At 43.6% G+C, this 72089-nt stretch overlaps 1 protein-coding gene and 1 pseudogene across 2 annotated transcripts; both read right to left on the bottom strand.

Annotated features, from left to right (window-relative positions):
- Nucleotides 1-20824: 20824 nt before the first annotated feature.
- On the bottom strand, nucleotides 20825-24511 carry LOC144602953 (uncharacterized). The gene is made up of 3 exons (XM_078416076.1): nucleotides 24492-24511; nucleotides 22301-22404; nucleotides 20825-21744 (listed from the first exon to the last, which is right to left on the bottom strand). The coding sequence occupies exons 1-3, from the start codon at nucleotides 24509-24511 to the stop codon at nucleotides 20825-20827; spliced, it is 1044 nt and encodes a 347-aa protein (XP_078272202.1).
- Nucleotides 24512-43518: 19007 nt separating this feature from the next.
- Nucleotides 43519-67370, bottom strand: LOC144602952 (class I histocompatibility antigen, F10 alpha chain-like; annotated as a pseudogene). The gene is made up of 6 exons (XR_013548517.1): nucleotides 67283-67370; nucleotides 62787-63047; nucleotides 58232-58507; nucleotides 55148-55414; nucleotides 51550-51657; nucleotides 43519-45522 (listed from the first exon to the last, which is right to left on the bottom strand). The product of XR_013548517.1 is annotated as a class I histocompatibility antigen, F10 alpha chain-like (transcript).
- Between the last annotated feature and the right edge of the window lie 4719 nt (nucleotides 67371-72089).

Here is a 72089-nt window from a genome sequence, read left to right as displayed (position 1 = left end):
ATCATTTTTGAATGTTCTATAGATTCAGGATCAGTTCCTGTGGATTGGAGGGTAGCTAATGTTGTCCCACGTTTTAAGAAAGGAGGGAGAGAGAAAGGGGGAAATTATAGACCAGTTAGTCTTACATCAGTGGTGGGGAAGGTGTTGTAGTCAATTATCAAAGACGAAATTGCGGAGCATTTGGATAGTAGTAACAGGATCGTTCCGAGTGAGCATGGATTTACGAAGGGGGAAATCATGCTTGTATAATCTTCTGGAATTCTTTGAGGATGTAACTAGGAAAATTGACAGGGGAGAGCCGGTGGATGTGGTGTACCTTGACTTTCAGAAAGCCTTGGACAAGGTCCCACATTAGAGATTAGTGGGCAAAATTAGAGCACATGGTATTGGGGGTAGGGTACTGACATGGATAGAAAATTGGTTGACAGACAGAAAGCAAAGATGGGGATAAATGGGTCCCTTGCAGAATGGCAGGCAGTGACTAGTGGGGTACCGCAAGGCTTGGTGCTGGGACCGCAGCTATTTACAATATACATTAATGACTTGGATGAAGGGATTAAAAGTACCATTAGCAAATTTGCAGATAATACAAAGCTGGGTGGTAGTGTGAACTGTGAGGAAGATGCTATGAGGTTGCAGGGTGACTTGGACAGGTTGTGTGAGTGGACGGATGCATGGCAGATGCAGTTTAATGTGGATAAGTGTGAGGTTATCCACTTTGGTTGTAAGAATATGAAGGCAGATTATTATCTGAATGGTGTCAAGTTAGGAAAAGGGGACGTACAACGAGATCTGGGTGTCCTAGTGCATCAGTCACTGAAAGGAAGCATGCAGGTACAGCAGGCAGTGAAGAAATCCAATGGAATGTTGGCCTTCATAACAAGAGGAGTTGAGTATAGGAGCAAAGAGGTCCTTCTGCAGCTGTACAGGTCCCTAGTGAGACCGCACCTGGAGTACTGTGTGCAGTTTTGTACTCAAAATTGGAGGAAGGATAATCTTGCTATTGAGGACGTGCAGCTTTGGTTTACTAGGTTAATTCCCGGAATGGCGGGACTGTCATATGTTGAAAGACTGCAGCCACTAGGCTTGTATACACTGGAATTTAGAAGGATGAGAGGGTATCTTATCGAAGCGTATAAGAATATTAAGGGGTTGGACACGTTAGAGTCAGGAAACATGTTCCCAATGTTGGGTGAGTCCAGAACAATGGGCCACAGTTTAATAATAAGGGGTAGGCTATTTAGAAATAAGATGAGGAAAAACATTTTCAGTCAGAGAGTTGTGACTGTGGAATTCTCTGCCTCGGAAGGCAGTGAAGGCCAATTCTCTGAATGCATTTAAGAGAGAGCTAGATAGAGCTCTTAAGGATAGCGTAGTCAGGGGGTATGGGGAGAAGGCAGGAACGGGGTACTGATTGAGAATGATCAGCCATGATCACATTGAATGGCGGTGCTCGAAGGGCCGAATGGCCTCCTCCTGCACCTATTGGGTATTGTCTATTGCCACCGCGGAATATTCCCTAGGGGGCTGCAGTTCCCTTCCCCGTCCCAAAGACGCAAGTCGTTGACAGGCTATATGCCTTCTATAATACTGCCCTGATTCATCTGGGCTGCTGGTTCATTAGTGGGCATTTGAGTGGATAGTTAAGGAATAAATTGAATGGGAATGCAGTGGGGAAAGGGACAGCAGGTATTACCCTGAGAGTCGATATTGTCCCGATGGTGCGAATGGGATCTCGAAAAGTCAGATGCAATGATATAACATATAATACAATGTAATTATGAAACAGATTTTCAATTTGAACACTTATTTCACTTCAAACACTTTATTGAATTGGAAATAGAAACAAATGGGCTCTTAATCACCTTTATAAATTCCTCCCTGAATTTCTTCTGGGACACCCCATAAATAAACGTGTTGGTGCAGGCACTCAGAGCCTTCAGCATGTATCCGGACTGTTCCGCAATGGTAAATGGGTCGTTGTTATCTGTTGCTAACAACTCCACGTCGAGGAAGTATACACTCACGAAGCACACGAAGTTTACCATCCACAGTAGGACGAAGCTACCGGATATGGCCAGCAATAGAATGATGGACTTCCTTCTGCTCTCCACCTCTTGATCCGTGCCGCCCTCGTCCTTCGTGTTCCCTCGGAGACGGCTCCTCACTCTGTTGGCGTGTATGATGTGCCTCATTGTCAGGGCATTCAGGAGCATGATCAGTAAGATTGGTACAAATGGGGTTAAAATTGTTTCGATGGACAAAAGTGCTGCCCATAACCGTGAGGTGTAGAAGTCAGGGGTTATGCCACAGGACCAGCCCACCTTGTCAATTATTTCCCGAGGTACGCAGGCAAAATAAACAGGTATATTTTGAATAATACTTAAGATACATGTCAGTGATATTACCAAATCCGCAGTTCTCTCGGTGCAATATTTTGTTCGTAACTTCTGAGTACATATAGTGACAAATCGATCGAAGGTGAAGGTCACCGTTAGCCAGACAGAGCAATCGATGCAAATAAAATTAAAGAAAATATTCAGTTTACAAACTTGAGTTATTTTGAGGAATGAATAAGGAAAATAGCCATCTGAAATCTCGGAGAGAATTACCTCGAAGATCAGAACCATTAAATCAGCTACGGCCATGGATACCAGATAGCGGGAGATACATTTGGAGAGTCCACACTTTCCCCGAGACAGAATTATGATTGCCATCAGGTTAGCTGTAGGGAAGATGAAATAAAAATTACCAACATTCAATGTTCCAGATGAACATCAATCCGACAGTTCTTCATATAATTGTGAATGGATTATTTGATTCTGTAACCTGCTCTTTTTACTCGGGTCGCCCACACATATCTGATGCGGAAAAACATATCTGAAAGATGCAATCCGCAAACTAATAATGAACAAAATGCTGCCGCTAATTACATAACTTGCTTTACAGACTTACGCCGTATCGCAGAACGATTAAAAGGACGGGTATAGTAGATGCAAATCAATTGTGACTTCCATTCGCCTGACCACAGAGGGATGTGGAGAGTGAAGGATATCGGCCGGTTTCTTCATCACAGTTCAGCACCATACATTACGTTAACACCTTCCACATGCATGCTGAATCAACTTTAAAGCAAGAAGCATTTGGTGGTCAATCAGGTGAAATGTATTGGAAAAAGAAGTATGTAGCAACGAGATATGTTACGCAGAAGTCTACGGTAAGTGGCGTTGGCAGACTTACCTTCCTCACTACCTGTTGCAAATTGATTTCGCGATGCACATTTGGATGCAAATACTGCATCCAATTCACGCCTCTGGTAAGCTATATTTCCTACCGCACTTGCTTTTTAAGGCGTTCGAATTTTACGCCCCTTTCCCTCAAGGCAAATGGACAGCAGGCGCACTGTCCCATGACAGCTCCAGCGACCTGGGATCGATATTGGTCACTGGTGATGTTTGTACCTTCTCCCTGTGCAGGCGCAGGTTCTCTCTGGGTCGTTGCTTGATGAATTGATTGACACAGCATGGGAACAGGTCCCCGGCACAGCGAGTCGTGCCGATCATCTATTAACCGTTCACACTGGCTCTATGTTATGCAACATTCTCATCCACTCCCTGCGCACTAGAAGCAAACTACAGAATGCAGTTCACGTACAAACCAGTGCGGTTTGTGAGAGGAATCGACAGCACCCGTACGTTAGGGATGTGGAAGGAGCTGGAGCTGACTTTTAAATTAACGCAATTAGCAGAGATCACGTGCAAATTCCACAAATGATCCCAGGTCAGGGTCAAACCGGGTCTCTGGCGCTGTCAGGCAGCAACTTTCCGAGCTCCGCTTCTATGCGATGTGCTCCGTTGTCCTACTTGCGATACACTGCTGGCTGTTAGATTACCTGTCCAAATAAGTTGTCGCTGGTGCATTGGCTCAGGATAGAACTTTTGGTAAATTGAGAAGAGCATGACAAAGTAAAATCAGCCGGTGTATCCGATTGCAGTTGGTCGCGACACAAACCAGATTGACCCAACTTGCCGCCCTTCCTATCACAGTTGGCAGCATTCACTGCATTCGCTCTCAGTCCACTTCGATTTGGCGATGACGACTAATTACAGTCATGTTTATTTTCCCAGCGCTAATGGAGTCAGAAGTATCTGCACCGGCTACAGATTCGTATCGTACATGTGTGGGAACCTGTTAATTCAGTGTGTGACGCTCGGAACCGGCGAATATGAGACGCACAAGCAGGTGTGCCGTTGCAGGAGCTCGTCTGATTTTCCATTGGAGGCAAAGTTATAACAACATTATGACTTTTTAAAAATTATTGGGTGGCTTCCGCAACATTCAATGTGCCTAACTTAATCAATCCAATCGCACTAACGCACGAAGATATACCAGTTTTTCCAACCTAGGGCTCGCGCCCAATATTATTGACAATTGACAGATTAATTGCCCTCCCTATCGATAATATGAAAGCTTTTTCCGATCACAGAGCAAGGTGCGCCGTAAGGACAGACACAATCGAACATAGAACACCAGCACAACCCAATCCTGTATGGGTGAACCTTGAACGCTCTGCCTTTGCCACGTTGGTTTCCTGCGGGTGCTCCGGATTACTCCCACATCCGAAAGACGTGCGAGTTTGTAGGTTCATTGGCCTCAGTAAAATTGCCCGTATTGTGCAGGGATTGAATGAGAAAGTGGGATAACACAGACTTGTTTTCAATGGGTGATCGATGCTCGGTGTGGACTCGGTGGCCAACGAGTCTTGTTACCAAGGGTATCATTAAAGTATATTGGGTATAGAACGGGAGCAGGTCCTTCAGTCTATAATGTCTATACCAAACATAACGCCAATTTAAAGAAAGCTCACGTTTACATTTGGTCTACATCATCCGATCCCTGCCTGTCCATCTGCCTGTCTAAACAATACTGACTCTATTGGCAATACATTAGATAGCGTAGTTTGAATTTTCTGTGGTTATAACTGGATCAGTAATTCAAGCAATAATTAAGAACACATACTTTTTTGACAGTAAAGGCTCGACAGAGAAACTTGGGTACAGATCAACAAAGAGCTTACCAGGAACACCAATGATGACAAGGATAGGGTAGAAAATGTTCTCGACCTGGATGAGTACCGGCAGTTCCATGCCCAGAGACAATCGACGCTTACTGCCAGTGGTCTGACAGGTCGCTGCTTTTAAAGTTAGCAGCATATTCTCCAGAGAAAACATTATCAAGGCAAATTAATTGGGATTAGTGTCAGTCAGTTAGCCTGCTCACGTTAGCTACTGCTAAGTATGTTATTGCGTAATAACTGCCAGCAATGTTGGTTGTCCTATAAAATAGATATTATGTTATTATATTACCGATAATAGGGAGAATATTTAGTACGAGCATATATTAATTAGTCTTTTCGCATTCTATGCTTCCTACAGCAGTGTATTGTTGAATTTTCCACGCATATCCATGTGCCTACCTAAAAGCCTCTTGCACCACACTCTCACTTTTGCTTCCACCACCATCCCTGGCAGCCCGTTCCAGGCACTCGCCATTACCTGCTTGAAACCTTGACATTCTCACCTTAAATATGTGTTCTCTAGTTCATCCCAGCATAGACAATTTTCTGACAGTCTACCTCATCTATGCCTCTCATAATTCTATAAATTAATATCACATCTCTCTTCGTCCTTCGTCATTGAGAGAAAGCGTTCCAAGTTTGCCCATGCTCTTCTTTAACTAATACAGTCCAATCCAGGCAGCATTCCAGTAAAACACATCTGCATCCACTCCAAAGATGCCACATCACTGCAGCAAGACAGGCACACAACACTCCAAGTGAGCCTTAACCGGAGTGTGAGAGAATTGCATCATGACTTCGTGACCTTTGTAATCAAAGCCCGCCAAATGAAGGCAAGCATTCCATACACCCCCTTTACCAATCTTTCTGCGTGTGTTGCCACTTTCAGGGAGCTATGTGTCTGGACCCTCACAGCGTTCTGCACATTAGTGTTGTTAGGTCCTGGTGTAAATCTTATAGCTTCGCCTCACATTGATCTCCCAAAAGAAAACATTTCACAGTTACTGGGATTTAAACCCATCTGAGATCGGACTGATAAACTATTGTACACAAGGGTCTGCAGGTATCGGTTTACAAAAAAAAATGCAACAGGTCGGAGTAACGCAGCGGTCAGACCGGCAGCTCCGATGAAAATGGATTGGTGGCATGGCGGGACAGGACACTTCTTCGGACAGCGGGACGTTATGTACCCAGTACTTTTCACCATATAATGGGAATTATTTGTTCTCAGCAGAGATAGTTTACAACAACGTTGCTTGGCGGCTGGAGGATAATATATTTGAGGAAGCATTAACTATATAGGTGCTTCTCACTTTTCGTTTCGAGGGGGAAACCTGAGCAATCTATCTAATTAATCGAAGTCTGAATCGCGTGTAATGTACAAGGGAAATTGGGCGGCCCATTGATGCAGCTGGTAAAGCCGCTGCCTCATAGCGACCAGACTTTGATTCCATCTTATAGTGTTGCCTATGTGGAGTATTCGTGCTCTCCATGTGACCGCATCGGGTTCCTCGGGTTTCCTGCCACATCCCAGCGACGTGTGGGTTTGCTGGATAATTGTCCTCTATAATTTTTCCTCAATGCACAGGGAGTGACGAGAAAGTGGAATGAAATAGAACTAGTGTGAACGGATGATCGATGCTCGGCATGGACTGGGTGGGCCGGAATGACGGTGTCCAAGCTGTATCTTTCAAACAATAACAATGGGCAATAGGGTTAATGCAAATAAATTTGTAATAAATGCATAGGCAGTAGACGATAAAGGCCAATAAAACAAACGTGTGGCTCTGAAGGAGAACCTAACAAAGGGTCTGTTACCGCGCATATCTAATTGCTCTGTTGATTGTGCCTGACATGTAATTACTCAGGCACTTTCTCCTGTGTGTAGATATAATCAAATTTATTGAAACATTAAAATAGCATCCTAAATTCAGCAACAGTTTACACAAGAGCAGAGGTAGAAACCAATGCTTGAAATATATTTGTCTGAAAGATTATCAAGAGGACTTCAAGATTGTCGGCACAACGAATAATAGGAGATGACATTGGAGCGTATTGGCCTTTTTTCACTGCCGTGAAAGGATGGGTTAAACTGTCTCCAGCGTTCCAATTTCGCACAATCCTACACAATAACATAAACGATGAGAAATATCCGGCGGGCGACACTGCACCTTGTTAAGGAAATGCTTTAAAAAAACAAAACATCTCGTTTGTTTATTAAATGGCGTCAGCGAAATTGCACTTAAACTTCAGTTCGTGCCGTTGCCTGTTTGTACCAGGAACTCTGGATACTGCTCCTCTTTCTTTGTACCTCAGAATGCTACGCACAGTGCAGACATTGCCGTCTCTTAAAGTGAGTGATTACAAAGTATTGCCGTTATATCGTGGATAGAGTGGTTATGAATGAATGAATTAATAAATAAATGAATGAATGAATAAGTTTATTGGCCAAGTATGCATATGCAAGGAATGTGCTTTGGTGCTCCGCTCACAAATGACAACACAAACATACAGTTATCAATTAAGAATAAAGCATAAACACATCAAAACAATAAGGATGTACCATTACGGTCTAACACACGTGGGTGAAAATAAACCAGAGGAAAAAAGAGACTACAGACTTTGGTTATTGAATAGAATAATCACTCGTGGGAAAAAGCTGTTTTTATGTCTGGCTGTAGCTGCTTTGACAGTCTGGCGTCGCCTTCCAGACGGAAGCGATTCAAAGAGTTTGTGGCCAGGATGAAAGAGGTCAGCGATGATCTTGCCCACTCGCTTCGTGGCCCTTGCAGTGTACAGTTCGTCAATGTGCGGAAGGTTGCAACTAACAACCTTCTCAGTTGTGCGAACGATCCATTGCAGCCTCCGGATGTCGTGCTTGGTGGCTGAGCCAAACCAGACCATGGTGGGGAAGGTAAGAACGGACTCAAAGATAGCAGTATAGAATTGGACCATCACATCATTGCCTGTGGAAGATTGTGTTTCCTCTGTTGCTGCAGGAAGTACATCCTCTGTTGGGCCTTTTTGACTGTGGAGTCGATGGTGCCCCCCCCCCCATTTAAAGTCCCTGGAGATGATGGTTCCAAGGAACCTAAATAACTCCACAGAAGTGACTATGGTATTGTTGATGGTGAGTGGGGGGGAGGGGAAGGGGAACTCTTCGAAAGTCTACAATTAGTTCCACTGTCTTGAGAACATTGAGCTCCAGGTTGTTGCGATGGCACAAAGGCGCCAGCTGCGTCACTTCGTCTCTGTAGGCAGATTCCTCCCCATCCTGGATCAGTCCAATCCGGGCAGTATCATCCGCAAACTTGAGGAGCTTGACAGAGGAGAATAGAAGTGCAGTCGTTGGTGTAGAGAGTAAAGGAGAGGGGAGAGTACGCAGCCTTGCGGTGCTCCTATGCAGAGGGTCTGCGGGTCCAAGATGTGTTTTCCCAGCCTCATATGCTGCTTCCTGTCCATCAGGAAGTTGATGATCCACTGACAGAGGGGTTCACAGTCAGATGGGAGAGTTTGTAGTGTAGTAGCTCTGGCACAATGGTGTTAAAACCAGAGCTAAAGTCCACAAACATTATCCTGGCATCGGTCTCCTTGCGGTCTAGGTGCTGGAGGATGAAGTGCAGGCCTAGGTTTACTGCGTCATCCACCGATCTATTAGCCCTGTATGTAAACTGCAGGGGGTCCAGCAGGGGGTTTGTGATGTTTTTCAGCTGGGCCAGCACAAGTGTTTCAAATGGCTTCATGTGTGACAGGTCTGTAGTCATTAAGACCAGTGATCCTTGTCTTTTTGGGTACAGGGACAATATTGGAGTCCTTGAAGCAGGCAGGGACAGTGCAGGCTTGCAGGGAATGGTTGAAAATGTCTGTGTAGATCGGTGCCAGTTGATTGGCACAGAGCCTCAGGGTAGAGAGGGAAACATTGTCCGGTCCTGGAGATTACCGGCTTTTCTTTTTTCTGAATAGCCTCTCCACCACCGCAATTTCTATTGTTAAACTGCAGTCATTCTGTGAGGATGTGCAAATTGGTGATTGCAGAGGGGTGGGGGTGGGGGCCAGTCTTTGCAAACTCCAGCCAGTCTCTGAGTATGTGTGAATTGATGCTAGGGGAAGAGTGGGTGGGGACGGATCCAGTCTTTGCAAACTGGAGTCAGTCTTTGAGTACGTGTGTGGAGGATGTGTCCACCAGCGGGACAGGTGTGGAACTCAGAATGAAAGGGCGTTCCTTTCGGAAGGAGATGAGGAGGAATTTCTTTCGTCAGAGGGAGGTGAATCTGTGGAATTCATTGCCATGGAACGCTGTGGAAGCCAAAGCAATGGATATTTTTAAGGCAGGGATAGTTCAATTCTTGATTAGTACGGGATTCAGGGGTTATGGGGATAAGAGATTCAAGATTCAAGATAGCTTTATTTGTCATCCAATATTGGACGAAATTCAGTCGCCCACATTCCAACAATAAAAGCATTAAATGGGCATTAAAATTACACAACCCCAAAAACACACAAAAAAAGAAACATCCATCAAAGAAACATCCATCACAGTGAGTCTCCTCCAGTCCTCTCCTCACTGTGATGGAAGGCCACAATGTCTTTCCCTTCGCCTGCCGTCTTCTCCCACAGTCAGGCTGTTGTGGTTGCAGGCCGCGCCGGACGGTCCGCAGCGGGCCGAGCCTAAGGCGAGTCGCAGCCGCTCCCGCAGCCTCCGAAGAGGGCCGGCTCCGCCGATGATAAGTCCGATCCGGGGCGGGCGAACACGCTGCCGCTGTTGCTGCACGTCGGGGCGGTCGTGGCTCCCGACATTGAAGCCCCCGCCCAGCAGAGAAAAATCCCGCGGCATATTTTAGGCCGCGCCGTAAGGTGACATGTCCGCGGCCCAAGCCCCGCGATCCGGGGCGGGCGAACACGCTGCCGCTGCCGGAGCTCCCGATATCGGCATCCACGCAGCCCGAGCCTAAGGCGAGTCGCAGCCGCTCCCGCAGCCTCCGAGGACGGCCGGCTCCGCTGATGGTAAGTCCGGTCCGCGGGCTCAGCGAACCAGAGCCCTGGAGGCCGCCAGCTCCAGGAATTGGGCCGATGGTAGGCCGCAGCAGGAACGGAGACACGGCCCAGAAAACAAAGGTCGGGTCTCCGTTCGGAAGGGACACATATTTACAATTTTACAGTTCCCCCCTTCCCCCCCACATACACACACAGTACACAAACACAAAAACACGACATCACAACTACAATTAAGACAAAAAAACAACAAAAACACAATGACAAATGGACTGCAGGTAAGCCGCAGCTGCTATGGCAGCGCCGCCATTTTGGCAGGTAAATGGGGTTTGGAGTGAGAGATAGATCAGCCACGATGGGATAGCGGCGTAGACCTGATGGGAGCGGATGGCCTAATTATGCCCCTATTATTTATGAACATAATGCACGGGTATATTCCACTGTCAATGTCCTGTATTGCATGGGTAATGATATCCCATCATCCCAACAATCTCAGCTAAATGTCTAAATTCGTGGCTTGCATTTTAGTAACTGCTTAATGTCTGTTTTTTTCAGATGGTTCATTTCCATCATGTTGTTGCTAGTTTTAGGAGTTGGAAATAGTTGCTGTCAATTAATCCCAAGATCGCTCCCTACCGACAGAATGTTTGAGCGCACCTCGACGATTAACACGTGTATACTCGTGGAATTCTAACCTCAACCATTTACTTTGAAGAGAGACTATATCCAGATTGCAAAGCACAATAGTGCCCTCTGCATTGCACGGTTACATACAGTTACATACATGTTCCCAACATCGCTATGTCTGTCTATCGGCTTTGGTAAGTTGGGCACAGGCACAACAACTGGAGACTTGGCCTAATATTATCAGACAACCAGGTCCAATTCTGACCTCGAATGTTACCTAGGTGGAATTTGTAACTTCTCGCTGTGGCCGCGTGGAACGCCCTACCAGGGATGGAAATAGAAGGACATAGGAGAGTCTCGTTAATAGGCTTTTAGATAAGCACACATGTATGCATGGGTATTTGAAAATTACTTGCTGCAGGAAGCGGAATATACTAATCGATAATGAAATGTGTGTTCTTAGAATTCTTCTTATTTGATAGACAATAACAATATAATATCCATATAGTAATCGACTTCTCTGGTAGTTATTATGCAGTAGGCGTCGATAGCAGCAGCAGAGGTAATCTGGCTAAATCTGATTATTTAAACGACTGATACTAATTTAAAACATTTTGTTGTTTATCAAGTTTGCACGGGTAGGCTGGTTTAATGCATTCCACAACCAGTCACTCAAAGCACTTAATGATGGTGGATGTCAAGACCACCGGACGGTAGTAGTTGAAGCATGAGATCTTGCTTTTCTTCTTTTTCTTCCTCTTCTTTTTTTTTAAAAGCATATGTACAGATGGTAATAAAGGACAAATTTGTTACAAAGTTCTTACATAGCTTCAATTTTTCAATTTTTAAAGAGAGAAAATAAAAATAAAGAATAAAATTTAAAAAAAGAGTTATAGCTATAAAAATTAAAGGGGGTAGATCCGGGAGACAATAACCACAGTTGTACATCCAACCCTAAACTCAAGTTTCAACTTTTAATTTTAATTTTTTATTTTAGTCCTGTGTCAAACCCATTTACTTTTCTAAAAATTCAATAAATGGAGACCATATTTTTTTTTTTTAAATCAGGTTTGTCAATTAAGGCAAATCTTATTTTTTCCAAATGCAAGGTCTCTGTCATTTCCGTAATCCACATTTTAGTTGTGGGGGTTATTGGTTTTTTCCAAAATGTAAGTATTAATTTTTTCGCAGTTATTAAACTGTAATCAAGAAAATGTACCTGACTTGTTGTAAAGTTTGTAATATGTTCTGATAATCCTAATATTATTAATTTCGGATCCACATCCAATTGCTTGTCAATAAATTTAGAAACTATTTAAAAAATATCCAACCAGATATTTTGCATTTTTATGCAAGTTACGAAAGTATGAGTTAAATTAGCTTCTTGAAATTGACATTTATCACAAATAGGAGAGATACTAGGAAAAATCCTATTTAATTTCGTCTTCGAATAATGTAGTCTATGTATTATTTTAAATTGTATTAAGGAATGTCTAGTATTTAATGAACATTGGTGTATATGTTGTAAACTTTCATCCCATATATCTTGCATTATGAGTTGGTTCAATTCGTCCTCCCATGCTCGTCTATATGATTCTGATGACGGAATGTCAGTATCTAGGAGAGTATTATAAATAAAGGATATTAACTTATTTGAATTATAATGTCGATTCAGGCATACATCAAGAGTTTCTGGACCTCTAAATTTATATTCTTGCATGTGTAATTTTACATAATCTCTAAGTTGTAAATATCTAAAATAATTATTAACATGTAATCCGTACTTCTGCTGTAAATCCTGAAAAGAAAGAAAAGTTCCCTTATGATAAAGATCTCCCACCCTTTTAATTCCATAACTTTTCCATTGAGCAAATCCTCTATCTAAGAGAGACGGTTTAAAAGAAGGGTTATTCGCAATAGGGAGGAAAGGGGATAATTTACTCCGTTTTAAAGTAAGTTTTAATTGTTTCCAGGTACGGATAACACTATGTATAATCGGATTACCTCCATATGTTTTTTTATTTAAATTTATTGGAGCTAAGAGGATCGCACCAATATCAAATGGTAAACAATCCTCTTTCTCCATCTTTAACCAATCCGGTTGTTCATCAGTGTCATCCAACCAGCAGGTTATATTTTTAATATTAACCGCCCAATAATAAAATAAGAAGTTAGGTAAGGCAATTCCTCCATTAGTTTTAGACTTACATAGATGTCTTTAATTTATTCTATGAGTCTTGTAGTCCCAAATAAAATTAGTAATAATTGAATCGATTTAAAAAAAAAACTTTTTTGGAAGATAGATCGGAATTGCTTGAAATAAGTATAGTAGTTGTGGAAGAAAGATCATCTTTATAGCATTACTACGAACAACTAATGATATAGGGAGTATTTTCCAAAATTGGATATTTCTGTGTAATTTAGTAAGTCAAGGAGGAAAATTTAATTTAAATAAAGAAGTATATTTCCTAGTCACGTAAATTCCAAGATATTTAAACTTTTCATAGGCAATTTTAAAAGGAAATTGTTGAAGTATGGCCAGATTTTGCTCCATTATTGGCATAATTTCACTTTTGTACCAGTTAATTCTATAACCTGAAAATGAACCAAATTGAGTTATGAGATTTAATAAATTCGGAATGCTAATTTCAGGATTTGTAATGCATATTAATACATCATCCGCATATAAAGAAATTTTATTGGTTGTATGTTTAGTGTTATAACCGTGAATGTCTGGATTTGATCTAATACTCTCAGCAAGTGGTTCTATAACGAGGGCAAATAGAAGCGGAGATAGTGGGCATCCTTGTCTACAACCTCTAAATAAATGAAATTTGGATGACAGCATTTGATTAGTTAATATTCTAGCTGTTGGGGATGTATATAAAAGTTTCACCCATGAACAAAAATTTTCACCTAATTGAAATTTTTCCATCACTGAGAAAAGATAGGGCCATTCTACTTGATCAAATGCTTTTTCAGCATCTAGCGAAATGATTGCTAAATCTTCGTTTAATATTCTATTTGAATATATTATATTGAACAAGCGTCTCAAATTGAAAAATGAATATCGTTTAGCTATAAAGCCTGATTGGTCGGGGTGTATCAATTTATCTATAACTAGACTTAATCTATGAGCTAAGATTTTCGCTAATATCTTCTGATCAGTATTTAAAAGAGCTATCGCTCTGTATGAGCCAGGGTCTTCAGAATCCTTATCTTTTTTAAGAATAAGTATTATTGTTGATTCAGTCAGAGTTTGTGGTAATCTCTGTTGTTTAAAGGCGTAACTATATACAGTTTGCAAACGTGAAGAGATCAAATCACTATTTTAAAAATAAAATTCATTATTTAAGCCATCAGGACCAAGAGTCTTCCCATTTTTCAAAGACTTAATGACCTCTTCAATGTCATTCGTAGTTATTTCTGCGCCCAGTAAATTTCTCTCATCGTCATTTAAACCAGACAGGTTACATTTCAGCAGAAAGTTTTGCATATTCGCAGGGCTGTCTATTATGTTTGATGAGTATAATGTCTGATAAAATTGCAAAAATCTCTCGTTAATTTCCTTGGGTAATTTAAGCAAGTCTCCGTTGTCTGATCTGATTTTATGAATTGTGGATTCGTCTTCTAATTTACGGAGTTTTTATTTATTTTTAAAGATTTTAGAGATACAGCGCGGAAACAGGCCCATTTGGCCCACCGAGTCTGCGCCGCCCAGCGATCCCCGCACACTAACACCATCCTACACACACTAGGGACAATTTTTACATTTACCCAGTCAATCAACCTACATACCTGTACGTCTTTGGAGTGTGGGAGGAAACCGAAGATCTCGGAGAAACCCCACGCAGGTCACGGGGAGAAGCTTGAATGGTATACCCTTACGGATTAAAATGGCTACCCCTCTTGATTTAAAGGAGAATGATGAATGAAATAATTTGTCAATCTATTTGCCTTTCATCTATTATGTGCTACGTTTTTGAGATGGGTTTCCTGAAGAAACATTATATCAGCATTAATTGATTTTAGATGTGAAAGTACTTTACCTCTTTTGATTGGTTCATTAATGCCCTTGACATTCCAGCTACAAAATGTAATACCTTTATCCCCAGATTTCGTAGTAGTATCTTGCATCTTAAAGATTAAATGGTCTATGATAAAGTAAATGGTTTGTCACACGAACCATCGCATTCTTCTTGAGTGCAGGTTGGGTGGTCTTTTGTGCTATTCGGAGTATCACCCGAAAGTATCTCCCAAAATGATATAAATACTTAATAATAATATAGTGAAAAAAATTAGAAGTAAGATAAGAACGTAGAGAGTTAAAAGAGTGCAGGAAAAGAAAAGAAACATCTAAAACTATAACTACAATTAGTGCAGTTAGTGAAAGCCACCCTATGGTGGCAAAAAAATTAAGGACTTCCGTAGCTTGTGACAAAATTAATACTAGCTCCGGTTTAAAAAAATATATAGTTTTAGAAGCAAGGGGAAATAAACAGGACAGGCCCAAAGGAATTTAATCCAAAATAGGCCAGTTTTCCCCCTAGGGTGTATTAGTTAAATGTTAACAGTAAAATTTACATTAGTCAAGTGTTATTGAACTTCTTATTGGTAGTGATTAATAATATTTTTTATTAATAGTAGTTAGTAAAGATTAATAGTCATATAGCTTATTCACTGGTCTTGGAACTTTAAATTATAACGCCTTATAGCCCAATCAGTTCTCTGCCAGTGATTACAGCCGTGGAGTGGTATTCATCCCTTCAGCGAGTTTTCAATCTCTCGGGCGAATTCGAATGCTTTATTGTGATCAGTGTAAAAGGTTTCTGCCTGCTTGTAGGTGACTCGCAGTTTGGCCGGGTACAACATTCCGAATCTGAGCGATGGGATCTTCCTCAGAATTGATATTGTCTCGTTAAAAAGTGCTCTTTTCTTAACCACCTCAGCAGGATAATCTCTAAAAATACGGATATTGTCACCTTGGAATGATAAGTTTCTGTTGATAGCGATTCTCGACAAAATATCTTCTAAGACGTGAGAGTAGTGTACCTTTAATATCAGATGCCTTGGGGGAGCGTCAGCAGCTGGCCGAGCTCTCGGTGCTCTGTGGGCTCGATCCAGCAAAGGTTTTGTATCCAGTTTCAAAACATCCCGTAGAAGTTCAGCAGGGAAATCACAAAGGGTTTTATCTTTCTCTTGGCCTTCTTTAACTCCAACAACCCTTAGGTTCTGACGTTTAGAGCGACCCTCTAAGTCAATGCATTTCTCGGTTACTTTCGCTAGTAGATCAGATAGGAGTTGAGTCTCCGTTAATACCCTTTTTGTTGTTTCAGCGCTTGTCTCAGCTAGAACTTCCAACTCGCGTATAGCCTCGTCATGTTGATGTACCGTAGTAGTAATATGCTCCAACTTACTGGTAAAGTCGGAATCCAGCTTTTGTAGTTTAGAGTTTACTTCCACCATATGTTCGTTCATACTCTCACATATTTCTTTCTTTACTGATGATAACTTCTCACTGATGATAGTTGATATTTCTCCATTCAATCCTTTCAATTATATTAATTCATCTTTCATTTCCTGAAAATCATCCTTCATACTTGAAAGCTCCTCACCAACTATGGTTCGAAATTCCTCCAATCCAATTTTTTTAGGCTGTGGCTTTCGGGACTGTTTGGGAATTTCTTCTTGGGTCGGCACTGGAATTGAGGCTGAGGCTGATGCTTCCATCTGACGTGATTCCTCTTCCAGCAGCCTGGCCTTGCCAGCTCGTTTTGCAGCAGTTTTTAACGGGGGAGTGCGACTTATCGACATATAAACGGTAGGAGACACGTTCTGATTACTTCACTCACACTTCGTTGAAAGTTATCGGCAAATTTCAGTGGACCCGTCCCGTTCTTTCCCCTTTAAGATCGGATTGTCTTCGGAGCTAGTTGACGCGTGGCTTTATCAGAGCATAGCGCCACCGGAAGCCCATAAAAAACGAATTTGCGGAGCATTTGGATAGTAGTAACAGGATCGTTCCGAGTCAGCATGGATTTACGAAGGGGAAATCATGCTTGACTAATCTTCGGGAATTTTTTGAGGATGTAACTAGGAAAATTGACAGGGGAGAGCAGGTGGATGTGGTGTACCTTGACTTTCAGAAAGCCTTTGACAAGGTACCACATAGGAGATTAGTGGGCAAAATTAGAGCACATGGTATTGGAGGTAGGGTACTGACATGAATAGAAAATTGGTTGACAGACAGAAAGCAAAGAGTGGGGATAAATGGGTCCCTTTCAGAATGGCAGGCAGTAACTAGTGGGGTACCGCAAGGCTCGGTGCTGGGACCGCAGCTATTTATAATATACATTAATGAATTGGATGAAGGGATTAAAAGTACCATTAGCAAATTTGCAGATGATACAAAGCTGGGTGGTAGTGTGAACTGTGAGGAATAGGGTGAGATGCTATGAGGTTGCAGGGTGACTTGGACAGGTTGTGTGAGTGGGCGGATGCATGGCAGATGCAGTTTAATGTGGATAAGTGTGAGATTAGGAAGGCAGAGTATTATCTGAATGGTGTCAAGTTAGGAAAAGGGGACGTACAACGAGATCTGGGTTTCCTAATGCATCAGTCACTGAAAGGAAGCATGCAGGTACAGCAGGCAGTGAAGAAAGCCAATGGAATGTTGGCCTACATAACGAGAGGAGTTGAGTATAGGAGCAAAGAGGTCCTTCTGCAGTTGTACAGGGCCCTAGTGAGGCCGCACCTGGAGTATTGTGCGCAGTTTTGGTCTCCAAATTTGAGGAAGGATATTCTTGCGCCTTTACCACCTTAGACAACTGAGGAAATTCAGTGTCTCGGAGGATCCTTCGTTGCTTCTACTCTGGGGCTGTAGAGAGCATCCTGTCCGGCAACATTACAGTCTGGTTTGGGAACAGCTCCGCCAAGGACAGGATGGCCCTGCAGAGAGTAGTGCGTTCGGCAGAACGCACCATGGGAACTACACTCGTCCCCCTGCAGGACCTATACATCAGGAGGAGCAGATCCAGAGCAAGCAAGATCATGAGGGACCCCTGCCACCCCAGTAACGGACTGTTCCAGATGCTACGATCAGGTAAACGCCTCCGCTGTCACGCTGTGAAAACGGAGAGGATGAGACGGAGTTTCTTCCCACAGGCCATCAGGACTGTCAACTTTTATAACCCCAGAGACTAAATTTTTGTCTACACTATAGTAACTTATTAACTTTATTTATATGCTGTAACTGTAATTCTTTTTTGTGCACAATCCGCAGGCATTGCCACTTTCATTTCACTGCACATCGTGTATGTGTATGTGACAAATAAATTTGACTTTGACTTTGACTTTGAGGGCATGCAGCGTAGGTTTACTAGGTTAATTCCCGGAATGGCGGGACTGTCATATGTTGAAAGACTGGAGCGACTAAGCTTGTATACATTGGAATTTAGACGGAAGAGAGGGGACCTTACCGAAACGTATAAGATTATTAAGGCGTTGGACACGTTAGAGGCAGGAAACAATGTTGGGGAGTCCAGAACCAGGGGCCACAGTTTAAGAATAAGGGGTAGGCCATTTAGAACGGAGATGGGGAAAAACTTTTTCAGTGAGAGAGTTGTGAATCTGTGGAATTCTCTGCCTCAGAAGGCAGTAGAGGCCAATTCTCTGCATGCATTCAAGAGAGAGCTAGATAAAGCTCTTAAGGATAGAGGAGTCAGGGGGTATGGGGATAAGACAGGAACGGGATACTGTCCTGATTGAGAATGATCAGCCATGATCACATTGAATGGCGGTGCTGGCTCGAAGGGCCGAATGGCCTACCTGCACCTATTGTCTATTGTCTACTTTGGGTCCTCGTAGAGTGTTTTCTGGTATTTTCAGGCTTTCAATAAAGAAAGTGTTTGAGAAACACACCTCTGATCTATGACATTTTGTTCCATGTGCTCTCCTGATCTGAGCAGTAATTAACAGCGAGACTGGACCCCACGTGAAAGACAGATTCGGGATAACGGTCCAACATACAATTCCCTCGCACACTATCCTCTCTCGCCACTGTTTCATTCATTCCTCCAACATGAATGGGCCTTCGTGCCAAGGTGCCATGAATAATTCGTTCATCCTGTGTGCGGTAATCGGTATCTGCAAACTACGATACGATATGAGACGATATCATAGGAATTTATTTATCGCAGGAGGGAAATTGAGGGAGATTGGTCTGCCAAAAATCATAAAACATTAAATTACGTGAAACATTAAATTAAAGTAACGAGTGGAAAAAATTGGGGATGTGCAAAGATTGGAGAAGGATGGGAGAGGGGTGGTTGGAGTCAGTCTACCTCACGGCCTGAGGGGGAGGTGTTTTCCAGTTTGATAGCCACAGGGAATAAGGATCTCCTGTGGCGTCTGTACTACATCTTGGTGGAAACAGATCCCTGAGCTTCCTCTGCCCACTGATATTAGCAACAACACTCTATGAACTAATGCAGAATCACCCACACAGCAACAAGACACACAACTACATAAAATTTAACATAACATTAACATAAACATAAACATCCACCAGAGCGGATTCCACATTCCTCGCTGCGATGGAAGGCAATAAAGTCCAATCAGCTTCCTCTTTTATTCTTCCGCGGTCGGGGCAGTCGAAACATCCGCAGTCGGGGCGATCGAAGCCCCCACAGCCGGCGGTCGAAGATCCCGCGCTGGGGCGATCGAAGCTCCCGCGTCGGGGCGATTAAGGCTCCCACGTCAGAGCGGTCGAAGCTCCTGCGGCTTGGAGCTCTCGAAAGTCGGTCTCGAAGTCCGCGATGTTAAAGTCCACAGGCACCCACGGTTGGAGCCCCAAGGTCGACCCCGACAGGGATCGTGAGCCCCGTGATGGGAAGTCCGCAGGCTGGCTGCCCGAAGTCGGTCTCCAGCAACACCGCCCACTCCTCGATGTTAGGCGGCAGTGCGGAAGGAGATACGATACGGAATAAATCGCATCTCCGTCGAGGTAAGAGATTAGAAAAAGTTTCCCCCAACTCCACACCCCCCCCCCCCCCCACCCCACATGAAACAAGCTAAAGTACACTAAAGACATACATTTGACACATACAAACAGACAATAATAAAGGAAAGGTCGGACAGGCTGTTGGCGAGGCGTCCGTTGCTGGCGCCACCCAGTGTTTCCATGCATATCTCACTCGTAATCACTTATAGATAAAGTAAAGGCTCATTGGAACCTTACACTTATATATGTTTCGGGGACATGTTATACTATGTACATCCCATACAGCAAATGAGAAACATATCCCACAGTCCTCACATTCATTGATTTTAATATCTCACAACACCAGTTGAAGAAGGGTCTCGATCTGAATCGTCACCTATCCATGTTCCCCAGAAATGCTGTCGGACCCGTTGAGTGACTCCAGCAATTTTTTTCATTTTGTGTAAACCAGCATTTGCAGTTCCTTCTTTGGACATCCCACAACACCCGATGGAATCAAATGGGATTTGTGAGTCACGGTTCAATTCCAATGCCCAGTCTGTCAATTAAGTTTTGATTCTCCAGCCAAGAAAACACTTTAAATCATATATGATTTCAGCTTTGGAAGTATCAAACCCATTCTATCAAATGGTCCATTGATATTTTTTCTATCAAGTTTCAAAGTACGTTACTTACAGAAATTGAATTTTACGGGATTTCTCCTTAAATACAATTTAAGGACAGGTAGTGCGATTAAATCAATACAAAACTACAATTAATCTTGTCGTGTAAGAAAATAACTGCAGATGCTGGTACAAATCGAAGTTATTTATTCACAAAATGCTGGAATAACTCAGCAAGTCAGGCAGCATCTCAGGGGAGAAGGAATGGGCGACGATTCGGGTCGAGACCCTTCTTCAGACTGTCTTGTCGAATTTATTTCATTTCAGACCAGAAAATTGGTAATGATTTCACATAATTTGACTTAAAGTGTCGGTAGGACGGAATAACACGTGTATTCTCATTCCACGTGAAATGGTCTGGTGTTGGAAGAGTGCCGAATGAAATGTGAGAAAAATGTTGACTGTCCGACTTTCCTCTGGGGGGGGGGGGGGGGCTCATGCCGATGCGCCGCGTGAACAACAAATTCACTTCGGGTGATTAAAATAAATTATGTATTTTAAACTAGTGAATATACTTAGTGGACGCCTAACTATATTCTTCAATTCCTCTCTGAATTTACCCTGAGACACTGCGTAAATAAAAGTATTTGTGCAAGCACTTAAGCACCTCAGCATATATCCGGATTGTTCCGCAATAGTGAAAGGGTCATTGTAATTTGCTTCTAAAAACTGAGTGTCGGTAAAGTACACAAACAGGTGACAAATAAAAAGCACCATCCATAGGAATATAAAATTGCCTGAGATTGCCAGCAATAATATGATTGACTTCCTACGGTTATCAATTTCTGGATCGGTGTGACTGATGGCTCCTCGGAGAGCGCTCCTCACTCTATTAGCCCGTACGATGTGCCTGATGGTCAGAGAATTAAGGAGCATGATCAAAATGAAAGGTGCAAATGGGCATAAAATAGTTTCCAGCCATAAAAATGCGATCCACATTGGGTCGGTGTAGAAGCTTGATTTTACATAACATGACCATGGCAGACCATCAAGTATTTCCCGAGGTTCATAAACAAAGAAGATCGGGATGTTTTCCACAGCGCTCACTAAACACACAATTGCAATGGCTATTGCCGCGATCTTTTCGGTGCAGTATTTTGTTCGCAGGGACTGGCAACTGATAGCTATATGTCGGTCAAAGGTGAAAGCCACAGTTAACCAGACCGAACAATCAATAGAAAAGAACAACAGCGCGAGATTAACGCTGCAAACAGGGGTATAATTGAGCAATGAATATGGCCAATAGGCATCTTTTATCTCATACAAAATTACTTCAAATATCAGAACCATTAGATCGGCAGCTGCCATGTACACCAAATAACGCGTGATGCATTTCGATAGACCGCATTTTCCGCGGCAGAGAATCACGATCGCCATCAGATTAGCTGCGAAAAGACAACAAGGGTATAATTACACAGGATCTTCAAAGTTCAGTCGACAGAGATTTCTCCTTTTTTGTGATTTACCTTTCAATATGCAGCATTACATTGCAAGAGTGGAGAACTTATAACGGTGTTTTTACACGGTGTTTTACTTTGTCGATCATATTATTACGCTGCAATCGTCAGTGTAGAAAGTCGGCAGCTTTAAGAAAGACAGCAGCTATTTAGAACTGAAAAGTAACCGGTTGCACCTGTTACCTGTCACTTCACTTCTCTGTTATTTAGTTTCCTCCTTTTTAGATTGATTCTTCGATTCCAAAATGAGTGAAACTCAAAAATTCACAGATGTACAAAACAATTTGCAGAATAATCAGTCTTCACTGACCGACATTCAAGGCAGAAATGATGTAAGGGGAAAATAGTCTTCATCTGTAAACTGCACATAACATGACCATGACTCTGTTGATCTCAGACTTAACTAAAGTACATTTTATTTCTCAAAACGTCTGATGCCTTGTAAAACGATCGACTGATTAGCTCTACAAATTACCTGCCTCACCTCCGACAGCTACTTTCAGACTTGCTTGCACGCTACTGCCCAGCAGCGTTACAAAGTGGACGCAGTGAACAGCGTCGTTTTGGCAAAGGTAAGCAATCAGACCACTTCAAGTTTGAAATCAGAAACAATGAACCTAAATTACTATTAAAGCACAAAGTTATAACACAAGGATAGGCGTTCAACCAAGAAATCCAGGCCCAATGCCACAGTAGTATTTAAACAGCCTTACGCACTTATCATGTAGGGCAATAACTAACTCCATATTAACTAATAAGCTATCTACATGTTAACAAGCACACAACATCTAAGCTAGTATATAATTGGGGTTATCAAATGGGCACCTCCCTTCACTGGTGTTTCGTTGAGTTCGGACCCCGACACCTCGGGAAGGCTGAACAGTTAGTTCTGGCGTGCTAGAACCACCCCACTCATAACCACCTATGCCACCAGTATGCACTACTAAACATCTAACTATGCGAATATCTACAGTACTTGGCAAAGGAAACTACAGAAGATTATTTCAACACTCAAGGAGTTGCTAAGCACTCGCATCCTTTCAAACACTTATCCGAACCCTCCGTTAAACAATCCTAGCGCCACCAATATCAACCCCACATATAAAGCCGGGATACACTTGTACAGAATACACTTACAAAGAAATACAATTGCCGCGTGTTATACATTTCCTTTCTGCCCCCAACTGCCACTGTTTCTTCTCCACCAAATCCAACTACTGCCTTGCTCTGCTGCCTCTGACATTTCCTTTACCGCCTGAAACAAACTAGGTCCGTGAATTCCTGGCTCTCCAAATAGCGACGTGGTCGACCGCGCTATGAAACCCCTATAACTCGCCCATACCAGATATACCCTTGCTGTCCATCCTCGCTGCTTAACTTCTGACACCAAATCTACATATCTAAGCGTTTTACTTTCATAAGCTTTATCCACCGAGTTCTCCCGAGGCACTGCCAGTTCTATAAAATACACGATCGACTAATTAATCGAATACAACATAAGCATCTTACAGTCATAAAAAGCGAACTAAACTGATCAGAGAGGGAGATCTTTTGATTTTTCGATCTTGTGGTCGAAAAATACCTTACAATCCCAAGTACAAAAGACTGAAACCCGTGACCACCAGGTTCAGAAAATGCTTCTTACAAGCAAAAATCAAGCTCCTGGACGGACTGCACAACATTCACCACTACCTCGGCAAGAAAGATATTCTCTTGACTTTGGTTTTATTTACACTTTTAAATTCGACTTTGCACTATTGTGGTTACTTTGTGTGCCTGGTTATTAATTTATTGTACTATTTATTATTGTAGGTTCATTTTTGTGTCATTTTGTTAATGGTCCTGTTTGATCGTGTTACGGGCATGATTTCCAGCTGCAATTAAGAATTTCACTGGTCCGCTCGTGGTGCATATCATACACAAACGCTCTTCACTCTTGACTAGTTGGTTTTCTGACCAGCTTCGAAAAATATCTAAGTTACCGTTCATTCGGCTATTGGATCTCCTGCTGATCGTTGGCCAAGTGTCCATAAGATTCACAATAAATAAAAATCAGAAATAAATTATGTGATAAATAGACAATGAATATTGCTGCATCCCAGACTTCCTGACAATGTATACTTCTGTAATTTTATATCCTTTACGTCCGCGAATTACATGAACATGTAGTGCAATTATTCCGACTGCCGAAATAAGTAAACAGGAAAATAACTTTTAAACGTGACTTTTTCACAGACTTACCGGGAACGCCAATTATTGCGAGAATGGGATAGTATATATTCTCTATCTGTATGATGACCGGCTGTCCCATAATCTGAATGAGTAAACTGCTCTTGACGGGGGTGTGAACATCGAACTCTCCAGCTTTGAAACTAGGGTCGTATTTAAACAGAAAAGAGGCACGGATCAGTGAGTGATGCGTAATGATTGGAATTAGTCACACCAAGTTGAACAAACACATTCAGCAGCATTTACTACACGATTATAACAAGAATAGCCTGGGCATAAACATCTTCAACAAGAGTTTGAACAAACCAACTTCCATTGATATTCGGCGATGTTAGACTTGCTTATCCCATTGCCATCATCTATCTGCAGTTAATATTGACCAACAACTCAAATGGACCGTTGGCATCAAATACTGCACCGAAATGAGCAAGAAAACAAAGAAATACCCTGCGTGGATGTCACACATCCTGACTCTCCACATTCTCTACAAGATCTGCAGGACACCATGTTAAGATGCATATTAATTTATTTTTATTTACCAGAATACAATGAAAATCTGACAATCTATGTATTTACGTTTATATGCTTACGTAAATTTAAAAGCAACTTGAAACCGAAAAAAGCGGGCAAAGACGTCACATCGGATTCTGCCCTCAATGCTCGTCCAAACAGTTGGAGTGTATTCCACAACTTGATTGAGGAACTGGTACAGTGAAAATCATGCGTCCAGCAGCACCGCTGGTAAATAGACTCAGGCAAACACACAAACTCATAATTCATACATATAGTGCCTATTACACATAGATTCTGCAAGACAGTAAAAGGGAAAAATACTACAAAACGGAAAACATAGCAGAAAGAACAAGTCCATGGTACACAAATGCTGGAGTGACAGCGGGTCAGACAGCATCCCTGAAGAACAGGCAAATGTGACGTTTCTGGTCCCATCCATTCTTCAGACTATATCCGTGATAGTGAACGGCGGAGATCGATGTGCTCTGATTTCGAAGTAGGATTACGATTGTGCAGAAGATAGACAGACGATGCTGCAGTCACTCAGCGGGACAGGCAGCATCTCTGGAGAGAAGGAAAATTGGTGAGGTTTCGGGTCGAGACCCTTCTTCAGACTCATGTCAGGGGTGAGGGAGATACACAGATAAGGAAGTGTAAGGTCTGAAAACAGGATAAAGGGAATGGAGATCAAGGAACATTTAGGTACAGGTCATTGTTAACTGGGAGAATGTAATAAGAAAGCAGAGATAACATGTGGTCGGAGGCAGTAAGACTGGTCGGAGAATTGAGAAGGGGTAGCGATGGAGTGAAAGGGAAAGCAAGGGTTAATTGAATTAAGAGAAATCAATGTTCATACCGCTGGGGTGTAAGCTGCCCAAGCGAAATATTAGGTGCGGTTCCTCCAATTTCCGCTGGGCCTCACTCTGACAATGAAGGATACCCAGGACATAGAAACATAGAAACATAGAAAATAGGTGCAGGAGTAGGCCATTCGGCCCTTCGAGCCTGCACCGCCATTCAATATGATCATGGCTGATCATCCAACTCAGTATCCCGTACCTGCCTTCTCTCCATACCCCTGATCCCTTTAGCCACAAGGGCCACATCTAACTCCCTCTTAAATATAGCCAATGAACTGGCTTCAACTACCTTCTGTGGCAGAGAATTCCACAGATTCACCACTCTCTGTGTAAAAAAAAACGTTCTCATCTCGGTCCTGAAAGACTTCCCCCTTATCCTTAAACTGTGACCCCTTGTTCTGGACTTCCCCAACATCGGGAACAATCTTCCTGCATCTAGACTGTCCAACCCCTTAAGAATTCTGGAGTGAAGGAGAAAGAAGATGGCCACTGGAAGGATGGTGTCCCCACCCCATTCCCCCCTCCTCACCGACACCACCCCTCTCCACCCCCTGTCCTCCCCACCCCACCCCCTCCTCTCCGCCCCCCTCCTCCTCTTAACCCCTTAACAATTTTGTAAGTTTCTATAAGATCCCCCCTCAATCTTCTAAATTCCAGCGAGTAAAAGCCGAGTCTAGCCAGTCTTTCCCCATATGAAAGTCCTGCCATCCCAGGAATCAATCTGGTGAACCTTCTCTGTACTCCCTCTATGGCAAGAATGTCTTTCCTCAGATTAGGAGACCAAAACTGTACGCAATACTCCAGGTGTGGTCTCACCAATGCCCTGTACAACTGCAGCAGAACCTCCCTGCTCCTATACTCAAATCCCCTCGCTATGAATGCCAACATACCATTTGCTTTCTTCACTTCCTGCTGCACCTGCATGCCTACTTTCAATGACTGGGGTACCACGACACCCAGGTCTCGTTGCATCTCCCCTTCTCCTAATCGGCCACCATTCAGATAATAGTCTGCTTTCCTGTTCTTGCCACCAAAGTGGATAACCTCACATTTATCCACATTATACTGCATCTGCCATGCATTTGCCCACTCACCTAACCTATCCAAGTCACGTTGCAGCCTCCTAGCATCCTCCTCACAGCTAACACTGCCACACAGCTTCGTGTCATCCGCAAACTTGGAGATGTTGCATTCAATTCCCTCGTCCAAATCATTAATATATATTGTAAATAGCTGGGGTCGCAGCACTGAGTCTTGCGGTGCCCCACTAGTCACTGCCTGCCATTCTGAAAAGGACCCATTTATTCCTACTCTTTGCTTCCTGTCTGCCAGCCAGTTCTCTATCCACATAAATACTGAACCCACAATACCGTGTGCTTTAAATTTGCATACTAATCTCTTAGTTTGCATACTAATCTCTTAGTAGGACAGAAAGGTCAATGTGTGGGAGGGGGAGTTAAAGTGTTTAGCAACTGGGAGCTCAGGTAGGTCTAGACGGACTGAGCGGGGGTGTTCAGTGAAACGATCGACGAGACTGCGCTTGGTTTCGCATATATATAATAGTCTACACCGGGAACAGCGGATACAGTAGATGAGGTTGGAGGAGGAGCAAGTGAACCTCTATTTCACCTGAAAAGACTGTCAGGGTCCTTGCACGGAGTCGAAGTGGGGGGGGGGGGGGGTGGTTATAGGGACAGGTGTTGCATTTCCTGCGGTTGCAGGGGAAAGTACCTGCGGAGGGGGTGTTTTGGGTGGGAAGTGGCGAGTTGACCAGGAGATGCGGAGGGAACGGACTGTACGGAAAGCGGAAATGGGTGGACATGGGAAGATGTGGCTTGTGGTCGGATCCCGTTGGAGGTGGCAAAAATATCGGTGGATTGGGTGCTGTATGCGACAGCTGGTGGGGTGGGGTGGAAGGTGAGGACTAGAGGGACTCTGTCCCTGTTACGGCTGGGGAGAGGGGGAGCAAGTGCGGAGCTGCGGGATATCGTGGAGACCCGAGTAATGACCTCATCTATGATGGCGCTACTTGCAATTGTGCGGGCTGGTTCAAAAACCCGATACTTGTAGATTGCGGTGCCTCCTCATATTCAAATCCAAATGCAATGCAAACGTATTTGACTGCACTAAGACTGCACTAAGACTACCCATTTATCCGTTCATTCAACAAAGCCGGAAGAAGAAAGCGCCCAGTGGAGTTTGGTGGTGGAGATAACGTCTAGATAAGCCCAGTTGCACATCTTTCGCCTCACTTTCCCCAAATATTCAATTTCATCTCACCCACGAATTTGCTCCGGATATCAAACGTCACTATTTTATGTAAATATTGGTGGAGTTTCAACCCAATCCTAGTCTGCGAAAATAGACAATAGACAATAGGCAATAGGTGCAGGAGGAGGCCATTCGGCCCCTCGAGCCAGCACCGCCATTCAATGTGATCATGGCTGGTAATTCTCAATCAGTACCCCGTTCCTGCCTTCTCCCCCATACCCCCTGACTCCGCTATCCTTAAGAGCTCTATCAAGCTCTCTCTTGAATGCATTCAGAGACTTGGCCTCCACTGCCTTCTGAGGCAGTGAATTCCACAGATTACAACTCTCTGACTGAAAATGTTTTTCCTCATATCCGTTCTAAATGGCCTACCCCTTATCGTTAAACTGTGGCCCCTGGTTCTGGACTCCCCCAACATTGGGAACATGTTTCCTGCCTCTAACGTGTCCAACCCCTTAATAATCTTATATGTTTCGATAAGATCTCCTCTCATCCTTCTAAATTCCAGTGTATACAAGCCTGGCCGCTCCAATCTTTCAACATACGACAGTCCCGCCACTCCGGGAATTAACCTAATACGTCCTCAACAGCAAGAATATCCTTCCTCAAATTTGGAGACCAAAACTGCACACAGTACTCCAGGTGCGGTCTCACTGCATATGGCAAAACAGGCCATTAAATAATTGTAACGGAGGCATATTTATGCTATTTTATTTTATCCCGATGCTGTACTTAAGAAATGGGTTTTGCGTTAAATTAGAAATTATAATCATGAAGTACTGTGAATGTTCAACGGATTTTCAGTCATCACCGTGAAACATTAAGTCCATTACCCCTGTTTCTTTCGCCACAGATGCTGCCTGGGAAGCTGAGTGTTCCAGTACCCTTTGTTTGTATTTTAAATGTTCATCGTTCGCGGTTTATGTTTCAGAGGATTGTGTAAGATGACTGCTTGAATTAATTTCATTCTCTCGCAATGTGTCTAGAAGGCAGAGTGGCGCAGCTAGCAGACCGACTGCCTCACAGCTCCAGTGTAACGAGTTGCATGCTGACCTTCCCGAGTGTCTGTGTGGAGTGTGCATATACATTGTGTGACTGCGTGTGTTTCATACGGCTGTTCTAGTCTTCTCCTCCATCCCAAAGACGAGAAATTGATTGAACAATTGGCCACCGTAAATTGACATTTGTGTGGAAGTGAGGAATATAATCTGGGGAAGATTATGTAAAAGGGGGGACAATAGTGATGGCAAAGTGGCGCAACGTAGAGTTGCTGCATTACAGCGCTTGCAGCGCCGGAGCCCCGCGTTCGATCCCGACAGCGGGTGCTCTCTGCACGGAGTTTGTACGCTCTCACCTTGGGTTTTCTCCGAGATCTTCGGGTTTCTCCCACACCTATGCTACAAGTAGTATAATGTTAATATGCGGGGGTCGCTGGTCGACGCAGACCCGGTGGGCTCAAGGGCCTGTTTCCGCGCGGTTTCCCGAAGCTAAATTACCAAGTTTAATGTCGGATTAATATGTGAGTGCAGGCGAGAACCTGCAGATGCTAAAATCTTGATCAATACGTCAAGTGCAGGAACAACTCTGTGGAGGGAATATCGGCAATCATGTAGTGGAGGTAGAGGTGGAGATTATTATGTATTGTCTTTCTGCTGACTGGATAGAACGCAACAATAGCTTTTCTCTGTACCTCGGTACACGTGACAACATACGAAATTGTAAACTGTAAGATCACGACGATTGAGGTCGGAACCTTCTTCATTCTTATGTAATCGGGAGGGAACAGTTGGAAAGGGAGCTGGGGAGGGGGCAAAGACAGGTGTGTTAGTTGGATACGGGTGAATGGCAGATGGGTGCAGATGGTCTCAACGGCCCGAGTTGAAATGTAGTGAAAAGGGCGTCAGATAAGGAAAGGCGAGGAGGAAGTGAATATACAGCAGTTTGGGTGGAATGAGAGTAGGGAAACGAGAAACGGGAAATATGAGGAAATGTACGAGCGGGCATGGGCGACATGCGGAAAGATAAGGGTTACGGGGCCGGTAGAAACTGGGGGAGCAGAAAACGGAAAGGTAAGCGATGTGGGAAAAGATGGAGGAGACATTTTGTCCGTTAAGGCCCCAGGTTGCCAGCCATTTAACGCTATTTCCCATGGCCTTCGTCTCTTCCATTGATAGATTAGGTACACAAACTAGAACATCACCTTATATTGACCCTGGTAGCTTACCAACCAATGGTATACACATTGATTTATCCAGTTGAAGGTAATACTTTCGCTAATCTTTACTCTTTTCTTTGTAACATCTCTCCCCAGTGCAGCGTAGGTTCACGAGATTGATCCCTGTGGTGGCGGGACTGTCATATGAGGAAAGATTGAAAAGACTAGGCTTGTATTCACTGGAGTTTAGAAGGATGAGAGGGGATCTTATAGAAACATATAAAATTATAAATGGACTGGACAAGCTAGATGCAGGAAAATTTTCCCAATGTTGGGCGAGTCCAGAACCAGGGGCCACAGACTTAGAATAAAGGGGAGGCCATTTAAAACTGAGGCGAGAAAAAAACTTTTCACCCAGAGAGTTGTGAATTTGTGGAATTCTTTGCCACAGAAGGCAGTGGAAGCCAATTCACTGGATGGATTTAAGAGAGAGTTAGATAGGGGCTAGTAGAATCAAAGGATACGGGAAGAAGGCAGGCATGTGTTATTGATTGGGGACGATCAGCCATGATCACAATGAATGGCGGTGCTGGCTCGAAGGGCCAAATGGCCTCCTATTTTCTATGTTTCTATGTATTGCATTTGGAACAAAAGAGACTGATGAGGATAATTAATTGAAGTCATTAAAATTGTGGAAACGTTTTGCAATAGTGAAAAAGAATTAATTATTTCTCAGCAAACAAGACAATGATTGGGTTAGGCCTAGAGAGCTTACAAGAAAGTTCAAACGTTTTATTTTTCAATCGACTAGTAAAGGATATGGGTGGGCGTCCGTAGATGGCAGGCTGGCGTGGATTGTTAAATCACGGCTAAAACGTGTGGTTCACGATCTTCGCATTTCGTCGGAATATTAAAGAGAAGTAGCAGAATAATGCTCCATCGTGAAAATAATACGAATCAATTATACCTCCTTCGATGATGCATTTAATTTGAGATGGGTGAACCTTCAATTCAAATTGACGGCCACATAAATCAATGCTCTATGTTAATCCGGTGGTCTGCCGAATATCTCGCGTGGTCCATCAATTTAGATAACCTGGTCAAATCCCTCCCCACCTACGTCGAAGACACCTCAATGTTCTCCGTCTCCTCGATAACATCCGGTTTCGAGGTCCCCACTCCCTCATCTTTACCATGGATGTCCAGTCACTCTACACTTCCATCCCCCACAAGGATGGTCTTGAAGCCCTCCGTTTCTCCGTTGACTGTAAAACCAGCCAATCCCCATCTACTAACACTCTCCTCCGCCTAGCAGAGCTGGTTCTTGCCCTTAACAACTTCTCCTTTGAATCCTCCCACTTCCTCCAAACCAGAGGCATAGGGCACTAGCATGGGCCCTAGCTATGCCTGCCTCTTTGTCTGGTACATCGAACAATCCCTGTTCCGGATGTACACTGGCCCCATCCCCGAATTCTACCTCCACTACATCGACGACTGCATTGGTGCTACCTCTTGTACCCATGCACAACTCACTGACTTCATACATTTCACAACCAATTTCCATCCTGCTCCAAAATATACTTGGACTATCTCCGACATCTCCCTACCATTTCTGGACCTCACCATCTCCATCACAGGAGACAGACTAGTGATTGACATTTACTACAAACCCATTGACTCCCACAGCTATCTGGACTACACCTCTTTCCACCCTGACCCCTGCAAACAGTCTATCTCCTACTCCCAATTCCTCCGTCTACGCCGCATCTGCGCCCGGGATGAGATGTTTCACACTAGGGCATCAGGGATGTCCTCATTCTTCAGGAAACGGGGCTTCCCCTCTTCCATTATAGATGAGGCTCTCAGTAGGGCCTCTTCTACATCCTGCAGCTCCGCTCTTGCTCCCCCTCTCCCCATTCATAACAAGAACAGAATCCCCCTCGTTCCCACCTTCCACCCCATCAGCCAGCGTATCCAACAAATCAACCTCCAACGTTTCCGTCACCTCCAACGGGACCCCACTACTGGGCCTATCTTCCCATCTCCTCCCCTTTCTGCAGTACGCAGAGACCGTTCCCTCCGCAACTCCCTGGTCCACTCGACCCTTCCCACCCAAACCACCCTTCCCCGGGCACTTTCCCCTGCAACCGCATCCAAGGACCCAAACAGTCTTTCCAGGTGAGACATAGATTCACGTGCACCTCCTCCAACCTCATCTATTGTATCCGCTGCTCTAGATGTCAATTTGTCTACTTCGGCGAGACCAAACGCAGGCTCGGCGAACGTTTCGCTCAACACCTTCGCTTAGTCCGCCTTAACCAACCTGATCTCCCGGTGGCCGAGCACTTCAACTCCCCCTCCCACTCCCAGTCTGACCTTCCTGTCATGGGCCTCTTCCAGTGCCATAGTGAGGCTCACATGAAATCGAGGAACAGCACCTCATATTTCGCTTGGGCAGCTTGCAGCCCAGTGGTATGAACATCGACTTCTCCAACTTTAGATAGTTCCTCTGTCTCTCTCTTCCCCCCCTCTCCCCCACCTTTCCCGGTTCTCCCACTGTCTTCCTGTCTCCAACTATATCCTTTCTTTGTCCCGCCCCCTGACATCAGTCTGATGAAGGGTCTCGACCCGAAACGTCACCCATTCCCTCGCCTAGATGCTGCCTGACCTGCTGATTTTCTCCAGCATTTTGTGATACCTACAAAAAAAGGCTCATCCCCTGGTAAAAACATAGCTGTGTATCTCCGAATCTAAATGAAACTAATTCAATCCTGGAGGTATAGGTTCATGCAGCGTGGAAACAGGCCCAACGGCCCAACTCGCCCGCTCCAACCAACATGCCCCATCCACACCAGTCCCACCCGTCAGCCTTTGGCCCATGTCCCTCTCACCCTATCCTATTCACGCACCTCTATAAATATTTCTTAACGGTTGCGTTAGTACGTGATCAGTAAGCATATATTGTGTCCATCTATGTACAGTTATTAGGTCGAAAATAAGTAAAAGTTTGATTTGTATCTTTGCAAGACTCAAAAATTTCACTTTAAGGAGGAAAGAAAATGCGAGATTAAAGGCTTAACGGTTACTATGACTACATGAGATTGCGAAACAGGGATATTTTCCCTCTGAGGAATTGAATAAAAATAGCTGTTTCGGCGACGTGTTCAAACGGGAGTGCTGAAGGTATAATTTGCAACATCTGCTTCAGCAAATTAATGAAGCGGCTCTGACCCCGTGTATCAGTGCTCAAATGTACAACTTGTGTCCATTGCAAAGATCTCATCATATGTCATCACATCGAAAAGTTCAGCAGTAAACGAAATGGAGCTTTCTATAATCCCACAGATTGAGGAAATTTACTATCCCATTCTCGCACTCATTGGCATTCCAGGTAAGTTCGAAGCTGTTATTCGTTGACTTCATGATTCTACCAAAGAAAAACCAAACGGAAACATGGAACTTACCATCTCGGAACTGTCAAACTCGCGAGGTTTGCAATGCGAGTGAAACGATCAGAAAGATTGAAACCCTGGAATGATAGATTTGAAGTGTAGGAAGGATCTTCAGATGTTTAAACAGAAGATAGACACCAAAACCGGAGTAATCCGCGGCTTAGATGCTGTTTGACTCGCTATGTTACTCTAGTTTAAGAAAATAACTGCAGATGCTGGCACAAATCGATTTATTCACAAAATGCTGGAGTAACTCAGCAGGTCAGGCAGCATCTCGGGAGAGAAGGAATGGGTGACGTTTCGGGTCGAGACCCTTCGCTTGTTGTGTCTATGGTAGTTTTGATATTTCATTTTAAAATGCGTTTCATGTATGCACGAAGAAGAAATGTGATTCCCTCTATGAGAATGTTTTATAAGATGTCACGATTCTTTTCTCATCAAATTGCTCCAGTACTGGAACGATGAGATGCAGGCAAAACGGATATGAACATATTGGCGCTCGGTATTTATTAAGGGAAATTAGTTTCGTGCAGAAAATTAGATATAAGATCCTGCATCTTCCGGGTGATCCCCAGAAATCCCTGCCATTGATGTTCCACCGTCATCCCTGCTAGGGTCCCTGTCCAGTGAACGTTGGTCAGCTCTTCCCCCCGTGCCTCTATAGTCCCCTTTCCTCAGCTGCAATAGCGACACATCCGGTTTCACCTCATCCCTCTCAAATTACAGATGTAACCTTATCGCGTTGTGGTCGCTTTGGTTTATTTACAATGAGTTCCCTTATCATATCCGGTTGATAAAACGAAATCCAGTATTGCCTTTTCTCTGGTAGGGTCCACTCCAACCTGCTCTAAGTATCCATCTCGGAGGCACTCTACAGATTTCCTTTCTTGGGGTCCAGTACCAACCTGACTCTCCCAGCCTACCTGCATATTGAAAATTTCCATGACCGCCGAAGCAGTGCCTTTTTGTTTATTTCCACATTTATTCCATGCAGAACACGGGATCTTTTCGACAAAGAGTTAATTCCTAGATTGTTTACGTTTGTTAAAGAGACCTTTGCGCGATCTCGAGTGCTTGGTGATTCTTCTGGGCATTTTTCATGTCGGAGACACAGAACATGGAACAGTCCAGCACATGAACTGACAATGTCGGTGCTGAACATGATACTAAGATAAATTAGCCTAAATGCTTGCACTTGAGCCATCCCCATGAATACCAACGTGTCTATCTAAAACCCTCTTCAACATCTTTATTGCATCCGCCCATCGCCACACGTGGCAGCGCGTTCGGCACCAACCACCCTCCCTGTAAAATGTTTCCCCTTTCACTTTAAAGTTATGCCCTTTCGCCTTTACCTTCACCCTGAGGGAAAAAAAGATTTCGACTGCCTACCATACCTTTACATCTCAAAATATTATGTACTACATATCAGAACTCCGCTCTACCTCTGGCTTTGGAGAGAATAAAATCCAAGTCCGTTCAACCACAGCGAATGCCCTGTAATCCAGTCATCATGCTGATAAATATCGAGGCAGATAGTGCAGCATTAATACAAACGAGAACACTCAAATTAACGTTAATGAAAATGCAAAGTTTCAATGTGAAGCGTGATTTTTATATCCCGTCTAACATCATAAATCCAATGTAATGTCTCTCCATGTTTTGTTATTACTTTCATTGAATCAAGAGGGAAAAATCGTCAGCTGTAGAAAATATGTCACTTGTTCAAATTCCACCAAATGTACTCTCCAGGGGCCAGTGTTGAGATTAACAGTTATTCGTCACCAACGTGACCAAACAATGAATCTCTTGTGCGATGTTTTGTTAGCCGGGAAACGCGAACTCGCTTCATGGCGATCATTTATCTTTGAGAATAAATAAAATGACTGCGAGGTTAAACTAACTCATGGTTCCTAAATTCCGTTTTAATCCAAATGAAGTTCACCCTCTTAACTAAACCAAAGGGATAATCAACCGGGTGGCAACAGGAAATCTTTGGAGACATCAGAGTCTGCAGATGCTGAAATCTTGAGTAGAAAAATGCGGGTCCAGCAACAACAGTCTGTCTGTCTGTCTGTCTGTCTGTCTGTCTGTCTGTCTGTCTGTCTGTCTGTCTGTCTGTCTGCCTGCCTGCCTGCCTGCCTGCCTGCCTGCCTGCCTGCCTGCCTGTCTGTCTGTCTGCCTGCCTGCCTGCCTGCCTGCCTGCCTTATATATATGTGTGTGTGTGTGTGTGTGTGTGTGTGTGTGTGTGTGTGTGTGTGTGTGTGTGTGTGTGTGCGCGCGCGTGTGTGTGTGTGTGTGTGTGTGTACGTGCGTGTGTGTGTGTAGGAAGGAACTGCATATGTTGGTTTAAACCGAAGATAGACATGAAAAGATGGATTAGCTCAGCGGCACAGGCTGCATCTCTAGATAGAAAGAACGGGTGACGTTTCGGGTCGAGACCCTTCTTTGGACGGTATATGGGTAGACATGTGTATGTACACATACACTGAACTTTTCTTTCTCTCGGTGATTATATTGATAACAGTGTAATATGTTTACATATTCTATTGTGCTGCTGGTTCATTTTTCTCACTCGGACATTTGACAATAAAACACTCTTGACTCTTGATTCTGTGGGCAACATTGCCGATTAGGCTTAAGGCTGAAGAAGGGTCCTGATCCGTAACGTCGCAAATCCATTCCTTCCACAGATGCCGACTGATCCACTGAGTTACTCCAATGCGTTGTGTTTTGTTTATGAATGATTTGGAGTTAATCGCCAAGTAACGTTTTGTCCAAAGCGGTTATTCTCTGTGACGGCGCATTTTTCTATTCTTGTAGGTAATCTTATGGCGATTGTGATTCTATCTCGTGGGAACTGTGGTCTTTCCAAATGCATCACACGTTACATGGTTGCCATGGCTGTTGCAGACCTACTGGTGATAATATTTGATGTCATATTATATGAGATTAATGATATGTATTTCCCGCTTTCCTTCTTGCATTATACTCCGGTTTGCAGCCTTAAAATTGCCCTGGTGTTTGCAGCCATTGATTGTTCGGTCTGGCTAACTGTTGCTTTCACAATTGATCGATACATCGCCATTTGTTGTCATAAGTTGCGAGTAAAATATTGCACCGAAACAACTGCCGTTATAGTTATAGTGGCAGTGTCTGGATTAAGCTTTGTAGAAAACATCCCAATTTATTTTGAAAACGAACACCTGGAGATCATTGACAAGGTGCCATGGTTCTGCAAAGTGAAGTCAAACCTCTCCAGTTTACCAATATATGGGTTGCATACTTCTTCTTCGACATCACCTTAACACCGTTGGTACCTTTCCTTTTGATTGTGCTGCTTAATGCCTTGACCACCAGACATATTTTACAAGCTAGTCGGATAAGGAAGGGGATCCGGGGGGGAGGGGAGAAGCGAGGATTGCCCTGATCCGGAGATAGTAAACCGCAGAAAATCGATCATTTTACTGCTCTCCATCACAAGCAGTTTTATACTGCTCTGGATGGTAACATTTGTTCATTACATATGCACACAATTTGCCGGCGTTAAGTTCATGGACACAGATTACAACGATCCTTTCGCCATTATGGAGCACATTGGGTACATGCTGCAATGCATGAGTTCGTGCACAAACACATTTATTTATGCAGTGGCTCAGGCAAAGTTCAGAGAATCACTGACGAATATGGTGAAATACCCTTTTACTTTATTGAATAAATTAGTTCTAACCTCGGACCAGAGATCACGTAACGTTTTGTCATAATCTATTATGTAAAACTATTTACCTTTTGTCGTATTATAAAAATTGTTTGAACAGAGCATTGTCGGCATGCCGTTTGTGTTTCGAACATGAGCAACTCCACGAAAGCATTTCTGAAACACATATCAAATAACCTGAAGAAGCCAAGGAACATAACACAACCAATCTTCATCAGTTCGTAAACTGATAAATTGTAGGAGCAGAATTAGGCCCTTCTGCCCATCATGTCTAATCCTCCATTCAATTATGGATGATCTATCTTTCCTTCTCAACCCCATTCTCCTGCCTTCTCCCCTTAACCACTGACACCCGTACTAATCAAGAATCTATCCATCTCCACCTGAAAAAAAAAATTGACTTGGTCTCCACAGCATTCTTTGGCAACCAATTCCACAGATTCACCACCCCCTACTAAGCAAATTCCTCCACATATTTCTAAAGTTACGTCCTTTTGTTCTGAGGCTTTGGTCTCTGGTCCCAGACTTTCCCAATACTGGAAACATTCTCTCCACATACACTCTATCCAGGCCTTTCATTATTCAATCTGTCTTGCAAATGGAGGCAGAAGAGATTGGCGAAGCTTGAACCTTGTGCAAAAAAAACACATTTCTGAAGGAACCCAAGGATCTCGACACGAAACTTCATCTGTCCTTCCCCACCACAGATGCTGCCTGGTCCACAGAGTTCCTCCGATAGACTGTTCTTTGTTATTCGTTCAATTATTCAATGCGATGGAACAGATTTTAACATTCTCAATGACTATGCGTATTTCATTGTGATGTCACAAAGTCGAAATATTATCGTCCTGACGTCGAACAGAAACTACCGCACTAAAATACACAGAACATCTCACCACAGCATTTCCTGCTCCCTCTCTACTTCCCATTATGAATTCATTCATCTCATTCTGATATCAGCAACCATGGGGAAAATCATCTTTGATAGAAGCCTTTTATGCACCGTTTAAAATCGCTGAGCACGTCGACGTTATGCAATGCACATTTGTACTTATATTTTGTCTGCACATTAGCAGAACGCTGTATCATTTTATTCTGCATTCTCGTTTAAAAAAAAATCTTTACTCTACGTATGTATGGCTTGATTTTATTCATGCATGGAATGATTTGACTGGATATCACGCAAAGGGTTTTTCACTGTATCTAGTTACCCGTGTCAATAATAAACCAAACGTTGTATTTCTCCATTGCAGCACAGTCACATGATGAGAGAATGGAGCAACTGGGATTTTATTAACTGGAATTCCGAAGGATGAGAGGGGTTCTTATGGAAACATATAAGATTATTAAAGGATTGGCACGTAGGATGCAGGAAACATGTTCCCGATGTTGGGGGAGTCCAGAACCAGGGGCCACAGTTTAAGAATAAGGGGTAGGCCATTTAGAACTGGGATGAGGAAAAACTTTTTCACACAGAAAGTTGTGAATCTGTGGAATTCTCTGCCTCAGAAGGCAGTGGAAGCTGATTCATTGGATGCATTCAAAGGAGAGTTAGATAGAACTCCTAGGGCTAGCTAATACCACCAAGTCTCCCAGTCTTCTGCCCACTGGAGACTATTTATGATGGCTATTATGGCGATTTTGAGGGCCCAGTGACTGTCCTTCGAAGGTTCTGTATTAAATCAAGCACTGAGCTATTCTTGCATGTGTCCGAGAAAGAAAGTTTTATCTTATCCTTTAGCTAAACATCCTTGTCGGCTGCTCCATAATTTCCCAGTTATTCTAAGCGAGCCCAGGCATTTTCTCAAGCATCTAATTGTTTCCTAAAGTCAGCCTACTTGCTTAACATACGGTGCTGTTAGCAGAAATTTCATCTTCGGTGAAAAGCCTGTTTACCTTTTCCAATACATCAAGACCATAATGAACCCTACTACACAACATCGACATGCCATGCATATAAAATTCCAAACGGGCGTTGCTTAAAAATCCTTGTCCTCTCTCCCTGTGACACCTAACCCTCAAACCCTCCAGCAACATTAACAGCCTCCCTCCCCATTCTTCCCATCCCTTATTATATAAAATTCTATAGGATCGCTGCTTAGAATTCTCTTTAAATGGAATGGAACAGTCGCTGCCTCTCTGATCCACCCTTTATTGTACATTTAATGGAATAACATGAGATCCATCCAGTGAAGCATTTGTATCCTTTCCAAAATGAAGTCACCAGAATGAAACACAATATTATGGCTCTGTCATCACAACCTCCCAGAAATGTTGGGGTAGATGGAGTCTAGCAGGAGGGAGGAACTAAATAAAACCAGTATTGATAAAGAACTAATAAGGGAGATGAAAGTGGATCAAATGATTGATAGTTTTCCAGAGCTACGAGAACTAAATGTGTGACTATAGAAATGGTGGATGAATTGGAATGATTTTTCAGATTCAGGAGATTCTAATGAATTGGAAATAATGAATAAAAACTCAAAATCTGGGGAGGTGTAGAAAAACAGGGAATTATAGACAGCCAGTCTGTCTTCAATGATTTTGAGAATGCTGTCGCCCATGATAAAAACACATAAAAGGAGAGCACTTGGAGAAGAATAATAGGATTGGACAAGACAAACACACTTGTGGCATATTGATGCAGTCATGACCTTTGCAATTACACAGCTCCTGGATTTTAGATTCAATCTTGACAGTCTGCAACTTTTGAAAGTGGACATCTAGCTTCACTGAATGGATCAAATGTTATTCCATTAAATATACAATAAAGGGATGGATCAGAGAAGCAGCGACTGTTCCATTTAAAGAGAATTCTAAGCAGCGATTCTATAGAATTTTATATAATAAGGGATGGGAAGAATGGGTGGGGAGGTTGTTCACGTTGCTGGAGGGGTTGAGGGCTCGATGTCACAGGGAGAGAGGATAAAGATTTCCTACCACGTTCTAAACAAATACTTGTTAGTAGAATCATTGCTATTATATATTGACCATGGCAAAGGTGGGTGGAAGGATAGGAGGTGTACAGGCAGGAGCAATATTTTTTTTAATACAGGATTTGTGTAATTAGTGTGCAAGGAGTGGGCAAATACATGGCACCTACTACATAACATAAATAAATAAGAAGCTATTCAATTTGGTGAGAATAACAGGAAGTCAAATTATCTGAATTGAATTAGATATAATAAAGGAATCCTTTGTTCAACATTCACTGAAACCAAGCGTGCAGGCGCATTGGGTAATTTAAGAAGGCAAATGGTATAACAGCCTTCATAATAAAATGATCCAGTCTGTTCGAACTCCTTCCATCGGGCAGACGATACAAGGCCTTCTACGCCCGCACCTCCAGACTCAGGAACAGCTTCATCCCCAGGGCCATAGCTGCTATGAACCGTTCCTGCTGAGCCGGATGGTCACAACGCATAGATCAACTTGCACATTACCCTGTCTAAAACTGTTACAATTGTTTCGTTGGGTTGCTGTTGTCTAAATTACTTAAATTATTGCATCGTATGGGAGGCGCATTCCCAATCTCGTTGTACCCCTGGGTACAATGACAATAAAGATATATTGTATTGTATTGTATTGTATTGTATCAGCTATGCCTTTCTGTATTTTACTTCAGGTCGTGTCATAGCAGCAGAATTAAGCCATTGAACCCCCTCCGCCATTCAACCATGCTTGAGTAATCATTCCCTCTCAACCCCATTTACCTACCCTCTCCCTATAACCTTTGGCACCCGTACTAATCAAGAACCTGTCAATTTGTGCTTTAAAAATATCCAATAACTCAGCCTCCACTGCTCTCTGTGGCTGTGAATTCCACAGCCTCACCGCCCTCTGACTAAAGAAGTTACTCCTCATCCCTTTTGAAAGATACATCATGTTATTCTGAGACATGTACTTGCCAATACCATGGCATCTGTAGTTTTGGTCTCCTGATCTTTGGAAGAATGTTCATGTTATGGAAGGAGTGCTGTGAAGGTTCATCGGATTTCAGGGTTGGGAGGACTAATGAATGAATGGTGATTAGGGCAATTAGTTTTACATCAGTCCGAGCTCTAAAGTGATTAGGACCATTTAAAAATAACTATAAAATTGTTATGGGACTGTGCAGATTCAAGAGAGTCAAAAGTCAAGAGTGTTTCATTGTCATATGTCCCAGATAGAACACTGAAATTCTTACTTGCTGCAGCACAACAGAATATGTAAACATCGTATACTGTAAACATTATAATAAACGAGAGAAAAAAACATTACACACACGCATGCATACGGGATATCAGGTCAGTTCAGGACTCAGTGGTCACTATCTGGACATCAGGCATAAAGGTGAGATGAACAGCGATTACTTCTCCCACAGAATGATGAACTTGTAGAATGTTATACCACTGGAAGCAGTTGAACACAGATCATTAAATTTATTCAAGGAGTTATATGTTATTTGTATGGTCAAAGGATCAGAAATGATGTGGAGAAATAAAAGGAAAAAAAACTGCAGATGCTGGTTTAAATCGAAGGTAGACACAAAATGGTGGAGTAACTCAGCGGGTCAAGCAGCATCTCTGGAGAGAAGGAATGGGTGACGTTTCTGGTCGAGACCCTTCTTCAGGGTCTCGACCCGAAACATCACCCATTCCTTCTCTCCAGAGATGCTGCCTGACCCGCTGAGTTACTCCACCATTTTGTGTCTGCCTTTGTGAGAAATAAGAGGATCAATGTACAAAATTTGGGTCACAATTGATCACATTGAATAATAGTTGTGGCTCAAATTCCTGAATTCCTATCACTTTTATGTTCTACATTTCAAAATGTTTGTATTTATCCTGCCCACATTTCCTCTGCATAGAAGAACATGATAACTGGGTTTGCTTAAAGGGAACAGAGACCCTGGTGCCTACGCCTTTATGCAGATAAGACAGATGCATATATTGGTTCAGTGTTAACAAAGTGAGGACATATCAGAAATAATGTTCTGAACACATTGCTATTTCAATGTGTTTACTCAAGATGCAAAAATGAATACTACTGTGTTTATATGCAATGCACTGAAAATGTACTAACCTATATTAAAAATATCTTTGGACAAAATAACCAAAACATGGTAATCGAATCTCCCTGGGCAAGTCTTCTGCCCCCTGCCCACCACCACTTTCAGAAGTAGCTCTTTTCCACTTGTGGAGAAGAGCAGAATTCAGCACATCTATGCAATAAAACCCAGCAGAGAATTCGACAGAGAATGCTCCCTCTCCTCCCCTCCCACCCATGACTGGTGAGAATGAGGTACCAGATCAATGAATAGCATTTAGAGGGAGGCTGGGCAAACACAAAAGAGAAAAGAACAGTAGGTTCGACATTGGAGAATCCAGCATAGACTTGCCAACCATTTTGCAGATCGCATAAGGTGGGAAGAGACTCAGGTGGAACGTAGGCACCAGTATTAATAGGATAGGCAGAGTGGCCTGTTCCTACAAACTTGTCTCCACTACAACCTTGTATTACTTTGCTTGCCAATGCATTTTTGATCATTTTGTTTCCAATCTTTCTTTAAAAAATACAAAATCAACTTTGACGGATAACTGTGATTGATGCTGTTGCAAATAAATGGAGGCAATACATTTTCTTAACCACAATTTAATTTTGTGCCGCATATTAATTGACCATATATATCTTGGCTTTACTTTGCAAAATGAAGCCATTATAATACAGGGTGCAATCCAATGTATTTACTTGCATTTAATGCCCATTTATTTTCAAAAATCTTACACTCAATGGTCTGGTCATAAAGCACATTCTACAGGCAACTATTATCCGGTGAATTCTCAAGAGCAAAGTAGCCACGTAAAATGAACTTGATCACTGTACCAGCAGTAACTGTGGATAATTTTATATTCTTATGGATGATGAATTATTTGCACGAGGTTAGAAATGTACAAACAATCAAGACTTTTTGACATCATCAAATAACCAAGCATTCTGTAACAACATTTGTTGGTGCTGAGTCCCAAACTAAATGCAGTGTTAAACCAACATTTATTCAATCCAATAATGACTGCAGTTAATGGAATCTGCAGCTCGAAACAGAAGGGTGAACAAATTCAATGGCTCAAGCAAAATTATTGGGACAAATGGTTTATGTCATAAATAGGGTCAAGAACCTGCATCAGGCATGTAAGGGAAGAGGATGGATTGCCAATACATAGCAACCAGGGAGGAATACATAGCAACCAGGTAGGTCAAAAGTAGAACAAGGTGGGGAGAAGATAATGGGTAGATGGAAACAGGTAGGGGAAGAGGAGGAAGAGGTGAACAACAGGAGAACAAACTTTCCAAGTGAGACAGAGGTTCATTTGAACCTCTTCCAACTTTATCTACTGCATTCAGTGCTCACACTGTGGTCTTCTCTACATTGGAGAAACTAGCTGAAACGTCAACCATTTTGTAGAGCACATACCCTTTGAAGCAAAGATCATCCTGAAATCTGTTGTATGATATTTTAACACCCCTTCCCACTCTCACGCTGACCCGTCTGTTGTTAACCTTGGGCACTGAAAATCTTAAGCAAAATATCTGATAGTCCACCTGGGTGGACTTACAAGCCAATGGTATGAATAATAAGTTTTCATATATCAGCATCCACACCACTGGTGTTCATTTGTTTTCCCACAACCACCCCGACACCAACCTTGCTCCAACTGCCCATCATCCCTTTCCCTCCTGATTTAACCTGTCACTTACCAGGTTCTGCCCCATTCCTCCTTCAAACTGTTAGAATCTTGCCATCCTCTCTTTCAATTCTAATGCAGTGCCTTGACCTGAAATGTTGGTATATTCCATTTGCGTCCACAGATGCTGGTTGACCAAGTTGCTTTACAATGCTTTACCTTTTACGGTTTACATGCTTCAATGTCCTGTCTATGTGTATTGTATTGCAGTGTCTAACTGTATTGTACTGTTTTGTATTGTACTGCACTGTCATCCTGTCTATATGTTTTGCATTTGTATTGCACGATGGCCCCCGGAGGCACTATGTTTCGTCCCATTCGTTACATGATCTGTAAGGAGTGGAATGACAAATAAACTAAACTAACTAACTACTTCTACTGGCCTTTTTTAGTCCATAATTCTTGTTGGAAATATGCACCAAGTCTCACTCTATCTATAATTGAAACTTTTTAATTGGTGATCTTATAGAGCCATCTAAAATCACGAGGGCAATTGATCATGGGAATGCACAGTTTCTTTTACCCAGGGCGAAGAACCAGCAAAGACAGGTTTAAGGTGAGGAGGAAGATTCAGTAGGAACCTGAGGGGCAACTTTCACCACTCAGTGGTTAATGGGTGTATGGAATGAGCTGCTTGAGAAGGTAGAATAACAACATTGAAAAGACACTTGGACACGTACATGGATAGAACATGTTGAGAGTTCTGTGGGCCAAATGCTGGCAAATGTGACTAACATTGATGCAGCATTTTGTTCAGCTTGGAGCATTAGGCTGAAGTACCTGTTTCAATGTTATGTGGCCCTATGACTTTTTGTTAGGTGAACATAAACCTGGCAAATGGAGTTTAATAATGGAAAATATGTGCTCACACACTTTGGTAAGAGCAATTCAAAAGGGAGCTATTATCTAAATGGAGGGAGATTGCAAATGAGTGCAGTACAAGAGATTCAAGTGCTTAAAGTGCCAAAGGAAACAGCAGCCGGTAGATGCAGCACAACACAGAAGGCAAATAGCATATTGGCATTCAAAAGTAGGTTACTATTGAAATTATGGTACATGAGGTGGCTAAGGACTTATAGGGAGCACTGTGTACACTTTGGTCCCCAGATTTAAGAAAGGATATATTAATATTGGATATCACCCAGAAGAGATTCCTGGAATAAGCAAGTGTTGCCTTACCATGAATGGCTAAAGTCATTGGTTCTGTGTTCCTTGGAGTTGACACGAATCAGAGTTAACTTTATGAAGGTATTAAAGAGGTACGATGGGGTGATGCATTGATGGATAACGTGTGGTGGAAAAGGGAAACAAAGGGACAAGACAATCCCATGTGAAACAGATGTTCAGCTGCACCTCGTCCAACCTTGTCCACTGCATTCAGTGTACACAATGTGGCCTCTTCTACATTGGAGAAAGTAGCATAGACTGGTCATCCATTTTGCAGAGCAGCTGCATTTTGATACAACGGAGGTTAGAACATTTGAGGTATTTCAAGAGAAATCGGATGTATCTAAAAGAACAGGGAATTGTACCCTATGTGGAATAAGCACAGTAAAGGAGTTGAGGCCTAAGTCAGATCAGCTGTGATCAGCATCAATTATTGCGTAGCGCTAATTTGTACAAATACAGGACAGTCTATTATGAAATTCTGTCATGTTTAGTAAATTTAATTTAACTTTTTCCATATATTTCAGTTCCTGCATTTCAATCACATCCATGAAATCTTCTATTCAGCAATTGGTTAGCAGCGCCTGTTCCGGTTTGGTTGAATAGTTTGATAATCTGAGGAGGGAAATTAAATATTAGACAACTGAGAAATGGCATAGCAGAGAACAGAACTCAGAAAGATGCAATTTGTTTATTCACTTCAACTGTTGATTCATCCCACATAACATTTTCCTTCAAGACATAATGTCACAGCGCCAGACACCCAGGGTTGATCCTCACTACGGGTGCTGTCTGTGCAGTTTGTATCTTCTCCGTGACTGCATAGGTTTTCTCCGGGTGCTCCAGTTTCCTCCCACATTCCAAAAACAGACGTGTAGGTTTGTTGGTTAATTGGCTTGTGTCCCTAGCATGTGTGGGTGTTCGCTGGTTGGTGCGGACTCAGTGGCCAAAGTGTCTGTTTCAGCGCTATGTCTCTAAACTAAACTAAACAAGAAACATAATATTCCTTCAATCAGTTTAGTTCATGCAAGTTCTATGTTATCCAACTTTCACACCCACACTAGGGTCAAATTACAGAGGCCTATTAACTCATAAACCCTGGCATCTTTGGTATGTGTGTGGAAACTGGAGCACAGTGGAAAGCCATGTGGTCACAGGGAAACATGCAAACTTCACACAGACAACAACCGAGGTTAGGAATGAACCCCTGTGTCTGACGCTCTGAGGCAGCAGCTCTATCAGCTGCACCACTCTGCCTTAATTTGCATCATGTTCAGCACAAACATTGTTGGCCGTAGGGCCTGTTCCCCTACTTCAGGGGCATTCCCATGCATCATAAAATTCTGAGAATTCAACACATTGGGACCCAGGAAGTACTCCCTGCCACTTTGACCATCAGGTCCCATTGAAATTCCTCCAGATCAGTCGGACAGACACCAGTTAGGCAGCAACGGCGTGCAAGTGATTCATGTCCCTCCAGCCCCTGCATCTCCATGCACCCACGAAGGTGCACCCCAAACCTCACCAACCCTGGCAGTGCATTCCAGGCACCAACCACATAGTATGTAAAATAAACTTGCCCTTTGTGAAAAGCTGCAGCTTCTACCGTGCACTGAATATGTGCAATAAGTTAAATGCCATATTAGGCATTTAGTTAATTGGGATAACTTTAGTCAATTAGGAGGTGTGATTGCAAATCTTGTACAATATCATAAACAAAGTAAAATGGGACAAAGTTAAAATGGCCAGGCACAAAGAACAGAATAATCATGAACATCAATGACATGTAATTTTCCCCTCACAGCACAACCTTCTCTGGCCGTCTGAATAATATAGGTACTGAATAAAAACTTTGGGATGATCTGCTCCTGTGGTGCAAGACGTTGGTTGGGCAGCGTTTGGAGAATTGTTGTAAGTTTTGGTCATCCCACTATAGGGGTCATTAACAGGGCCTGAGATTCAGGGAGAGGATGGGACTGAAGGCTGATTAAATCCCCAGGGCCTGATGGTCTGCATCCCAGGGTACTTAAGGAGGTGGCTCTAGAAATAGTGGAGGCATTGGAGATCATTTTTCAATGTTCTATAGATTAAGGATCAGTTCCTGTGGATTGGAGGATAGCAAATATTATCCCACTTTTTAAGAAAGGAGGGAGAGAGAAAACGGGTAATTATAGACCAGTTAGTCTGACATCAGTGGTGGCGAAGATGCTGGAGTCAAATATAAAAGACGAAATTGCTGAGCATTTGGATAGCAGTAACAGGATCATTCCGAGTCAGCATGGATTTACGAAGGGGAAATCATGCTTGACAAATCTACTGGGATTTTTTGAGGATGTAACTAGGAAAATTGACAGGGGAGAGTCAGTGGATGTGGTGTACCTCGACTTTCAGAAAGCCTTCGACAAGGTCCCACATAGGAGATTAGTGGGCAAAATTAGAGCACATGGTATTGGGGTAGGGTACTGACATGGATAGAAAATTTGTTGACAGACAGAAAGCAAAGAGTGGGGATAAATGGGCCCCTTTCGGAATGGCAGGCAGTGACCAGTGGGGTACCGCAAGGTTCGGGGCTGGGACCCCAGCTATTTACGATATACATTAATGACTTAGATGAAGGGATTAAAAGTACCATTAGCAAATTTGCAGATGATACTAAGTTGGGGGGTAGTGTGAATTGTGAGGAAGATGCAATAAGGCTGCAGGGTGACTTGGACAGGTTGTGTGAGTGGGCGGATACATGGCAGATGCAGTTTAATGTAGATAAGTGTGAGGTTATTAACTTTGGAAGTAAGAATAGAAAGGCAGATTATTATCTGAATGGTGTCAAGTTAGGAAGAGGGGATGTTCAATGAGATCTGGGTGTCCTAGTGCATCAGTCACTGAAAGGAAGCATGCAGGTACAGCAGGCAGTGAAGAAAGCCAATGGAATGTTGGCCTTCATAACAAGAGGAGTTGAGTATAGGAGCAAAGAGGTTCTTCTACAGTTGTACCGGGCCCTGGTGAGACCGCACCTGGATTACTGTGTGCAGTTTTGGTCTCCAAATTTGAGGACGGATATTTTTGCTATTGAGGGCGTGCAGCGTAGGTTCACTATGTTAATTCCCGGAATGGCGGGACTGTCGTATGTTGAAAGGCTGGAGCAATTAGGCTTGTATACACTGGTATTTAGAAGGATGAGGGGGGATCTTATTGAAACATATAAGATAATTAGGGGATTGGACACATTACAGGCAGGAAACATGTTCCCAATGTTGGGGGAGTCCAGAACAACGGGCCACAGTTTAAGAATAAGGGGTAGGCCATTTAGACCGGAGATGAGGAAGAACTTTTTCAATCAGAGAGTGGTGAAGGTGTGGAATTCTCTGCCTCAGAAGGCAGTGGAGGCCAGTTCGTTGGATGCTTTCAAGAGAGAGCTGGATAGAGCTCTTAAGGATAGCGGAGTGAGGGGGCATGGGGAGAAGGCAGGAACGGGGTACTGATTGAGAGTGATCAGCCATGATCGCATTGAATGGCGGTGCTGGCTCGAAGGGCTGAATGGCCTACTCCTGCACCTATTGTCTATTGTCTATGATAGGACTTTATTCGTTAGCAGGCAAGAGGCTGAGGGGTGATCTTAGAGAGGTCTATAAAATCAAGGGGCATAGACAGATTGAATGCATAGAATCTTTTAACCAGCCTTGTGTAATCAAGAACCAGAGGACTTAAGTTTAAGTTGAGAGGGAAAAGAATTACTAGGGAAGTGGAAATATGGAGCAACATTCCTAGGGGAGTAGTTGAGGATGATACTAAAAAACCCCATTTAAAACACACTTGGACGGGTACATAGATAGGAAAGGTTCAGGGAGATTTGGGTCAATTGCAGGCAAAGAGGTCTAGTTAAACATGGACTCCTTGTTGGCATGGCCAAGTTGAGGCAACGGGCCTGTTTCCATGCCATATGACTCTATGGCGCCGTGGGCTTGAAAAGCCAATTCCTTTCTGTTTCACTGCTAAATATTAGTTAATCACCCTCACTAATAGTGACCACAATGGCAAACCCATGACCACGACTCGTTTACAGTGATAATAAGCTAAAACCATTGCCTCACGTCAAATGTGCATGGCATTGATGTTCAATTACTAAATTGTTGATGCTTTCATAGCTTTGGCAAGGTGAGAAATGGCTTGGTTCTGATCTGGGTGCTGGAACTGTTAGACATCTTGATACCATGAAAGCAGAACCTGTGTTTGAGGAAATATACTTGCTGACTGGTGGCACAGACAAGCAGTTCCTGGGAACATTGCATTTTGAGGAGGAAATATTACACAGCCATGGCCAAGTGCTAGAGAAAGCAGCATGTCTGTTATTTCAATGGACACTCTGCTCTTCATCCTTCTTGTCATTTTGATCATCCAGTTTTGTTCATAATATTCTATAACATTTGCAATCAATTCTCAATTCATGACATTTGCAGCTGGTGTAAAGATACATCAGCCAACACCTTCTGACTTCCAATTTAGTTTACTTCAGAGATACAGTTTGTAAACAGGCCCTTTGTGCCACCAAATCCATACTAACCACCAATCACCCATTCATAATAGATTTCACATCCACTCCCTACACTCTCAGGGTGATTTACAGAGGCTAATTACCTACAAACACACTCGTCTTTGGGATATGGGAGGAAACCGAGCACCCTGAGGAAGACAAATGCTCACCGGGAGAACGTGCAAACTCCACGCAGAGTACCCGAGGTCCAGATTGAACCTGGGTCTCTGGGGTTGCGAGGCAGCAGTTCTACCAGCTGCACCACCATGCTGCCCTACATTCAAACTCTAAATCCTACATTGACTTTCCCTTCCACTTGTTATGATGCAATATTCAATACAATAACTCCTTTAGACAGGGGAAAGGTGAACTGCAATTCATCGCTAAAATATCTCTTACAACAACGTGATCACAGGCAAGAAACCCGTGATATAGATGACTTTGAATTCACACTAAAAGCCTGATCATCCAGCTCTCTTGGGATTTGGGAAATGAAAGATTTTAAGGACTGGTGCATGTTACTCCAAACGTACTTTAATTCCACTCATTGAGGAACTTGTTGAGCAAGTCAGTGGTTGAGGTGCATCCATACTCTTCTATCAGACTTAAGCGGAGGAATAATCATGTTAATTTGCCTGAAGAGTCTCGAACCAGAATGACCGTTCCATGGTCTCTAGGGATGTTGCCTGACCTGCTGAGTTACTCTGGCACTGTCCCTCAGTCTTTCCCAATCTTATAATTCAAAAATATTCATCTTCATCTTCATCATTGAGAGTCATGGAAATATGCAGCATACAAACATGGCCTTTGGCCCTCTGAGTTTACACCAACCATTCTTGTACATAAATCCTACATTTGTCCCACATTCTCATCAGCTCTCCCCACATTGTATCATGCACAATCTAGGGGGAAACTAACTTACCAAACCACTTTTGGGGATGTGGGAGGAAACCATAGCACCTGGGGAAACCCACTTGGTCATAGGAACAACATGCAAACTCTACAGAATCAACAGCCGATCCTCGATATTGAATTCAGGTCTATGGCTCTGTGCTGCCCTGTTTCACACTATAGTCCACATGTCATGTTGTTGCTCATTCATTCGGCTTTCCACCTTGAACCATTTCTCCCACCATTACTCACATTCCCACTTCATATTGAGTCTTCCAGCAACTGTGGCCAGGGTGGCGGCCACTGTGGCGCAGCGGTAGAGTTGCTGCCTTACAGCGCTTGCAGCGCCGGAGACCCGGGTCCGATCCCGACTATGGGTGCTGTCTGTACAGAGTTTGTACGTACTCCCCGCGACCGCGTGGGTTTTCTCTGAGATCTAAGGTTTCCTCCCACACTCCAAAGACTTACAGGTATGTAGGTTAATTGGCTTGTTATGTGTTTATAGGATAGTGTTAATATGCGGGGATCGCTGGTCAGCGTGGACTCGGTGGGCTGAAGAGCCTGCTTCCGCGCTGAATCTCTAAATTAAAGTAAACTAAACTAGGAAATGTTAAACTGCAACCAATCTGCCTAGTAGCTGACTTGGATTATGAACAGTGCGAGCCCCCAACAGAGCAGCACATTGTCACAGCTAGTACAGCTGCTGCCTCACAGCGACTCGGGTTCAATTTGAGTGACATCCATGTGGAGTTTGCACGTTCTCCGTGTGACCACATTGGATTCCTCCAGGAGCTCCGGTTTCCTCACACATCCCAAAGATTCGTCAGTTTGTAGTTTAATTGGCCACCGTAAATTGCCATTAGTGAGTGGGTGACTGGATGAGAAGGTGCAATGATATAGAATTCACGAGAACAGGTTGGCATGGACTCTCTGGGCAGAAAAGACTGCTTTCATGCTGTAGTTTTCAATGATTCAATGATATTTCTAGGATTTGGTGCAGTGAATCTATTACGTTTAACTATTTTTTAAACTCTGAATTCACATGAACAATTTTCAGACATCTGATTATTAGAAACATTTAACCTCAGCACAAAGGTGTGTTGACAGTCGTGACTGTCAAGCTATTTCAGGTGTCACTGCTGCCTTATCATACTTGAGGTCGATAATGTCTTCAAGTCTAACACCTTTACTAGCAACAGTGCATCACTATTTTCCCATCTTACCTTTCCTCTTTTTTCTCCACCAAACAATTACTGCCAAGACAATAGCCAGCAATATCAGCACACACACGACAATAAGGCCTATGTGCCTGTCTTTCCTCCCATTTCCTTCTGAAAAATAAGACACGCATAATTTTACAAATCAAGTGTTAAGCTGTGTAGATTGGCACTGTCGGAAGACTTCAGGGTGAAGAGGGTCTCGACCCAAAATGCTACCTATTCCTTTTCTCCAGAGATGCTACCTGACTCGCTGAGTTGCTCCAGTATTTTGTGTCTATCTATGGAGATTTTCAAGGTATATAAGATGATATGTTGTTTTGAATCATGTAGTTCCACACCATGGCAAATGGCCAACATCTGTTCTGTACAACTCTGTGATCTATGGCACCTTCACAGCCACAACTTAATTCAAGAAAGAAGGTGAATTGAAAGCAGAATGCTTTAACCCTATATAATCTAACACTTCTTTTGGGGAAAATGCTGGATTCTTTTAAGTAATGGCAGAACATTTAATTAATAGCAAAACAATAAAGTGCATTAACAGGGTATTAACAGGAAAATTGAAGAAAGAAGGAATTGCAGATACTGATTTTCACAAAAGCTTTAGTTTAGTTTAGTATATTGTCACATGAATAGCGAAGAAGGGATCTGCAAGCTGTAGGAAGATATAGATGAGATGGTCAGATGGGCGGAGCAGTGGCAGATGGAATTTAATCCTGAAAAGTGCGAGGTGATGCACTTTGGCAGAAATAACTTGGAGAGGGAGTACACCATGAATGGAAGGACCCTAGGGAAGACAGGGGTACAGAGGGACCTTGGAGTACAGGTACACAAGTCCTTGAAGGCAGCAGGACAGGTGGATAGGGTGGTTAAAAAGGCATATGGGTTACTGGCCTTCATTAGCCGGGGCATCGAATATAAAAGTAGGGGGGTAATGATGGAATTGTACAGAACACTGGTGAGGCCACAGCTGGAGTATTGTGTACAGTTCTGGTCACCACATTATAGAAAGGATGTGATAGCTTTGGAGAGGGTGCAGAGGAGATTCACCAGGATTCTGCCAGGGATGAGGGCCTCGGCTATAAGGAGAGACTGAGCAGACTGGGATTGTTTTCCCTGGAGCAGAGAAGGCTGAGAGGGGACATGATCGAGGTGTACAAGATCATGAGGGGCATGGATAAGGTAGATGGCGGGGAACTTCTTCCACTGGTGGAAGGTTCAACAACGAGGGGACATAGATACAGGGTAAGGGGAGGGAGGTTTCGGGAGGATGTGAGAAATAACTTTTTCACCCAGAGGGTGGTTGGAGTCTGGAACTCACTGCCTGGGGTGGTGGAGGCGGGAACACTCACAACGTTTAAGAGGCATTTGGATGGGCACTTGAAATGTTACAACATTCAGGGCAACGGTCCAAATGCGGGAAAATGGGATTAAAATTAGACTGTGTTTGGTAACGGGCGGCGCGGACACGATGGGCCGAAGGGCCTCTTTCTGTGCTGTAGGACTCTATGACTCTATGACTCTATAACTGAGGCGCAGTGAAAAGGTTTTGTTACGTGCTAACCAGTCAGTGGAAAGAATGTACATGATAGATACAAAATGCTGGAGTAACTCAGCGGGACAGGCAGCATCTCTGGCGGACATCGACTCAGTCAGAAGGATCGTGACCCGAAACATCACCTATTCCTTTTCTCCAGAGAAGCTGCCTGACCAGCTGAGTTATTCCAGCATTTTGTGTCCATCTTCGCTGTAAACCAGCATCTGCAGTTCCTTCTTACACATGGACAGGCGACATTTCGGTTTGGGACCCTTCTTCAAAACTTTGTTTGAGAAATTGATTAGAATTCCTTGAAAATGCAACAGAGTGGATAAAGAGGAACCCATAGATAATGTATAATCGAGCAGCAGTAGTTTGCAGGTGTGAAAAGCCTAAAAGTCAAAGGCAAAATGCTGGAAATACTCAGCAGAATAGGTAGAACAACAGGGCTGAGAAACAAAAGAAATACAATATATCTGGATTTCCATCAGGTATCTGATCATGTGATGTAAAGGCACATGGCTTATGACATTGGGGGTAATAATTAGCATGAATGGCAAAACAATTTAGAGCAAGTAGAGAGTTGTCTTAAAGGAGCGTTCAGGTTGAGAAACTGCAACCAGTGCATGAAAGTCAACTACTTAGAGTTGGTATTCAGAGCAGATGAAGGGCGTGCTGGCACTGTGGCCTAGATTGCTGATGATACATAGACAGGTTGGAAATTAAGTTCTGGAGTATGTCAACCGTCTTTAGAGTGAAACATCAAATTCCTTAGTTGTGCATTGTTCGAGGGAGGAAACGTTTTCAAAAGTGAGCATTTGTGTCGGTCAGTGCAGAATAGCTGGAATCAAACTAGTACGATCGCTGCTGGTCAGGCAGACCTATCTGGTGGGCAGGTGTGATCGGTAGATTTTGATGTACGGGCATTTGACGATACTGGTTAGGTCAAGTGAGATGGTAATATTTTTCTTTACAGAAGCTGTAACTTGCATCACAGAACTTACTTCATTAGGTTTACTTTTATTATTGCCAGAGTTCAAGATACAGTGCAAAGGTTTCTTTTGCATGCTATCCAAATGGATCAGATAATACTATACATAAATAAACTCAAATACAATAGATGGAGCAACGAGGAAGATGCAGAGTACAGAATAGAGTTCTCATCATTGTAACGCATCAGTTCCATAGTTCATGTTCAATGTGCACAATGAGGTTGAGGTGCATCGTACATTACACCAATATTATGCAAGGCCACTTCCAAAGCCTGATTACAGATGGAAAGGGGGCGCTCCTGAGTCGGGTAGTGCACATTTTCAACTTTCTGTACCTAGAGCCTGATGGGAGCAGGAAGGAGGAGGAATGGCCAGGGTGGGATAAGTCTCGTTTTCCAAGGCAACCTGGTGTATATTGAGTCAATAGTGGGAAGTCTGGTCTGTTTGATGATGTTTAACTCTTTGTATTTTCTTGCAGTCTTGGGCAGAGCAGTTCCCAAATCAAGTTGTGATGCAACCAAACAACATGCTTTCTCCAGCAGCATCTATAGATGTTTGCAAGAGTCACCAGAGACATAATGAATATCCTCAGTCTCCTGAGGAAGTAGAGGTGTCAGTGAGCCTCCTTGGTGATGTGGTCAGTTTATGACAGAATATTGGATAGATTCATGCCATGGAACCCGAAGCTCTCAATCATTTCCACTTCGCACCATTGATTCGGATTGGGGCATGTACTCCCTCAGTGCCTTGCTGTTATTCATTTTTTATTAAAACACACTTTTCATTGATTTCAGTTCTACCACTGAGAATCTTAAATGCTCCTTCCTTGTATATTAGCTATTTATTTACTTTTGATATATTTTCCGTTGAGAAAGTCTTCTGCTCATTGTGGAGAGTGGGTGCTGATTACATGATGGCTTCGGGCAACACCACTACACAAAGAAAGTTTAAGCATCTTGGAATATGGGATTCAGTCACAATTATTAAAATGGAAAAGACAGAAGATAATGATAAACTGTTTCATTAGTACTTCAGCTTCTTCTATCTATGAAATAATTTTTAACGTCCTTACCCCAGATGATGGTCTTCCCACCGGGCAGGCTGCTGTGATCGACATGACAGGAATACTGTTTCCCATCATATGGATCATACTCAAGGACAGACCTTAGATGATATGTTCCATTGCTGTTGGGTACGACCCCAGAAGATTTGGTCTCAGAGATATGTTGACCATTCTGCAACCAGCTCACATTGATGGCCGGTGGGTAAAATCAAAACACAGTGCAGTACAGGACTGAATGATCATCAGGGCGGGCAGCGAGAGAGACCTCAGGGGAAACTACAAGACAGTAAGTTGGTTATTTTCACCTTCAGTAAAACTTGCAGTCACCCACCACAAAATATTCTTCAGCCCACTGCAACCACCAAGCGACTGTCTACATCCGCCCCATTTTGCCTCTTTCATCACCATTACCCAACCACGAGGTTGCAAAGAGATGGTACTGTTAAGACACTACACAAGAAAGTTTGAAAGCACGTACCATTCGATTCAAGAACAGGTTCTTCCCCACTGTTATCGGACTACTGAATTATTCTCATGTAAGATAAGGTGTTGTCCTGATCTACCAACTAACATTTGTGAACCATGCACAATTTTTGATCTGCAGTTTCTCTGTAACTGTAATGCTATTAGTTCAGTTTAGTTGATTGTCACATGTACCGAGGTAGAGTGCAAAGCTTTTGTTGCACGCTAACCAGTTAGCAGAAAGACAATATGATTACAATCGATCCATTTACAGTCTACCGGAACATAAGGGAATAACATTTATTGCAAGGGAAAGCCAGCATAGTCAGATCATGGATAGTGTGAGGGTCATCACTGAAGTAGATAGTTGTTCAGCACTGCTCTCTGGTTATGGCAGGATGATTCAGTTGCCTGACAACAGCTGGAAAGAAACTGTCCCTGAATCTGGTGATGTGCGTTTCACACTTCTATACATTTGCCTGATGGGAGAGGAGATAAGAGGGAGTGGCCAGGGTGTGACTTGTCCTTGATTATGCTGCTGGCCTTGTTGAGGCAGCATAAGGTACTGTATAAATGGAGTCAATAGAAGGGAAGTTGGTTTGTGTGATAATCTGGGCTGCGTCCACAATTCGCTGCAATTTCTTGGATGGAGCTGTTTCCAAACCAAGCTGTAATGCATCCTGATAAAATGCTTTCTATGTTGCATCTGTAGAAGTTGGTGAGACTACAATATATTGTAACTGTATATTCTGCACTCTGAATATTTTTCTCTTTGCACTGTTCTATTTGTGGATGGCTTGATTGTTGTTACGTGTAGTATGATCTGTCTGGATAATACAGACAAATTTTAGACTTTATCTCAGTTCACGTGACAATAATAAACCAGCAAATCTTTTCACTATAATTGACAATGTTAAATAATTGACAAGTTACAAAATAAAGGCCAATTGGGGAGTGGAAACGTTTAAAATTGGCAGTATTTTCACTCGTCTTCAACAGCGGACACAAGTTACGAGATAAAAGGGAGCAGTCATTTGTTTAGAAATCTCTTTTTGCAGAGAGTGGTCATCCTCTGGCAATCTCTACCTTAGAGATTTGTGAAAGCAGGATCATTGGAAGTGTTTAATGTGGCGGTAGTGAAAGATCGGGGTATTGAGAGCAATGAGGAATTGGCACTGAACAGGTGTAGAGGCATGAGGAACATCAGCCATGGTCATATTGAATGGTGGCAGGTTTGAGGACCAAATGGCTTACTTGGGAACTTGATAACTGAGGAGAAACTGGCTTCTGTAAATTGTCTCTAGCTTGTGGGACAGAACTAATGAACGGGTGATTGCTGGTTGGTGCGGACTCAGTGGCCCAAAGATCCTGTTTCCATACTCTATCACTAAAATACACCCAAACTAATCTCCACTGCCTGCATGTGATCCATATCCTTGTATTTCCTGCATCTCCATCAGCCTGTCCAAAACCTTCTTCAGCACCATTACCATGTCCGCCTCTACCACCACTCCTGGTAGTGCATTCTAGGTCTCTCTGTGCAAAAAAACACTTCATCTGCACATCTCGTTTACATTTTGCCCTCTGAAGCTGAACACTGTGCTCTATAGAGATGTGTGATGTAGAACCGATTAGGGACTGCCAACTGTGGTCAAGAAAAGCCATGGTTAAGTAATATGAAAGACATCAATTACACTTTCTCCCTGTCAAACAGGGGTGTAATGCTGAGGCTCTGTAAGGCACTGGTCAGGCCGCATTTGGAGTATTGCGAGCAATTTCGGGCACCATATCTGAGGAAGGATGTGTTGGCTCTGGAGAGGGTCCAGAGGAGATTTACAAGAATGATCCTAGAAATAAACGAGTTAACATATGATGAGCGTTTGACGACACTGGGCCTGCATTCGTTGCAGTTTAGAAGAATAAGGGAGAACCTCATTGAAACATACCAAATAGTGAAAGACATGGATAGAATGGATGTGGAGAGGATGTCTCCACTGGTGGGATAGTCTACAACTAGAGGTCATAGTCTCAATATTAAAAGACATTCATTTAGGAAGGAAATGAGGAGGAATGTATTTTGTCAGAGGGTGGTGAATCTTGGAATTATTTGCCACAGAAGGCTGTGGAGGCCATCAATGCATATTTTTAAGGCATAGATAGATAGACTCTTGATTAGTATGTGTGTCAGGGGTTATGGGGAGAAGGCTGGAGACTGGGGTTAGGAGCGAGAGATAGATCAGCCATGATTGAATGGAAGAGTAGACTTGATGGGCCGAATGTTCTAATTCTGCTCCTATCACTAATGACCTGATGACTCAGTTGGCTTCCTCCATGTGCTCCAGTTTTGTCCCACATACCAAAGACATGCCAGTGAGTTAGTTGGACGTTTCAAATTATCCATACTGCAGCTGATTGAAAGGAGAATCAGAGGGAGCTGAGCGCAAGTTGTGAGAGAGAGAGAGCTGTGGAACAGTTTGGTGACATTGCATTGAAAACTAGCATCGACTCAATGGGCCAAACGACCTTTCCCTCTGTCATTATTGGGTCAGAGATAATATTACTCATTGCCTCAGAGTGAAATATTGCTCATTGCCTACCATCACAAAACAACACTCTTTATTGCGAACTCACCTTTTCTGGTCAGGTATGTTTTTCCAATTGCATAGTATGTTTTCCATAAATCCACACAGTCATTTTCTAACAAGCTCTTGAAATAACGGTTCATTTTTTCATTCTTGTCCCATTTCTCTTTGAAGGGCTCAGCTATTGGATCATGCACCGTCCACTTTAGTTTGTCCTTATCAAAACTAAATGCATATCTTCCGTCATAAGCCAACTTCAATATCCCTACATTGGGACTGCGATCGTTCACCTCACAACCAAACTGCCCTTGAACATAGTGATAATCTGAAAGAAAAACAAAATAATTATTTGGTTAATTGTTATGACTCGGGTAATTTCTGAGCACCTGGTTCCAAGTGATTTATATATGTCGCAAGTAACAAAGGTCACAGCACAGATCCCTGCAGAACTCTACTGGTCACTGAACTACAGCCTGAATATTTGTCCTTCCGCTACACTCCTCTATCCTGGGGATTTATCCACCTTAATGCTCTTCAAGTTACCCCAACACCTCCTCTTGCTTAACTTCAAAGTTCCCCTGCATGTTAGTATTCTCCAAACTGATCTCTCTATTCTCCATGTCTTTCTTGGTGAAACCAAATGCAAAGTATTTGTTTTGTACCTCGCCTACATCCACAAACTCCAAGCACATAATCCATTCTATATCCTTAAGCAATCCCACCTTCTCCCTCGTGTTTTAAATATAGATAGAAAAAGATGTGGGACTTACTGTAATCAGACTCGCCAAAGCAACTTCGTGGTCTCTATTGGCCCCTGTAGTTTTAAGCTTTAGAGATACAGCGCAGAAACATGCCCTTCAGCCAACACTAGGGACCATTTACATTTATACCAAGCCAATTAACCTACATACCTGTATGTCTTTGGAGTGTGGGAGGAAACCAAAGATCTCGGAGAAACCCCGCACGGTCACGGGGAGAACGTACAAACTCCGTACAGGCAGCACCCGTAGTCAGGATCAAAGCCAGGTCGCCGGTGCTGCATGCACTGCAAGGCAGCAACTCTACCATTGCCCCACTGTGCCTCCCTCTACTCACCCACTTGAGTTATTCCCTCCTTTCTTTACATTCCTCAAAGCTCCTGTTTGATTTCATCCTCCTGAACCTTGCATGCACTTTTTTTCTTTTTGACTAAAGTTACAACCGTTTTGGTTATGCAAGCTTCCCTTCCTTTGCCATCCTCCACCTTCGTCCTCACTGGAACTGGTGATTAAATAACTCATACATAAATCATAGGAGTCACTGTATGTCTTTGGAGTATGGGAGGAAACCAAAGATCGCTGGTCAGCGCGGATTCATCTCTAAACTAAACTAAAAAACGTCAATATAACCCTAGGATTTTGAAAGAGAAACACAGTCAAGCTGTAGGTGCTGGAGTGGGCCAGCTGCTGCTGGGGGTCCTAATGTTGGCATTACCGTTTGCAAGTCATGATTTGTTATACTGGCACATTGCACATCGCTCAGCTACCTGTTGAGCATGTTTCCGAAAACCTCATACCCACCAGCTGGTTTGGAATTGGGGAGCCATTTGCTGGAGGAGGAGGGGTGGGGTGCGGGGGTTGAGATGACCCCATGAGTGGATTTGTTGGGCAAGGAATGACATTGATGCTTGTGGTGAGACTGGCTTGACCATGTCTCTGTGTCTCCAGATACCATCCCTACACATCTTAATGCCTGACTTAATCCATGTCCACAGCTCCTCTTTTGGCCAATTTGCTTCACATTCTTTGTTGGTCCCATTCCGAATTACTTGTACTCGAGGTGCACGCGTAGCTCAGTTTTGATGCTGGTACATTTTGTTGACGTTTCCTTAGCCACCTTGGTGATTCATTCCCTCTGTCATTGAAATTCATTGTTTTGCATACTCAAGGTATGCAAAGAGTCTTCACATGAAGGACACCGACAAAGTTATAAAGTATCCTACAGGTCTTCCTTTGTTCTTCCACCTCCCCCACCCCCCTCACGGCGGTTCCCTCATGCCAAGTCCTCCTTTGTTCAATGATACACTACGAATGTCATTGAATTAACACAGTAATGGTGATAGGGCTTATTGACTTTCAATATTATTAAGGGGTTGGACACGTTAGAGGCAGGAAACATGTTCCCAATGTTGGGGGAGTCCAGAAGGAGGGGCCACAGTTTGGGAATGGGGGGTAGGCCATTTGGAACTGAGATGATGAAAGACCTTTTTCAGTCGGGGAGTTGTGAGTCTGTGGAGTTCTCTGCCTCAGAGGGCAGTGGAGGCCAATTCTCTAAATGCATTCGGGAGAGAGCTGGATAGAGCTCTTGGGGATAGCGGGGTCAGGAGGTATGGGGAGAAGGCAGGAACGGGATGCTGATTGAGAATGATCAGCCATGATCATGTTGGATGGCGGTGCTGGCTCAAAGGGCCGAATGGCCTCCTCCGGCACCTAGTCTATTGTCTATTCACATACCTAAGAAAGCTTTTACTATCCTCCTTTATATTTTTGGCTAGTTTACCCTCGTACCTCAACTTTTCTCCCCGTATTGCCTTTTTAGTTATCTTCTGTTGCTCTTTCAAAGAGTCCCAGTCCTCTGGCTTCCCACTCTTCTTTGCTTTGTTGTACTTCTTCTCTTTTATTTTTATGCTGTCCTTGACTTCCCTTGTCGGCCATGGGCGCCTCTTACTCCCCTTAGAATGGAGCTGCTCAGCGGGTCAGGCAGCATCTGTGGAGAACGTCACTGGGGGAGCAGTGAGAGAGGGTCTTGCAGTTCTCCCCGTTGGGTAGAGGAGGAGAATCTCTTCAAAGTAGGCATAGCCCACAAGGAGATATCACCGTGGAGCAAGTCAAACAGGAAATTAGAAATGCGTGCAACCAAACAGGAAATTAGAAATGGGTGCAACAAACAGGAAATTAGAAATGCGTGCAACAAAGGTAAAACAGTTATAATGGGTGACTTCAATCTACATATAGATTGGGTGAATCAAACTGGCAGGGGTGCTGAGGAAGAGGATTTCTTGGAATGTATGCGGGATAGTTTTCTAAACCAACATGTAGAGGAGTTTTCTAAACCAAAGACGTACAGGTATGTAGGTTAATTGACTGGGTAAAATGTAAAAATTGTCCCTAGTGTGTGTAGGATAGTGTTAATGTGCAGGGATCGCTGGGCGGTGCGGACTTGGTGGGCCGAAAAGGCCCGTTTCCGCGCTGTATCTGAAATATGAAATAATAATAATATGAAAATATGTCCAATGGCAAATATTATGTATGGACAAGAGTGGTGCAGATGGATTTGGACAGCCTATTTTACAATTGCTGCTCAAGATAATTTAGAGATGCAGCGCGAAAACAGGCCCTTCAGCCCACAGAGTCCCCACCGACCAGTGATCCCCACCGACTAGTACACTAGCACTAGCCTACACACTAGGGACAAATTATAATCTTTACCAAAGTTAATTAACTTACAAACCTGTATGCCTTTGGAGTGTGTGAGGAAACCGGAGCACCCGGGGAAAACCCACACAGGTCACGGGGAGAACGTACAAACTCTGCACAGACAGCACCTGAGGGCAGGATCAACCCCAGGTCTCTGGCACTGTGAGGCAGCAACTCTACCGCTCCACCATCGTGCCCTTTAGGTTATCCTTTAAATATATCACACAACATTTCTTTCAAATTCAGTCAATAAAAGTGAAGACAATTGGTGAGGTATGCAAGGGATTTTAACAATAAGCCACCAACATTTCAATGATTTGTAAAATGCTGGAAACACAGCAGGTTCAACAGAATCTATGGTAAGAGAAACAGAATTAATGCTTCAGAATTGTGAAAATGTGTACGTTGCATATAGGAGTGGGAGGTATGGTTGGGAGTATCCCTGATAGGGAGTATCCCTCACAGGGTAATGTCATGTTGCTATGGTGATAAGCTGACGATTAAGCCATCAGCCAATGGTATTTTGGGATTTTATTTCACATTTCCAGGGTCTGCAGTTCTTAGATTAGAGACTCAGCATGGAAACGGGCCATTCAGCCCACCAAGTCCATGCCGACCATCAATCATCCATTCACACTAGTTTTATGTTATCCCAAAATAGACTCCAAATGTTGGAGTAACTCAGCGGAACAGGTAGAATCTCTGGATAGAGCGAATGTGTGACGTTTCCATTTGAGACCCTTCCTCAGACAGGGGAGACACTCTGTCTGAAGAAGGGTCTCGACCCAAAAAGTCATCCATTCCTTCTAACCAGAGACGCTGCCTGTTCCACCGAGCTACTCCAGCTCTTTGTGCCTATATTCGCTATAAACCAGCATCTGCAGTTCATTCCTACACATCTATGTTATCCCACTTTCTCACCCATTCTCAGCCCAATTAACCTACAAACCCTCACGTTTTCAAGATATGGGATGAAAGAAACCGGAACTCCTGGAGGAAATATGTGTGGTCACAGGGAGACGTGTAAACTCGCTCAAGTTCAGGATCAAACCTGGCACAGTGAGAAATTTACTGAGATTTTACTGAAATTTTAGATTTTTTAAATTTACATTGATCACAATCCAAATGTATTCAAATGAATGGACTAACTTGCTGTTTCGTTTACCCTCCGCATCCATTCATCGACTTGCCCTTTGATGATTCCATGGAAACCATTTTCAGAGACTGTATTTCTCACCCAGTAGCTCCTGTCAAATGCAGCCGCCATCCATTTCTGTCTTGGAACTGTAATGACCATGTTTTTGTCATAATACTGTATCTCACAACCGTCCAGAACTCCCACGACACTGTATTCTGGTAGATGAGTGCTCCCATGGTTCAGGGTGTAGAAATAGACCAGACTGTGAGACCCTAGACATGAATCAAATAATACAATATTGTCAAATAATAGAAATTTCTATGGCCAAGAAAGATTTGGAGAGAAATCTGCGAAACAACAACCAGACTCACTTTGTACTAAACATTATACCCTTTATCCTGTATCTGTACATTGTGAACGGCTTCATTGTAATCATGTATAGGCTTTTCGCTGTCTGGATAGCACACAGGAAACATTTTCACTGTAAAACAGTACACGTGACATTAATAATAAATTAAACTAAGCTAAAATGTAGATAGGTGGGTCAAGGGTAGGTGGGGCATCTTGGTCGGCATAGATAAGCTGGGCTGAAGGGCCTGTTTCTATGCTCTATGATTCTAAATGACAAGTTTACTTCAATTAGTTTAGTTTAGTTTTAGCACACCGGGTTGTGCCATCAGCAGTGGCTGCCTCTCAGTCTGTCGGTCCTTTCTTATTTTTTGTTATTTTTAGTGTGTGTTAAAAGTGTGTTTTTAGTGTTCCTTGGTTTGGTTTATGTGGGGGGTGGGGGTCGGGAAACCTTTATTCAATCTCTTACGATTTTTTTCTGTATCATATCTCCGTCTGTACTACGGCCTAACATCGTGGAGTTGGTGGCCTTTCCTGGAGACCAGCGGGCGTTCCAAGCCGCGGGAGTCTGCGTCACTTTGCCATCGCAGAGCTTGCAATCTCTTTGTCGGGGATCGAAGCTCCAACTTTAACTTTGCGAAGCCCGCGGTCTCTGGTAAGAAGAGGCTGATTCAGGAGCTCCAAGCCGCGGAGAGTGTTTCAACCACCGCAACACGGGAGCTTCAATCACCCCGACGCAGGAGCTTCGTTCGTCAGCTGCAGGGCATTGATCGCCCCGACTGCAGATCGTTCGACTGCCCCGACCGCGGGGGAACAAAGAGGAAGAAGTTTGCACAATATTGCCTTCCATCACAGTGAGGAATGTGCAATCCTCTGTGGTGGATGTTTATGTTAAACTTTAAGTGGTTGTGTGTCTCGTCGCTTTTCACTTCGTATGGCTGTCTGGTAAATCAAATTTCACTGTATCTTAATTGGTACATGTGACAATAAATTGACCTTGAAACCTTAGGTTTGAACCACCAGGTGGCGCCAGCAATGGCTTCTTCACCAACAGTCTGTCTGACCTTTTCTTCTTTGTCCCTGCTTAGTTTGTGTTAAATGTATGTTTTTTAGTGTTCTTTTGCTTGTTTAATGTGGGGGTGAGGCGGGGGGGGGGGAGTTGGGGGAAGCTGTTTCAATTTTCTTACCTCGACGGAGATGCAATTTGTTTCTGCATCATATCACCGTCCGCACTGCGGCCTAACATTGAGGAGTTGGCGGCCTTTGCTGGAGAGCGGCCGGGAGCTCCATCGTGGGAGCCCGTGGACCAGTTAGTCTGACATCAGTGGTGGGGAAGATGCTGGAGTCAATTATAAAAGACGAAATTGCTGAGCATTTGGATAGCAGTAACAGGATCATTCCGAGTCAGCATGGATTTACGAAGGGGAAATCATGCTTGACAAATCTACTGGAATTTTTTGAGGATGTAACTAGGAAAATTGACAGGGGAGAGTCAGTGGATGTGGTGTACCTCGACTTTCAGAAAGCCTTCGACAAGGTCCCACATAGGAGATTAGAGGACAAAATTAGAGCACATGGTATTGGGGATAGGGTACTGACATGGATAGAAAATTGGTTGACAGACAGAAAGCAAAGAGTGGGGATAAATGGGTCCATTTCGGAATGGCAGGCAGTGACCAGTGGGGTACCGCAAGGTTCGGTGCTGGGATCCCAGCTATTCACGATATACATTAATGACTTAGATGAAGGGATTAAAAGTACCATTAGCAAATTTGCAGATGATACTAAGCTGGGGGGTAGTGTGAATTGTGAGGAAGATGCAATAAGGCTGCAGGGTGACTTGGACAGGTTGTGTGAGTGGGCGGATACATGGCAGATGCAGTTTAATGTAGATAAGTGTGAGGTTATTCACTTTGGAAGTAAGAATAGAAAGGCAGATTATTATCTGAATGGTGTCAAGTTAGGACGAGGGGGAGTTCAACGAGATCTGGGTGTCCTAGTGCATCAGTCAATGAAAGGAAGCATGCAGGTACAGCAGGCAGTGAAGAAAGCCAATGGAATGTTGGCCTTCGCAACAAGAGGAGTTGAGTATAGGAGCAAAGAGGTCCTTCTACAGTTGTACCGGGCCCTGGTGAGACCGCACCTGGAGTACTGTGTGCAGTTTTGGTCTCCAAATTTGAGGAAGGATATTCTTGCTATTGAGGGCGTGCAGCGTAGGTTCACTAGGTTGATTCCCGGAATGGCGGGACTGTCGTATGTTGAAAGGCTGGAGCAATTACGCTTGTATACACTGGAATTTAGAAGGATGAGGGGGGTCTTATTGAAACGTATAAGATAATTAGGGGATTGGACACATGAGAGGCAGGAAACATGTTCCCAATGTTGGGGGAGTCCAGAACAAGGGGCCACAGTTTAAGAATAAGGGGTAGGCCATTTAGAACGGAGATGAGGAAGAACGTTTTCAGTCAGAGAGTGGTGAAGGTGTGGAATTCTCTGCCTCAGAAGGCAGTGGAGGCCAGTTCGTTGGATGCTTTCAAGAGAGAGCTGGATACAGCTCTTAAGGATAGCGGAGTGAGGGGTATGGGGAGAAGGCAGGAACGGGGTACTGATTGAGAGTGATCAGCCATGATCGCATTGAATGGCGGTGCTGGCTCGAAGGGCTGAATGGCCTACTCCTGCACCTATTGTCTATTGTCTATTGTCTATTAACATCACGGAGCCCGCAATCCCTTTGCCAGGGATCGACCTCGGAGCTCCACCATGGGTGCATGTGGATTCTAACAACGTGGAGCTTGCGGTCCCTGGTCAGAGACCGACTCGGGGAACTCCAAGCTGCAGGAGCTTTCGACCGCCCCGACGCAGGAGCTTCAACCGCCGGCCGCTGGAGCTTTAATCGCCCCGACTGCGGGTGGTTCAACTGCCCCGACCGCGGGAGAATAAAGAGGAAAGAGATCAGACTTTATTGCCTTCCATCACAGAGAGAAACGTGGGGAATCCACTCTGGTGGATGTTTACATGAACTTTTATGTAGTTGTGTGTCTTGTTGCTTTTTTCAGTATGGCTGTTTGATAATTCGAACTTCACTGTATCTTAATTGGTACATGTGACAATAAACTGACCTTGAAACCTTGAACCTTGAGATACAGCGCGGAAGCCCTTCAGTCCAACGTGTCCGTACCGATCCCCGCACATTAACACTATCCCACACACAAAGGACAATTTACATTTATATCAAGCGAATTAACCTACAAACCTATTTGTCTTTGGAGTGTGGGAAGAAACCGCGGATCTTGGAGAAAACCCACGCAGGTCACGGGGAGAATGTAGAAACTCCATACAGACCGCGCCCATAGTCAGGTTGTGTAGGAAAATAACTGCAGATGCTGGCACAAATCGAAGGTATCGAGGTAAGAGATTTTTATACCAGCGCCCACAGTCAGGATTGGACCCGGGGCTCTGGCGCTTTAAGGCAACAACTCTATCGCTGCCCCACCTGCCCATACTGATCAACATTCGGAAATATGATATTCAGATATTCCACCCGCAATGGCAATTCACCACAGTTATTTGGTTCACAATATATTACTCCGTGTGTCGGTAAATAGTAAAATCTAGGGGTAGGTATTGCAAATATCAGGAGGATTAAAAGAGAACGGGTACCAAAATGGTTAGCATGGACTTGGTGGGTCAAAGGGCTTGTTTCTGTGCTGCACTCTCCACATCTCAATTAGTTGCACCACATCATGTTTATGTCATAACCTTCAGTCGTTTAGTCTAATCAGGGTGACACAGTGGCACAGAGGGAGAGTTGCTGCCTTACAGCACCAGAGACCCAGGTTCAATCCTGACCATGGGTGCTGTCTGCATGGAGATTTAATGTTCTACCGTAACTGCGTGGGGTTTCCCTGGGTGCTCCAGTTTCCTCCCACACTCCAAAGACATACATGTTTGTAGGTTAATTGACTTTGCTAAAGATTATAAATTGTCCCTCGTGTGTACAGGGATTGCTGGGTAGCATGGACTCTGAGTTGAAGGGTCCATTTCTGCGTTGTATCTCTAAATCGTCATGAGCAGCAATTATAAAACAGGTTGTCCAAATCGGTTTGCACCACGCCAGTACATCAATAGCAGACTGTAAAAATACCAATGTAACATTTACCTTCTGCTTCCTGATGACCTTCTGATAGCTCACCACATTGCCCTTTGTCAGAGCGTTCCCCTATCATCTCACTGGAGAGGCGCCACATTCATACTTCCTCAAATACCAGATTTCCTGCTAAACTAGTTTCTCAACTGTTTACTCTCACTGTCTGCCCTTGTGAACATGCAGAGATAAACATCACACAAAAACAGCAGGATTGAACAACTCATTATCAACCTTGAGCACAAATTGCTAAAGTAACTCAACGGGTCAGGCAACATGTCTCTGGAGAAAAAGGCTGGATGACGTTTTGGGTCGAGACCCAATTTCAGACTCAAGAAGGGTCAGTCTGAAGAAGGGTCCCAACCTTAAAATAAACTGAATCGTGCAGCATACAAACAGGAACTTTTGCCCCATCTTGTCTACACTTGTCCACACGACAACGCTGACTGTGTTGCTTATCTACACTTACATGAATTATGCCCTTATCCCTCCCTGTCTTTCCTACCAAAAGTCCAAATGCTTTATAGACATAGTCATTATATCTGCCTCCACCAACTTCCCTGCAGCTCATTCCAGATAACTACCGCGGTGAAAAATCTCTATCCTACCTATACCCCTAAGATAGACACCAAATGCTGGAGTAACTCAGCAGGGCAGGCAGCGTCTCTGGAGAGAAGGAATGGGTGATGTTTGGAAACGTCACCCATTCCTTCCCTCCAGAGATACTGCCTGTCCGGCTGAGTTACTCCAACAATTTGTGTCAGTTTAAACCAGCATCTGCCATTCCTTCTTAGACAGGAGGCAAAGGGTGTCAGGTAAGGAGATAAGATGAGCGAAATCTAAAGCCAGAGGAAGGGCCATAGGTGGAAGGAGACAGGGGGGAGGAGAAAGATGGGGATGGAAGTACAATGAGAGAATTGTGGAGGGGGGGGCGTGTAAACAAATGGAAAAGGAATGGAGTGACTGGGAGGGTGGGAGGTAGTGGGAGAAATAGGTGCACACCAGGGTAGACAGGAAAGAGCGGAAGTGGGAGGAAGGGTTGGGGTGGGGGCGGGAGAGGGGAGGAAGGAGAGGGTATTGGCTCAAATTGAAAAATTCAATGTTCATATCATTGGACTGTCAGCTATCCAAGTAGAATATGGAGTTCTGTTCCTCCAGATTGCATGTGCCCTCACTCTGGCAATGGAAGCTAAAGACAGAAAGCTCGGTCTGGTAATGGGAAGGAGAGTTAAAAGGTCTAACAGCTGGGAGTTCCAGCAGGCATTGACAGACAGAATGCAAGTGCTTTTTTAAATGGTCGTCTAGTCTATGCCGATGCAAAAGAGGCTACTTTGGGACACAGAAAGTGGTAGGTGCCTGGAACACACTCCTAGGATACGTGAATGCCAATACTACAGCACAATTTTTGTGGATTAGCAGACACACACACACATGAGCAGGCAGGAAATAGAGTGGTATAGACCACATGGTGATGTGGAATTAATTTAAACAGGCATCACAGTCGGCCTAGATCTCATGGGCGAAGAAGGGTCTGGACCCGAAACGTCACCCATTCCTTATCTCCAGAGATGCTGCCTGGCCCACTGAGTTACTCCAGCTTTTTGTGTCTTTCTTTGGTTATCAGCAGTTCCTTCCTCTACATCCTGCCTTGTGCAGCATTGTTCTGTGTTTACAAATAGACCTAACCCCTCATTTCTTCCCCTCCCCTGTGCCCCATCTTAACTTGCATCTACCTCTGCCTTCCCCCGTCACCTTTATCCATTCCTCTATTTTCACAATTCACCATTCGTTAATCCCTTTTCTTCTCTGGCCTTTGTCCAAACATTTGCCTGTCGGAAAATCCTCTCAACAACATTTTAGTTTAGTTTATTGTCATGTGTAACGAGGTACAGCGAAAAACTTTTGTTGCGTGCTAACCAGTCAGCGTAAAGACAATACACGATTACAATGAAACCACTAAAGGTGTAGAGATACATGATGAGGGAATATCATTCAGTGCAAGGTAAAGCCAGTAAAGTCCGATCAAAGAAAGTCCGAGGGTCACCAATGAGGCAGATAGTTCAGGGCTGCTCTCTCGTTGTGGTATCTATCACCTATCATCTGCCATACTTTGTCCTTCCCCTCCTCTCTTCCAGCTTTATTTGCCCCACAATCAGTCTGAAGAATGATCCCGACCCGAATCATCACTATCCCACGTTCTCCAGTAGTGCTGCCTGTCCCACTGAGTTATTCGAGCACTGTATCTTTTTTTTATTAACCAGCATCTTCAGTTCCTCGTTTCTTCTTTTTCCTCCTTCCCAGTCCTGAAGGGTCTCTGGCCTGAAACATTAGCTCTGCTTTCCTTCCCACAGATGTGGCCTGACCTGCTGCATATTGCCAACATTTTCTGCATTTTGATTACTATTCCTGCATGCATTAATGAATTCCTATCATTTTCATCTCTGCACACTATGAACATTTTGGCATGCAATTCTACCGCTAAAAGATCACAAAAATAACAAACAACAGTGTTATTCAAACAAGTAGTTTACACAGAGACATGTTGGAATCTTGAGCAGTGAAATGCTGGAGGAACTCAGTGAGTCAGGCAGCATCTGTGGATGGAATGGCCAGGTAACATTTTCAGTCAGGACCCGTCTTCAGTAGTTTTGAATCCAGCCACTTGCAATACATCAGCAATTTTATTAGTTTTTAGGTTAGTTTAGATTTACAGCATGGAAACCGGCCCTTCGGCCTACTGAGTCCATGCTGACCATTGATCTCCCATTCACACTAGTCTCTCCACCTTCTCATCCACTACTTACACACCAGGGGCATTTTACATAGGCCATTTAACCTACAAACCTGCATGTCTTTGGGGTGTGGGAGGAAACCGGATCACCCGGAGGAAACCTACATGGTCAGAGGGAAAACGTGCAAACTCCACAGATGGACCCGAGGTCAGGTTTCAACCTGAGTCTCTGGCACAATGAGGCAACAACTCTACCATTGCACCACTGTGCTGTACTTCACAAAACCCATTAACCAGCTCATCACAGGTTAATGGGGAAAAAAATAATCAAAGGAGCATTGGCAGTCATGTGTGACAGTGTTCCATGGTTATGGAAAATAAGTTGGGGACAGGGGGGGTAGGGCTGATGAATGAAAGAATGAAGGAATGATGTTTTATTGTCACTTGTACCTAGGGTACCTGGGTATAGTGAAATGCTTTGTTTTCCATACAACTTCGGCTTATCCTTGACCGGACTTTGCTGGCTTCACCTTGCACTAAACATTATTCCCTTATCATGTATCTCTACACTGTAAATGCATTGATTGCAATCACGTGTTGTCTTTCTACTGACTGGTTAGCACGCAACAAAAAGCTTTTCACTGTACATCGGTACACGTGACAATAAACTAAAGTGAACCTGGGCAGCACACAAGCGTCGCCATGTGTTGGCGCAGACGAAGTTACAAAAGTACCGAACGATCCTATCCACTGCCTGCTGCCGCACATGTCAGCAGACCCCACCCCCACAGTTCCCCCTTCATTCACGGTGGCACTCCCACCCCCACAGTTCCCCCTTCATTCTCAGTGGCACTCCCACCCCCACAGTTCCCCCTTCATTCTCGGTGGCACTCCCACCCCACAGTTCCCCCTTTGTTCTCGTCCCCCCCCAAATGAGATAGCCTCCCTGTGCTGAATGCCCTACTTCTACAATGTTCTAAGTATAAGATTAGATTAAGCATTGCTCACTGTTGGACTTGGTACCTGCAAACCTTTATTACTTTGTTGTTCTCTTTGAATAAAAACATTCTTGGGTGTTCCTGTCTGAACAAACTAAAATGTGTTTGTCTCTCTGTAACGTTTGAATTCTGGTATCATGCTCACCAATCTTTATTAACATGGAAACAGGCCTTCCTGCCCACTCAGTCTGCGCTGACCATCAATCACCCATACACTAGTTCTATGTTCTCCCTGTTTCACATCCTGCACAGTAGGGGCAATTTCCAGAGGCCAATAAACCCACAAATCTTTGGAATGTGGGAGGAAACCGGAGCACCCAGAGGAAACCCGAATGGTCACAGGGAGAACGTATAAACTCCATACAAACAGAACCCATTGTCAGGACCCTTCTTGTATTTGGGGACGGAAGAACTGCAGATGCTGAATTACACCAAAGTTAGAGACAAAATGCTGGAGTAACTCAGCGGAGCAGGCAGCATCTCTGTATAGGAGGAATATACATTCATGTATCTACCCCACTTCCTTTATGTATTAATTTTTTGTAATCGGAGCAGTCTGCAAAATTCTCCATAGACATGAACAAGTGTTTATTTGGATTGCCGAGCATTAAACTCTAGTCCCCTGCAATGAAATGATGATTTAGCATTTTACAAATCAATACATTGAGGGCCCTGTTTTCAATGATATGTGCATCCCATTATTTAGAATGCACCTTCGCGTACTCTTACACTTTCGAAGCATTATCCACACATAGAGTCACAGAGACACACAAACAGACCCTTCAGCCACCAGAGTCCATTCTGACCATGATGCACTCACTTCATACCATTCCATCCCACTATTGAATGGATCTACAGGAGGTGCTGCCTCAGAAAGACAGCTAATATCATCAGAGACCCACACCACCCTGACCATACTCTCAGGACCGGCCACCCTGGACCGGAAATTTGCCCGGAAGATCTGGTCCATCCATCATGGGCCGATTTCCTGATCGGTGTGGACCGAGGATTGAGGACCCAAATGGAAGGCCCGGCTCGCCCACCCAGAGTGGAAGGAGTCAGATGGACGGCTGATAGGCAGACTGGCTGCAGG

This window comes from Rhinoraja longicauda, chromosome 19 (assembly GCF_053455715.1).
Source record: "Rhinoraja longicauda isolate Sanriku21f chromosome 19, sRhiLon1.1, whole genome shotgun sequence".
NCBI classification, from domain to species: domain Eukaryota; kingdom Metazoa; phylum Chordata; class Chondrichthyes; order Rajiformes; family Arhynchobatidae; genus Rhinoraja; species Rhinoraja longicauda.
Note: the sequence above shows the minus strand (reverse complement) of the source record. Positions and strands in the feature narration are given on the sequence as shown.

Coding starts and splice junctions, on each gene's coding strand:
- LOC144602953 (XM_078416076.1), bottom strand. CDS start 24,511: ATGTGTGACATCCACGCAGG. Junction 22,405..24,491: donor ATGTGTGACATCCACGCAGG/GTATTTCTTTGT, acceptor TCAAACTTGAAG/TGGTCTGATTGCTTACCTTT. Junction 21,745..22,300: donor TCTGAAAGTAGCTGTCGGAG/GTGAGGCAGGTA, acceptor GTCTTTTCGCAG/CTAATCTGATGGCGATCGTG.